The 72089-nt window shown below is 35.5% G+C and overlaps 4 protein-coding genes across 6 annotated transcripts; all 4 read left to right on the top strand.

The window, feature by feature from the left end:
• Positions 1-23201: 23201 nt before the first annotated feature.
• On the top strand, positions 23202-24147 carry LOC140889894 (uncharacterized). The gene is made up of 2 exons (XM_073297633.1): positions 23202-23340; positions 23576-24147. Exons 1-2 carry the CDS (start codon positions 23202-23204, stop codon positions 24145-24147), a joined length of 711 nt encoding a protein of 236 aa, XP_073153734.1.
• Positions 24148-46701: 22554 nt separating this feature from the next.
• Positions 46702-52765, top strand: LOC140887855 (uncharacterized). Of its 2 annotated transcripts, none has more exons than XM_073295391.1 (13): positions 46702-46854; positions 46923-47610; positions 47949-48033; positions 48191-48280; positions 48450-48523; positions 48917-49001; positions 49084-49173; positions 49402-49532; positions 50926-51007; positions 51083-51124; positions 51306-51378; positions 51478-51581; positions 52457-52765. In XM_073295391.1, exons 1-13 carry the CDS (start codon positions 46746-46748, stop codon positions 52565-52567), a joined length of 1764 nt encoding a protein of 587 aa, XP_073151492.1. In that variant the 5' UTR covers positions 46702-46745; the 3' UTR covers positions 52568-52765. The 2 variants fall into 2 exon arrangements, with proteins under 2 accessions (XP_073151492.1, XP_073151491.1); XM_073295390.1 differs by having other exon boundaries at positions 51077-51124.
• Positions 52766-55085: 2320 nt separating this feature from the next.
• Positions 55086-58097, top strand: LOC140886525 (RPM1-interacting protein 4-like). Its single transcript, XM_073293125.1, has 4 exons — positions 55086-55261; positions 56643-57191; positions 57510-57698; positions 57790-58097. Exons 1-4 carry the CDS (start codon positions 55256-55258, stop codon positions 57811-57813), a joined length of 768 nt encoding a protein of 255 aa, XP_073149226.1. The 5' UTR covers positions 55086-55255; the 3' UTR covers positions 57814-58097.
• Positions 58098-58244: 147 nt separating this feature from the next.
• LOC140886526 (uncharacterized) lies at positions 58245-63026 on the top strand. Of its 2 annotated transcripts, XM_073293126.1 has the most exons (5): positions 58245-58857; positions 60731-60993; positions 61086-61143; positions 61699-61799; positions 62575-63025. In XM_073293126.1, exons 2-5 carry the CDS (start codon positions 60760-60762, stop codon positions 62809-62811), a joined length of 630 nt encoding a protein of 209 aa, XP_073149227.1. In that variant the 5' UTR covers positions 58245-58857; positions 60731-60759; the 3' UTR covers positions 62812-63025. The 2 variants fall into 2 exon arrangements, with proteins under 2 accessions (XP_073149227.1, XP_073149228.1); XM_073293127.1 differs by having other exon boundaries at positions 58245-60993; positions 62575-63026.
• The last annotated feature ends 9063 nt before the right edge of the window (positions 63027-72089 follow it).

Below are 72089 nucleotides of genomic sequence, written 5' to 3'. Positions count from 1 at the left end.
TAACACGTAGAGCATCTTCTCCGAGGTCAAGACAATCTTCAACTTACGGAACCATTCCGTATAGTTTGCGCCAGTCAGTTTATTTTGTTCGAGGATAGAGAATAGTGGATTGCGCGAATTCATCTTAATGAAATACTGAAAAGATACAAACAATAATCACTGATTGTTTAATTAATTTACTAAGACATAAAATAGGCGAAATTTATTTTATGAATCTCACTCCCACTATTTTAACGATTTCACTACCCTCTAGTGAAAACGGGAAACTGTTTTCCTTAGTGGGAACATGGAGTCCAATTGACAAACTATGGTCCCGAATAATATCAGCCAACCATAATTTTCAAAAGGTAGAGCCCAATTGCTTCCAAAGCAACCTCCACGTTTTTACCTCATGTCCAATAAGGGCCCAATAATATGACGCCGTTTATTGTGACATGTCAAGATGACCCATCAATATTAAGTTGTAATGGACGGTCGCCATGTGGGTCCCCCAATAATATGAGCTGATCCCATGGGAGTTCCACCCAACTTACAACATGTATCCGCGGGTAGCATCTCATACATTGATCGTTGATGGAAGGTAGGAACATTTAAACAATTTTAAATTTCCTTTATTTATCTTGATATCAATTTTAAATCATATTTAAAATGAGGGATTTTAATTTTGAAAATTTGTCTCATCATTTAAAATTTGTATGCTTGCGGGATTCATACAATTTAGTCTAAAACATGCATACAACGATAATATCATATATTATATAAGATGATCGATTCCATTTCTAATCGACCCGTGGTTGCCAATCACGAGTCTAAGTCCAATCCTAAGTAATATGCAGGTATGCAATGCAATCCTATTACATTGAGCTTCCAATTTATATTTCTTCAGTCTTTATTGTCTGCTGGGCCCACCTCCGTCTTCAAATCTTCATCTTCCACTAAGTCTAATGTATTTACAATAAATAACCATGACAAGTAGGGGATACATTTTAAGGGTTGGGAACGGGCCATAAACCAGTCCCACTTTTATTACATATGACAATTCATATTGGGCCATAAACCAGGCCCATTAATAAATCCAACAACAATAAAAACAAATGTAAATTCCTAACATACACCTACAAAATTGGTCATGGCAATCGATCATCCTTATCCAATAATATTTAATTCAAAATTAATTTATTGGATAACATGCAATGGCAATTAAATTTAAAAGGATAAAATCATATTCCATATATAAAATCTTATTTTACATACAAAATCATATTTTATCTTTTTATCAAATAAAATCATATTTTACATATAAAATCCAATTTTATACATAAAATCATATTTTACTCAATATTTCCATAAGATCATATCTTATCATCAATTGTAACAAAAATAATTAATTTCATAAAATCTGATTTAACGGATAAAATCTATAAATTTTCCAAAAAATTCAAATTTATCCAAAAATCAATTTTAAAATTTTTGGACTCGAACAATTCGATCCGACGCCTCGTGGACCAATCAAAACAATTTTCGATCGGACCAGAAATAGAATTTTAACATATTAAAATTTTAATTTAAAATAAAAAAAATTAATTTTTCCCGGGCCGCCCAGGACGCTCCCGGGCTGCCCGCGCCCCAAAAGGGCTCGGGCCGGGCAGCCCGTCGCTGCCCCTATGGCGCTGCCCTGGGCAGCGACAATCGCTGCCCGTGTTTTGCCCGAAAAAAAAAAATTTATTTTGTTTCAAAAACCGAGGCTTAAAAAAATTTTGTACAATCGATTAATTTAATCGCCTGATCTGAGCAACCTGTCTCTGATACCACTGTTAGAGAACGGTGATCAGATCAATCAGAATTGATACCCGGTGCAGCGGAAGTTTAAAAATTTTATTTGGAACGATTCCATAATAGGTATCAAAACTTTACGATTAAATTGTGCGTGTAAAAATTAAATAACAATTAAATTTTTACCTCCAATCTCGAATCGAGATTATGGACACCAACAGATTACTCTGCTCTTGTTGTATATCCTAGGAACTGATGGACGAACAATTCTTCAATCAGGTCCACGAACAGAAATTTAATTTCTCTGATAGATTGTACTAGAAAATCTATCAGAAGTTTCTACGAAGAGAATTAACGAATTTGATCCGTTAAACCAGACTGCAAATTCAAAATTCACAGGCTGGATTTTCCCGAGCAGAGAGGGAGGGGGCGGCCACTTAGAGAAAACACAGCTAGGGTTTTCGAAAATATTTTGTGACCTCTGTTGTATAATTTCTGTACTGCAATAACTTATTTATAATATGGGCTGCTAACAGCTTAGGGCCCATTAGTCATAAGTTCAAGCCTGACAAGCAAAGTCCGCATGTTCAGAAATTAATATAAAATTCATCGTGACTCAGATTGATAAACCAATTTCACCAATGTTCACAGAAACCATTTTTGCATCTTTTAGAGTCAAGATAAATTTTCTGAATCCGAATTCAGTGGTTTCCAAAAATTCTCATCCCTATGTCATTTTAGGAAATCTTACTCCTTTACTCTTAAATAAGAAGTCCTACTTCTTTGTTCATTAAATTTAACTCTTTAAATTTAACTATCTCAACGGGAATTAAAAATCCATTACTTGTGTGACCCTCAATGGTTCAGGGATACAGCTAGCCGTGGGCTCACAACTCCTTGTGACTCGGAACAACAATTTCCGACTTGCCCATCGAATCATGGTAAGAGCGCCTAGCAACATCGCCCCATGATTTCCTAGGTATCACTGATAGTGCCTGCAAGAACCAACAGATTTTGGTTAGCGTACAGTACGGTCCCTTCATCCATATATCCCGATCGAATCAACAACCATTGGTAAATCGAGAGTCGTTCGAGATTCGATAACTATGCAATGCATCTTGAAGATCAAATAGTGATATCGCACGTGCTACTAAGAAACCATTTCTTAAAACACATCATGTACTCTGGCCAGAGATTCGTCACACTAATATCTCCTCGGTTTGCATAGGATATCCACACTAGCAAGTATGTGGTGAATCCTTGACAACAAAACATCGACTCCTATATGTGTCGTAACTATACCCAATCCCGACACCTGATGACCCTAATAGAGTCGGTAAACGAGTCAAAGTACAGTACTAGCATATAGAGTCTCAATGATGTTTCAAGTAGTAAGGACTAATGGTGTACAACCAAAACCACGGACTTTATCCACTTGATAAATGATAACCACTTGGAAAGTCCGGATAGGGTAGTTCGATCATTCATCGTATGAATATCCATTTGCATGCTTTGAACATCTCTATGTTCCATACCAATGAAACGTGGTACTCGGCATCGCAAATGCTAGTTTCAATCTCGAGCGATCCTTATCCTTATTAACGGACGGCTCAATCGACTAGGAACTGTTTAGAATATACAGTGACTATAAGATGTGTTTCTTGATAGCCATCCCCATGTGCTACCACATCTTACACACACTATAGTATATTCAAGGTCTTCATCTAAACATCTTATAGTATGTCACAACATAATAATATGATAAAAGATAAAGTAAATGCCATTATAAAAGTGTAAATTATATTAAACAAAAGATTGTTTATACAAAGAGTCATCAAAGCCCTTAGCCACAAGTTGGCTCACCGGGCACCCACTCTTTCATCAGGGACTAGAATGCAATTTTTAGAATTTTCAGGGACTAAAACGCAAATATGGGAATTGTTAGATATTTAAGAGGCTTTGACTCTTTCTTTTCACTCCATCATCATCATCCTCCTCGCCTCCCACCATGGAAATCGCCCCATTTCAATTCCAAGCTTTGGGATTTCCATTCTAGCTCAATACGCCCGATAGAATTGAATTCTGACTTGATATCTGTGATCACAGCATCGAGTGCTCCGTTTGGAAGTAAGTTTCTCTTATTTCTACGAGGTTTGAATTTTTGGATGTCTTTAGAATTGATTGATATTCGGAGAGGATGATTATGAGATAACTGTGATAGTATATCTAAGACAGTTCGAAGATCTAACGACGATCGGAATTGTTATGATTTTCTTAGTGATTTTTGAAATCTTTGAATTTGAGATGTGTTGGGATTGGATTGGAAATGATATGTATTGATTGAAATGAGTTTATTGGATTGTTGAATTACTGTCTGTATTTCCGGTTTGATCAGTTTATAGCCGTTATGCCGTCAGTTTGAGTTTTGGATATCGTTTTTATGTTTTGATCGTATCGAGTTTGAGTGAGCATTTGATGTCGATATTGATCCTTATGACTCCTTCTAATAGATTGAATTGAAGCCAGCAGAGTTGCGAGATAGCAGCATTGGACAGTTTGGAAGATTGAAGTCGGTACAGTATCGATTTTCTTATTTATTGATCGAAGAAGTTTGATTGAGTTTTGAATGAATTTGATTGGATATTGATTATTATCCTTATTATTGATTTTTCAGATTGAAGTACCTTCGAAGAGAATAAGGTAAAAGATGACTTAGACTTGAATGGAACGATTAACTCGAATCCGAATTTATTCGAGTGTTCCGAAGAAATTCAAATACTTGCATGATTGAATGCTTATTTGACATCATGATTGAATGCTTATTTGAAATCATGATTGAATGTTTACTTGAATTGATGATTGAAAATGTGATTGAATGCATGAGATGACATATGCATTCATTTTGAGCCGAATGATTATTCGTTTTGAATTAGACGATTTGGAGATTATAGTTGAGTGGCCTTGGTAGGCGAATTACTACAAGTCTCGATTAACTCTCTATAATGCTCTAGAGTCTAGAGAATTAAAATATATCTCGTCCACCTCGAAAGGGGAGTTCTGTGTGTTTGTTGGATATTTTAACCTCGGGATCCCAAACCGAAGAAAGAAATAAAGAAAGAAGAATTCCATTTGATTATCTGAGTCTGATAATCCAGAAGTTTTAAAGACATGTATATCATTTTAATTCAGTACTTGAATGGATTAATTGATTATATGAGGAATGAATTCATATCATGACTTGATATGTTTATTTGATTGCATGTCAGTCTCTTTTACTAGGAATATTATTCTCACCGGATTATCCGGCTATTGTCTTTGTTTGTATGTGTACTTGGCAACAGGTGGGCAGGATCGAGTCAGAGACTACAGGGATAGAACGAGAATGAAGAATAGAAGTGGGACTTCGAGTTAGAATTGGAAATGCATGTCAATCTAGTTTATGTTTTGAAAGCATGTTTAGAACTCGAGCGTTGTTGAATACTAGAATTGATTATGAATGATGAATATTGAAGTTTTAATGTTGATTACATGTTGTTGGATTCGGAATTGAGCATGTTAGATTGATATTAGATTGAGTTGAATTGTTGATTTGAGATTTGAAGCATGTTCAGTTTTCTGGAAAAATTCTGATCCCAGGGTGCGCTTGATCCTATGATTTTCTGAGATCGAGCGTGGCCCCTGTTTATTTTGAGGTAGTAACTTTGATCAGATGGTGCGCTCGATCCAGAAATTTTATAGGATCGAGCGCGGCACTTATTATTTTTCTCGGCAGAGAGTTCAGGAATATGGTGCGCTCGATCCTGGAATTTTCTAAGATCGAGCGCGGCACTATTCACTAGAAATAAATTTTTTTTTTATTTGGTGTCTTATCTCTTGGCCTTTGAATGATTATCGATAGGATTAACTCTTGATTAGATGATTAGAATCGGGGTCTCACATTAAGTGGTATCAGAGCAATAAGTTTCTGGATTTTATTTCTAGAAATGAGCGGGGTAGATCGAGTCCGCTTGAATTTAATTTCTCGCATGTGATTGATTAATTCTATGATTGAAGAATATGCGAGCATGCTTTATGATTGAGAATTATTTGAATTACTTGGATATGTGATTTAAATTTTAAAGCATGAATTAATTGAGATACGAACTGTTTCGGGTTACTGGTTACATTGGATACTCTTGAGATCGAATGAGTATGTCGAGCTGAGGTTGTTGGACACCGGATAGAGGTATTTGAGATGTTTTGTCCTAATCCTCTTGAATAATATTTTCTACTTGGCAAGTTTTTTAACAGGATTCAACTAGTAGCGAACCCGATTGTACAAAATTGTTCTGTGACTGAACTGATGGATGTCACTCCGAACTGATGGGAGCATTACTGATGAGATTTCAGTCTGTTAACCCTTCAACTCTGAGGAGTTCTGAGAATGAGTTTGGGTGTGAAAGTTGATTAGAAGAGATCGATCAGTTGTTTGATTCTTTAGACTACACCGACGAACAACGGATTCAGTTAGTTGGTTACCAACTGCAAGGTATTGCAAAAAGTTGGTGGATATCGAAGAAGAAAGCCTTAGAGAAACAAGGTTTGGTCGTTTCGTAGAGTTGTTTAAATCCGATTTTCTGCGATAGGCTTTAGTAATTGCTCTTATCGAGGATTCACAGACTCTAACTGCTCATGACAATGACGAAGCAGGGCAACCGAAGTTGATTTCAGATAGTTTCTAGATTCAGATCCGAGACGATAGACGAATGGATTTCCATCGGTAAGAATTCCTGAATTAAGAATTCCTTTCTTATTGTTTGTTGATTACCGTTTGTTACAGAAAGGTGCAAAGGAATGTTTGATGTATGCAGATGATGTCTTCAATCAGCCGTGTTGATTGATTCAATAGAGTTGTTGAGTTTGCTGATGTTGTTCTGAGATTCTAGATTTGCCTCCGAGAGAGAGGATGAGTTCAGTATTAATTTTAGATCAGACATCATCGACTGATAATCTGAAGGGAAGAGGTTTCAGAGATCGAATTCGGAATGAGGTACGACCGATTTGAATTTTTATCGTTCAGATTGAATTGGAATTGCATCTGCAATGTTTATGAGTCCTTTGAACCGAATCTTTCAGATATTTGTAGATGATTTCTTGAGTATTCTTATCGATGAATCTCTTATCCTTCAAAGAGACGTATTGATCTTTCAGATTCTTTAAGAATTGTTCGCAGATTTGCATGCTGATCAATTATGCTATTCTTCTGACGTCTGAATCTTGTTGAGACCGAGTTGTCTTTTCCTCGATCTTTTCTCTAAGAAGATGGAATTATATTGAACACCTCAAGACTGGAGCTGTTGTGAATTGATCTGGATTGACGTCCTTATCTGAAATTTGAAGATTCTTGGATTTAGCAAATTCTATCGCGAATCCTTTGAGAATTCTTATTGTTGGGAAGACGTTTACTCAACAGATTATGTTCTTCTATTTAGATTGTATCTTTGAGACCAGTTCTTATTGAATTGAAGGAGAGATTGATCAGTACCTCAATATTATTGATTCTTTGGTATTGATGACCTTTCGGTGCTTTGCACTCCTTCTTATTGAGAGTTGAGACTTATTCTTGTTCAGAAGAACTCCTTGTTATCTTGAGCATCGAAGAAGTTGAAGACGCTCGAGATGCAATGTTAGTTTCCATTTTGAGTCTCACAGAGATCTTATTTCTTGGAAGATCTAGCATCATTTTCTTTGCTTGGAAGATTTCAGTAATCTGTTCTGATCTTGGAAGATAGAAGTTTTGATTGTCGCAGTCCGAACTGATTATGAGTTGAAAGAGAGAGTTTTAGAGGACGAATTATTTGACTGTGAATTTCTATTGTTATCCAGAGAACTGATTGTAACAGCTAAGATTTTATGCTGAATGATCTGATCTTATTTTATCTACTTCAGTTGTCCTCTTTGACAGAAGATTGTTGCACTTCTGACAGAGTCTGGAACAGATGGAACGTTTGTCTTGACTCCTTCATTCGACTTCAAACCAGAGTTGATTGAGAAGATTGATAACGCTTTGTAATCTGATTCGACCTTTCAGAATCTGATGAAGATTGATCAGATCTGAGTATAATCTGAGTTTCAGGTTTATATTGATGCCTTATTAGCGAATAACTTTTGTTGTGCCAGATGTTTCGGTTTGAGACAGAGTATCAGGAGATTGACACTTTGAAGTTTATTCAGAGTTCTTCCAGATGATCGAAAGATATTTGATGAATTGAGGAATCAGATCGAATAGAGGATGAGGAAGCATGAAGTTCGAAGTATGGCTTCTTGTAGTGACCCTTACCCGGATCACCTACTAAACAGAACTTAGGCATGCAATTAAATTAATTAAACAGATATCAGAATACAACTGCGGAAACCATAAACGTTATATAATCCCAAGTAAAGGAATCTGTAATTTATCCAAATAATATACAACCAAATCGAATAGCTGTATAAACCCAAACAACAGTAATAAAACCTAGACGGAGCTCCAGCTGGCCAACCACTGACTAGCCCCTCCTGGATCCACCTTCCTCGTCCAATCGCAAACCTGCCCCATGGAATAGGGTGTCCAGAAACATAGAGTACGAGACGTGAGCATAAAATGCCCAGTACGAGAGTATGAGTATACATGCATGCAAAGTGAACTCCCTATAAACTCGAGGTCAAGGATCAGATAACAGAGACAGACCGGGCCCTGGTATGTAGCACGCTGTGCCATCGCTTCAGGAGGTGGCTCCCATACCGAGATAACCATGGATACACCGGACCCAAATCGATGGAAGTCCATCCACTAACAGGATAGGGTACAACCCTACTAACAGACATCTCGAAAGAGATACAGCAAGATGCAAATGAATGCAGCATAATATCATGGCATATAAATCATGCAGTCACATAATACATGCATACTCAATCAGGATATCTCAAATAGTACTTTCGTACCTCAAAACAGTGCAAGTTCGACCAACTCTGGGTCCACGCCTATAGTCTGCTCTACACTGCCAAATGATACTACTATCATTAAAGCGCTCTAAAGCCTTAACTAAGCTATTGCATACTCCTAAATATTTATAGGAAGCAAAAGCTATACCTTCATCCGTCGTTAGCCCTTTGATGTCGATGCCTCCAGAACTTGGGCACAACTCTGCTATGACTACCGAACGCCTCGTCGACCGCCGGGTCAAGCCTAAGAAGGCTAGAACAACTCGAATAGACTAGAAAGGAGAGGGAAATACTCAGAATTGGGAATTGGAAATGAAGCCTCGGCCCTCTATTTATAGACAACGATCGGAACTTCCGATCCTTGATCGGAATGTCCGAACCTCGATCGAAACGTCCGATCCTGCCATCGGAGCTTCCAAAGATCCTGATCTGCCACGTGTCAAAATATCACTTGTTGATTCCGGATAGGGGTGATCGGAGCTTCCGATCCTGATCGGAGCTTCCGATCCAACCACACGTCATGGATGACGTAATATCATCGGTGACTCCGATCACTGATCGGAGCTTCCGATCGTGCCTTCGGAGCTTCCGATCCATCCAATACCCAATTTATTTAATTAGCATTAATCCTTTAATTACTCAATTAGGGTACGGGCTACTACATTCTCCCCCACTTAAGATATTTCGTCCTCGAAATCAGATCTTAAGTACCGAATGCAATACAGAAATCAGAAACATTCTTTACTCAAATCAAACGTTTACAGAGTTTGCAACTGAATGCAACTTAAGAATGAAATCAAAACAACTCAGGATGGTCTTCACGCATCCTGTCCTCAAGCTCCCAAGTAGCTTCCTCAGTGCCTCGGCGCTGCCACTGAACTAAAACCAGAGGAATGACTTTGTTCCGTAAAACCTTATCCTTATAATCCAGGATACGAAGAGGTTTCTCAACATAAGTCAAATCCTTGTCTACCTGAACCTCAGACCATTGCAGAATATGAGATTCATCCGCCACATACCGTCGCAATAGAGATACGTGGAACACGTCATCTCGCCGACCGCCGGGTCAAGCCTAGGAAGGCTAGAACAACTCGAATAGACTAGAAAGGAGAGGGAAATACTCGGAATTGGCAATTGGAAATGAAGCATCGGCCCTCTATTTATAGACAACGATCGGAACTTCCGATCCTTGATCGGAACGTCCGAACCTCGATCGGAACGTCCGATCCTGCCATCGGAGCTTCTGAAGATCCTGATCTGCCACGTTTCAAAATATCACTTGTTGATTCCGGATAGGGGTGATTGGAGCTTCCGATCCTGATCGGAGCTTCCGATCCAACCACACGTCATGGATGACGTAATATCATCGGTGACTCCGATCGCTCATCGGAGCTTCCGATCCTGATCGGAGCTTCCGATCCTGATCGGAGCTTCCGATCATGCTTTTGGAGCTTCCGATCCGTCCGATACCCAATTTATTTAATTAGCATTAATCCTTTAATTACTCAATTAGGGTACGGGCTACTACACTTCTGATGTTTTGAACTGTCAGCAGTCAGAAAGAGAGCAATCCGAATTTCCGTTGTACAGTCTATTCTGATTCAGAAGGGAATTGGGATCACATTCTGATGATTTTCGTGGCAAGGCTACTTTGTGAGTCCGAGATGAGATGTCATTTGAGTATCGTTGAACGAGTGATGGAATCCCCCGTTAAGAATTCTCGATTCTAAGAATTCTTGATTTATTCTATTGAATGATTGTTGTTACAGAATAGTATGAATGAACTCTCGAAGCTTTACAGTTGATGTATTGGATTGTAACCTGAACTAGTTGATGTGCCATTGGTTATTGAACGACTGAAGTTGTTCGGAATGAACTTCTAGATTGGTCCCGATTGTCAGAACGAGTTCGACACTGAATGGGGATCCGAATTTTATCTACAGGAGGTTCGTAAAGAGAGAACTTTCTCAGAATCGTTTCCGGGTTTAAGTTTGGCCGTTTTGAACTTTGGACAGGCCGTTTGATTTGACGAATACTCCTGCATTGTTGAAGAATTTTCTGTTGACCGAATCTTTCTGAAGTATTAGTTGAAATTAGGAATTCTTATTGATGAATTTCTTGTTTTCTGGTTATGAGAATTGTACTGATCGTATAGATATTTCAAGAATCTTTTCAGAATTGTACGCCGAATAGCTGTATGTTAAACTCGATGTTTGAATTTCGGTTTGGACCTAATGAATTTCTTCGATCCTTATTATCTGATCATGGAATTTCTGATTATCCGCTTTCATGTATTCTGATTTTCAGTGCTGATGATCTTTCAGTGCTGGGATTTCTTCTTATTGAAATTTTGGAATTATTCTTATTTTATCTACTGTCTGTTTTTGATTATTTGATTGATGGAATCCGCTACAGTTTTCTATACAGAATGATTTTGATGAAGAACAGAGAATTGATATCTTGTCAGAGGTTGTCAGATGTCATGAATTGCCGAAGTCTGTCAGTCTAGACAGAGATCCTTGATGTTATTGTTCTTTCGGCATATACTTTGAAGAGAATTTTGTTGTTGATTTCAACTATTTTCGATTCGATACCCTCAGAACGACGTACAGCCAGATCAGATGAGTTGAACTTTAGAGGAATAGCCATGAGTTGTAGTGCTCTACTTAGCACTAGTTGGCAGAATTTTTGATTTTGTGGAGACTTTGTACAACGGCACCGATCAAATGATATATGGAAAACACCTCTCTAGAAGTTGTACGAGGAGAGATGAAGATCTCTTTCATTTTCGAGATGAACTTTCTATGTCACATGAGTTAGAACAGTAAATGATTCGAAATGTGACTGAATTGTAAGGATGTTTTGACGAGGATGAAACGACTTTTGATAGACGGACGGAATGTTGATGAATTAATCGACTAGAGTTTCTGACTTTCTCCTGTTGTTGAGATGTCGAACTGATTGAGACGAATGATTCAGAGTTAGATTGGAAGCATATTTTGGACTTAGTTCCGATATGTAAATTCTTATTGCAGTCCTGTGATTCTATCCTCGACCTTGTGTTAGAACTGTAATTGATTTCGAGGACGAAATCTTTTCTTAGAGGGGGGGAATTGTAACGCCCTGTTCTTATATTAATTAATGTTATTTGAGATAATCAGAGATTTAGGAAGTCGAGGGCCGATTCGATTTGGATCAGGGACTAGAATGCAATTTTCAAAATTTTCAAGGACTAAAATGCAAATACGAGAATTGTTAGATATTTAAGAGGCTTTGACTCTTCCTTTTCACTCCATCATCATCATCCTCCTTGCCTCCCACCATGGAAATCGCCCCATTTCAATTCCAAGCTTTGGGATTTCCATTCTAGCTCAATCCGTCCGATAGAATTGAATTCTGACTTGATATCTGCGATCATAGCGTCGAGTGCTCCATTTGAAAGTAAGTTTCTCTTATTTCTAAGAGGTTTGAATTTTCGGATGTCTTTAGAATTGATTGATATTCGGAGAGGATGATTATGAGATAGCTGTGATAGTATATCTAAGACGGTTCAAAGATCTAACAACGATCAGAATTGTTATGATTTTCTTAGTGATTTTCAAAATCTTTGAATTTGAGATGTGTTGGGATTGGATTGGAAATGATATGTATTGATTGAAATGAGTTTATTGGATTATTGAATTGTTGTCTGCGTTTCCGGTTTGATCAGTTTATAGCCGTTATGCCGTCAGTTTGAGTTTTGGATATCATTTTTATGTTTTGATCGTATCGAGTTTGAGTGAGCTTTTGATGTCGATATTGATCCTTATGACTCCTTCTAATAGATTGAATTGAAGTCAGCAGAGTTGCGAGATAGCAGCATTGGACAGTTTGGAAGATTGAAGTCGGTACAGTATCGATTTTCTTATTTATCGATCGAAGAAGTTTGATTGAGTTTTGAATGAATTTGATTGGATATTGATTATTATCCTTATTATTGATTTTTCAGATTGAAGTACCTTCGAAGTGAATAAGGTAAAAGATGACTTAGACTTGAATGGAACGATTAACTCGAATCCGAATTTATTCGAGTGTTCCGAAGAAATTCAGATACTTGCATGATTGAATGCTTATTTGACATCATGATTGAATGCTTATTTGAAATCATGATTGAATGTTTATTTGAATTGATGATTGAAAATGTGATTGAATGCATGAGATGACATATGCATTCATGTTGAGCCGAATGATTATTCATTTTGAATTAGACGATCTGGAGATTATAGTTGAGTGGCCTTGGTAGGCGAATTACTACAAGTGTCGATTAACTCTCTATAATGCTCTGGAGTCTAGAGTATTAAAATATACCTCGTCCACCTCAAAAAGAGAGTTTGGTGTGATTGTTGGATATTTTAACCTCGGGATCCCAAACCGAAGAAAGAAAGAAAGAAAGAAGAATTCCATTTGATTATCTGAGTCTGATAATCCAGAAGTTTTAAAGACATGCATATCATTTTAATTCAGTACTTAAATGGATTAATTGATTATATGAGGAATGAATTCATATCATGACTTGATATGTTTATTTGATTGCATGTCAGTCTCTTTTACTGGGAATATTATTCTCACCGGATTATCTAGCTGTTGTCTTTGTTTCTACGTGTACTTGGCAACAGGTGGGCAGGATCGAGTCAAAGACTACAGGGATAGAACGAGAATGAAGAATAGAAGTGGGACTTCGAGTTAGAATTGGAAATGCATGCCAATTTAGTTTATGTTTTGAAAGCATGTTTAGAACTCGAGCATTGTTGAATATTAGAATTGATTATGAATGATTAATATTGAAGTTTTTATGTTGATTACATGTTGTTGGATTCGGAATTGAGCATGTTAGATTGATATTAGATTGAGTTGAATTGTTGATTTGAGATTTGAAGCATGTTCAATTTTCTGGAAAAATCTGGATCCCAGGGTGCGCTCGATCCTACGATTTTCTGAGATCGAGCGCGGCCCCTGTTTATTTTGAGGCAATAACTTAGATCAGATGGTGCGCTCGATCCTGAAATTTTATAGGATCGAGCGCGACACTTATTATTTTTCTCGGCAAAGAGTTCAGGAATATGGTGCGCTCGATCCTGGAATTTTCTAGGATCGAGCACGGCACTATTCACTTGAAATAATTTTTTTTTATTTGGTGTCTTATCTCTTGGCCTTTGAATGATTATCGATAGGATTAACTCTTGATTAGATGATTAGAATCGGGGTCTCACAATAGTACAGCCCCTTTATCTCATATCCCGATCGAATCTTTAAGCATCGGTATATCGAAGGCTGATCGAGATTCGATAACCATGTGAAATATATCAAAAGATACATAGTGTGACGTCTTTCACGACGTCACCTTCTGACACGCTCATAAAAATGAGAAAAAATAAAATTTTGTAGAAAATACTTTTCATAAATTGGTAAAAAAATATGTGCTAACTTGCAAATCAAAAACATCGTGTGTTCCAAACTATCAAAGTGATAACTAAAAAAAACTTGCAATGTATAAAAATTGTTTCAAAACACTAATAATAAGAAAATTGTTTGGGAAACATAAATCTTTTCTTGACATGGTTCATAACATTCTTGGCATGCAACTCCTTGCTTCCTCAATCACTCCGCATCTTTTCCAACGTCATACTCATTAACTGTATTTTTCTCACCCACACCATTCAAGTATAGTAAATCTAAAGACTCAACAAGCATACATATGTAATAAAGTATACATAATCAAAATCTTAAACATGCATTGGACGTGTCTAACAACATAATCATGCATAGAAAATAAGGTCAACTACTTTATTTTGAGGTGATGAAATATGCGTAAACGTGGCAACCATTAGAGCTATTGGGTCTCATGATCACGGTCGTTGTACAACAATCATATAATTTGGTACAACACATACTATACTTATGCTACTATGTGTACCGCCACATACCCACCGTCACCGATAGCATAAACTTTCATTCTTTTGAAAAGGCCCTCCCCGAAGCTCATCCCGTGGCACCAATCCCGTACTGCCACCACAAGTATACACAAGACATCAAAATATTTTTTCACATCGTAAAAATCATCGTCATAACATCATCATCAACTTCTCATAAACTTCCTCATGCTTAATCATTTTCTTTCATAAACATCGGCATATCCCTATAAAACATAGCCTTTCAAGCTATTACATGCCATGGACTTAAAATCGTTCGTGTTTGAAATCATGCATGTTAATTAAATAAAATGAGCACATCATCTTTACATTCATAAAACTTCATCTTTTTTAATGAACATAATATTCGTGAAGAAAACTACATATAGATGCACTATATAGCTAAATCGATCCATATGAGTCGTTATTTCTGTTCTTGGTTTCAAAACTTGAAAATTTTCCATGAAAAATCTTAAAAGACCTTAAAATGAATTTAAAACTTCAAAACATCATTTAAAAGGGATTTCGGTTCTTGAAGCCAAGTTTTGGCAGTGAGTTGCTGGGCCGAAAACTGGCCCGTTGAATTAAAATTACTTTATTTTTAAATTTTTTTCCTCTAACTTTTAAAATAAAATGCTACACACAATTTGTGGGGACCTCAGGTTGCTAATCTAATCTTAGGATAATTAATGATTAATGAACAAGTAATCAAACATGAAAAGAATATTAAAACCAAGAGCTTAAAACAAATTTTTTTTAAAAAAAAAAAATCAAGAACCTCGCTCGATCGGATGAACTCGTCCGATCGAGCGAGCCCAATTCCTCAGCTCTCGGATTTCAGAATTTCCAGGCCGCACTCGATCCCATGTACTCACACGATCAAGAGAGCTCCAATTGCTCAATTCTCTGTTTTGAAATTTCACGGGTCGCGCTCGATCCTACGAGTTCACAGGATCGAGCGTGCACCTCTGCTTCAGAATTCTGCAGATTGCATTTTGCTGTCAAAGCTTGGTCTTCAATCCAAATCAGTCAAATACCAACTCAAATCCTGATTTATCAATTCTAAAACATGCATATATACATGTAAGAGGTTTCAAGCATCAAATCATGCGTTTATTACATCAAACGAATAGCATAAAAAACACAAAACTACAAGCTACACCAAGTCTCAAAAGTGAGCTTCTAAAACAAAGTTTCATGTCAAGTTCGATGCTGTCTAAATACCATTCTTCAGCTTAAACCCGAGTCCACACTTGCTAAGTCTCGCTCCCGAGCTGTCAATGTCCTATCAGACTAGCTCCTGCCCCATCTGTTGCAATGCACACATACAAAAAAAAGCAACAACCAGATAAACTTCGGTGAGAAATCATTCCCATTATAATCGACATATAAAGCGTTAATCATATCAAATGACTCTAAACATATCGACTCAATAATAGAGCACTCAACGCTTTGAATAAGAATTGATTCATATAACGTCGTTGCCATCAAGATCGTAAACGATCTTGACATGGATATCCATCTATCGTAGCCATTCGTGACTCAAAAATAAGGTCGCCTCAGACCTTGGCGATAGAATCAATTCCATACATATCATATCAACAACATATCGAATTGAAAGATCCACTACCTGAGATGGATCGAAAACATCAAATAAAATCAAAGCAATAAACAATTATGTGATTTTGGCGGGACAACTCAAGAATCTTCATTCTCGAGTTTCAAATCCCTGACTTGCGATGTCGTCTTATACCTTCGAATTTTCTAGGTTTTGAACACTTCAAATCTGAAACATAACATAAAAACATTCATATCAAACTTTGTTCAAGCCTATCATTTCAAAATCGATTCAAAATCATCATTCATCTTCAACCAAATTCACTTCAAACCTCAACTTCTTCTTCTTCGGTTCGAATTCAAAGTTCTTTATTTGTTAGCCTCCAAAACTAATCTGACATGGAAGAATAAAATTTTTACAACATCAATAACATCTCAAATAACGTCTTAGCTCAATCATCGGCTATCAAAACAATCTCAAAACATTAATCGACGGTGTAGAGATTTAAAATCGGTAACCGACGAAATATCGAAATCATTTTCAAATTCAATACAATTCATACGTATATCCAAATCAGTAAGACATCATCCTAATCCTCATAACAACAGCTATAATCATCGAATATCAACTGGAATTCATATAAAACTCATATGTTGTTCATTTCTCGGTTCGGTTTCGGTACGATCCACATATCATTTCAAAAACATGCGCATAACAACAATTTCTGATCTCGGTCATATTTCAATCTTCAAAACACGCCGAAGTAAATAAATACTTACATCAAATTGAAGTCCTCTCCGCAAGGATTCCAGAACTATTTTTGGAATCGGAATCGAAATCGGGGGATCGGATCAAAAGTTAACGGGGTTTTGAAAATCGGAAATCAAATAAAATAAGAAGGGTTCGGCTTCCTCTGCTCAATATTCTGAATAAAATCTCAATTACACACGTTGAAGCTGACTAAGCCATTTAAAAATCGGATATGTATTGCATAAATTGCAATTTAGTCCCTGAAACTTCGCAAATTACAATTCAGTCCTCAGCCCTCTTTTTAATTCAATTTCAATCATAAATAATTTAAGAATATTAGACTTTAAATCAAAACTCTAAATATTCCCAAATTATATATTCTCGGATTAAAATTAAATGATTTCGGACATTTTTGCAGTTTAGTCCTTGAACTTCTCTATATTTGCAAATTAATCCCTGCTTGGATTTCACCGTCGAATTAAATCTTCTTTCATTCTCGAAACTCGGAAATTAATTCTTAAAGCCCATAAATATTCAAATCGAATATTTAATCTTTTAGTTTAAGAATTCCCGGAATTTAAATCTCAAAATCCGTAAATTCTCAAATTAAATATTTTCGGCTCGGAAATTAAATCTATAATTTCCATAAATTCTCAAATCCATAAATTACAGAATTTAAATCTCAAATTCTATAATTAATAACTTAATATTTTCTGAGCCTTACACAATTTTTAACATAAAATCTGTACAATCAACACATTTCAACTTAAAATTACTTAAACCTAGTTCGTAGGCTAGTCTCGACTGCCTTGGTCACCGGAATTAACTCATATTTGAAAACATTAAAACTAACTTTTAGCATAAGATTTCATATTCTAACATTTAAACACAAAATTCTCAATACTATTTAAATAAATTATCGTTAGTAAGTTTTTGGATTTTTTGGACCTTACACACAGTGACATCGCATGTTAATTAGAGAAACTCATTTCCTTAAAGCACATATCTTGCTCCGACCAGAGACTCCATGCATTATTATCTCTTCAGATCACATAGGATATCCACACCCGTAGACGAGCGATGAATCCCCGACTGTAATGAACTGGCTCCTACACGTGTCGTAACTACACTAAATCTCACCACCTGATGACTCTCACAGATTCGATAAACAAGTCAAAGTGCAGCCCTAGCGTATAGAGCCTCAGTGTTGTCCTAGGTCATAAGGGCTAATGATGTACTACCATAATCATGGACTTATCTACTCGATGAATAATAACCACTTGGAAAGTCCTAGGGAGGGTTGATCAGTGAACTCATCAAATGAGCACCTATCTTGTATGTTTGAACATCTCTATGTCCTTTCCAGTTAAACGTGGCACACAACATCATGGATGCTAGTCTCAAGCTCAAATGACCTTTATCTTTCTTTAGGCGGCTTAATCGACTAAGAACTTGTTTAGAATACATTAACTCAAATATGTGTTTTATGATTGTCATCAGATGTACAACCTCATATTTATAATACTATAATATATTCAATGTCTTTATCTATGCAACTGGCATGGGTATACAGATAAAGAAATGTCATAATAAATATAAAATGTAAATTATATTAAAAATAAAGATTTTTATTTAAACACAGGTCAATAAAATCTCTAGCCAACAAGGACATCTACTACAACAATATACATGTTTGGCCCAGACATATCTTACTCCAATCTTTAGAAAGCCATGTCTTTCTCGACGAACCAAAACGAGCACGATGACTGCTTCGGTTGGCTATACTCTCAACCTTTAATTTAATTGTTATATGTACTTTGGGAAGATTTATTTCTATTCGCACAGAAGTGGTGTTAAGTTCTTGTGGGTGGCTCGTGGCGAATCCGAGAGGCTAAAGGAAAATGTGGCCATTTAGGGAGAGTAGTGCCTTTGTGTGAACAGATGAAGGTTTTATGTCACCCTTCCGTTGGGGGATTCTGGACGAATTGTGGTTGGAATTCTAGTATGGAGTGTATTTTTGTTGGTGTTCCAATCATTGATTTTCCGATAATAATGGATCAGACCACGATCCATAAGCACATAGTTGAAGATTGAAAGATCGGTTTGGATTCCAAGAGAGGTGTGATCTTGAGATCTACTGTAAGCAGAGAAATATTACTAGGCTCGTAAAGAGTTTCATGGATTTGGAAAGTGCTGAGAGGAAGAAGATGGCAAGAAGGGCAAGAACTCGGTCAAGAACGCCTCGACAAACAACACTTGTGGCGACTTCGGTTGGAGGGACATCTAAAACTAATCTCGATTAGTTTCTCAATTATTTTGTATCGTTCAAGTAAAGATCAGTGTGGATGCTTATCCACGATGTATTATTTCTTCATAATGAATTGTTGTGTGATTTATTTGTCATAAATAATAACATTGATCATGCAAGAACACATATCATAATGCTAACTTCCACTTCAACTATGATGTAACGCCTAGAAATTTGTTTACGTAAAATCGTATGCATAATTAGGGAATTAGTTATTTTAAAAATAAATTAAAGGGGTTAAATGATATTTTTTATGTGAATTATTTGGCATGTTTATGTGTTTTAAATTTAATAATGACATTTAACCAATTATTTTGAGAGTTATGAATTTTTAAGAAAAAAATCGAATTACGATAGCGTAGACGGGACCGTGGACGAACGAGGTAAAAGTTTTTATCAAAATTTATGTCTAAGGTTTTCTAGAGTCCAAAATAACTATTTTGAGACTTAATTTATTGGAGAGTTTGGATATATATATATATATAATTAAAAGCCCATTTTCACCTTACTAGGCCATTTTAAGAGCTTTTAGGGTACTTTTAAAAATAGGCCTCTATTTATTACAAAAATTGGGGAGAATTTAATGTCAAAATTTAGTGTTGTATTGGGCTAGTGATTTTAAGCCTTATTAACTAATTTATTTGGAAGCCCAACCCATTAGTTACACAAACAAATACCTAGACCTAATTTCATTTCCTCCATCACCCTCATTTTCGAAAACTTGGAACTCAAGCTAAAGGGGGTGGCAACAGTCCCACACACAAGACACACCACACAAATTTTTTTTTGGAGAAAATTCAAGAGTTTGGGCATTCCGTTCATCCCACTCCGCGAGCTATGCACCCATATTAGATTTTCTTGAAGCTAAGGCATGTTTTATTCATCTTTTATCACCAATTTAAATCATATATACTCTGTTTTAGTATGATAAAATATGTTGTTGCATTTCAATGTGGATTAGAAATTAAGATTTTATGGTTCATGCATCATTGTTCATGTTTTGCACATGGTGGCTCAATTTTGTCCATTTTATGTTTATGGTTGGTTCGAGGGGGCTGCCTAATGGCTCGGTGGTCAAGTGAGGTCCCTTAGGGTCGGGTTTCTTGAGGGGTCCAACCCTGGTGTGGTTGGGCAAGGGTTGTGCGCAGGTCTTGGAAAACTGCCCATGGCCGAGAAATGTACTGCATGGTTCGAGCCAGGGCTAGTCTGGGAAGTTCCGACAGGACCTTGGAGTGGTCCAGCCGGCAGGGCTCCGGCCAGTGGTGGCCGGAGCAGGGTGGCCGAAGGGCTGGAAGTATGGGTTGCGCGGGTTTGTAAGGTAATGGGTTAGGGTTTAGATGGTTCGAGCAGCACAGGCAGGGCTCGGGCAGGGGCGTCCGGGTCGGGTCAGATTTTTAATTGGGTCATGTCATATGGGTATGGGTCTTGGTTATTTTATTTCGGGCCCGGGTAATTTAATTAGAAGCTCAAGTGTTTGAATTATAATGTTAATGGTCTTGACTGATTAAATTGTTTTGTTAGGCTTAAGTTAGTAATTTTAGTGAGCCCATTTGCTTGTCATGGGACTTAAAAACCATGAGAGCTATCGGGCCTATTTTTATGTTGGGTTAAGTGGTTAAATGGGTCAGTCTAGTTTAATGAGCTTAAGTTGGGGAGGGGGGCAGCTACTCAAACGAGTCCGTGAAAAGTAAAATATTTCGTAAATATATATTTAATATATATATATATGTATGTGTATTTATATATAAGTATAATTCTTATGAAAAATAAGTTAAATATATATTTACGGGCAAATTTTAAGAAAAATGATATTTTAAGCTCACGATTCATGCATTTATTTTATGAAAGATTAAGGTCATATAAAAAATTATTTTTGGGAAGTTGATGTGATTGTGGCAACTCACGAGTTTTGAAGTCGGGATACCAGGTCCGATGACCTCGCCACTTATGTTTATGAGCTTACGGATCCATGTTTTAAGGTTTGGTGAAGTGGTAGGATAGAGGCGTAGGGGATCCACGTTTTAAGTTTTGGTGAACCTTGCCGCTGCGTACGTTGGTTTTATAGATTGATCAATTGCTTATGTTAATGGTCACACATCACTGATATGACTCGCACTGATGATTTTACGATTATGACATATCGTATTTATGTTAAGTATTAAGATTAGATTATGATTATGATAATGTTTATGTTCACGACTCAGCATTATGCAAATGTTTTTACGAGCATGCATGCATAAGATGCCACATGATATTTTTAAATGATATGTGCTTGCATGCGATTTTATTATATGGTATTTGTTATTTCTAGGTAGAGCATGCTGAGCCTCTAGGCTCATTAGATTTAAATGGTGTGCAGGTAAGTTTGATGCTATTTTTGAGGATGTGGTCCCTACTGGCGGTGAGGAAGTCTGAGCATCCGTGGCAGCTAGCACCCGTGACCATTTCCAGTTTATGATGGTATTTTATTATGGGATTTTTATGCATTATTTATTTTCTCACATGATTAATACTTTTCACTGTTTTGCATGGTTATGCGATTTTAGACGTTTGCATGGATTTTTCGTTGGACTATGATTTATGTTTTGGAACCCTTATGCATGATATTTTTAGTTATGTTTGAGTATTTTAATTAATTACATGCAAACGACTATATATTGTATAATAGTTTATGAAAAACTATTTTAAGTATAGATACATATATGTATGGGCGTATATGTAGTATCAATATTTCAAAGTAAAATATAAAAAAAATTCTTTGCAAGTAAGGGTCGTCTCAGTTGGTATCAGAGTATGTTCCTTGGAGGGTTACCTAGCCTGCTACATAGAGTTTAGAAGTCGCACTGTCAGTCTGTGAGTTTAAAATGATTTTTAATTATATGTTTTACGTATGGGACACATGAATTATGTTTCACTGATTTATGTTATAAGGACTTTAAATTAAAATACTTAGTTATGCATAGCGGTTACGTGAGGGATAAATGGAAATTGCAGTATGCCTCCGAGACATGATGTTCGCGATGGAGATAATCGGGATCCACCTCCACCTCCAGCCCTACCACTCACAGCATTTGAGAGAGACAACGTGGACATGTTAGATGGTTTTACTAGGATACTCGAGCATCAAGCTAGGCAGAAGTAAGTCTCAAGAAGAGGACATTGCTGAGAGGTTCAGCAAGCATGGACCAAAGGAGTTTGGGGGAACCACTGATCCACTCGTTTATGAGGATTTGAAAGTTCGTTAGATACTATATTTGCGTACATGGGGATTCAGGATGCCAATCAGGTTAGATGTGTCATCTTCATGCTAAAGGATGATGCAGCTCTTTGGGGATAGGGTGCAGTGATTGGTCTAAATCTGGCTACGATGTCATGGAAAGATTTCTAGACGGCTTTCTTTGAGAATTACTTCACAGATGATGTACGTGGCCAGTTGATTCCTGACTTCATGAGTCTCTGACAGGGAGACAGGACTGTGGCAGAGTATGTGAGAGAGTTCGAGCGTGGGTGTCACTTTGTGCCCATGATTGCTTCAGATGAGAAAGAGAGGCCGTGGCATTTTACTAATGGCTTGAGTTCTGACATCAAGCATGATATGTACATGGCATACGTGATTACTTATAAGGCAGCAGTGAACCGAGCTTGTCGGTCTGAGAAGGGGAGAAAGGAGATGCAGGCTGACTACGAGAAGAAGAGGCAGTTTCAGCAGCAATCTAGAGGACAGTCTTCGCAGCATCCAACAAAGAAGTCTTTTGTTGGGCCTTCTAAGGGCCCAATTCCTCCGAGACAGCAGTAGAGGCCACAGGGCCAGCCGAGACAGCAGCAGCAGGGGGCAGTCGCCCCTAACACTCGAGGGGTACCTTTCTGCAGGGAGTGTTAGAGACCTCATTCTGAACAGTGTATGGATGGTTTGGACAAGTATTATCATTGCAAGGAGCCGGGCCATATTTCAAGGAACTATCCCAGGAAGAAGAAGACCATGGGGCGTTTATTTGTGATGCAGGCAGAGGAGGCAGGCCCTGATACTTCTCTCATCACGGGTAATCTTAATTTACGTTCTTAAATTTTAGTTAATGGAATGGTTATTTAAGATCTGCATGAGTAATTACTTGATTACTTTTACTTGTTGTTTTCGAAATGCATGAGTAGGACTAGGTAGAATTTTTTTAATTTGTGAATTTAGCATGCTTAGGTTCGGACATTAGATGCTAATTGGTTCGAATTGGTTTCTCTAGAAGTATGGTCTATATATGTTGGAAAATCTTCTGCGTGCAGGAAAAATTAGCATTAGAGATATTTCTACGTTTGCGTTGCTAGATTCTAGAGCTACGCATTATTTTATCTCTCAGTCGTTTATTGAGCGGGTAGGCATTATACCCAAGGTATCTAGTTCGGTTTATGATATTACCGTACCATCTGGTGAGGTTCTATTCACCACTTGCGTGCTCAGTGGGTTAGAGTTGGAGCTACAGGGGAATGCAGTTAGGGATGATCTAGTTGTATTGCCAATGTCAGGATTTGATCTTATTCTTGGTATGTACTGGTTGACAGTCAATGGAGCTTTGATTGACTTTTGGAATACGACGGTAGCATTGAACCCTACGAGTGGAGATCCAATTATCTTCTTTACAGCCCAAAGCAACAGTGTTCCGCACGTCACCTCTTGTGTACGTGCGAGTAAGTTATTACGTAGGGGTTGCCAGGGGTTTCTTGCTAGTGTGGTTGTAGTGGCAGATCCGTCTACTAGTTCTGTTGAGGATGTAGACGTTGTACGCTACTTTTCAGATATCTTCCCGGAGGATGTAGCTGGAACTCCACTAGTTCGAGAGGTTGAGTTCAGCATTTAGTTACTGCCTGGTACTGTGCCTATCTCTAAGGCACCGTGTCATCTTGATCCTACCGAGATGAAAGAGCTGAAGGAGCAAATTCAGGAGTTGCTAGTGAAGGGATTTATTTTCCCTAGTTTCTCACCTTGGGGTGCAGCAGTTTTATTCGTGAAGAAGAAGGATGGCAATATGAGACTATGCATTGATTACCGAGAGCTTAACCGTGTTACAGTGAAAAATAAGTATCCACTGCCAAGGATAGAGGATTTATCTGATCAATTGCATAGAGCTTCGGTATTTTCCAAGATCGATATGCGATCTGGATACCATTAGTTGCGGGTCAGATAGGAGGACGTACCCAAGACTGCATTTCGGACACGTTATGGCCACTATGAGTTTATGATGATGTCGTTTGGATTGATAAACGCACCAGCAGTTTTCATGGATCTCATGAACTGTGTATTTTAGTCGTATCTTGATCAGTTTATTATTATCTTTATTGACGACAATTTGATCTACTCGAGGAGCGTAGAGGAGCATAGACAGCACTTGTAGACTGCTTCGCAGATTCTGAGAGAACAACAGTTGTATACCAAGTTCAGAAAGTGTCAGTTTTGGCTTGATCACGTGGCATTTCTAGGCCATATCATTTCTAGATATGGGATAGCAGTTGATCTGTCTAAGGTTAAGGTCGTACAGATGTTGCAAAAATTACGCTCGCAAGCACACGATTGTCAAGTTTTAATAAAGTGATGAATCGAGTGTCGATCCCACGAGGAGTAATGTGAAAATTATTCAGTGCTTGTAATTAAAATAGTCTAAAATTTATCTAGAAAATTAAATAAATATTTTTGGTTTTCAACATAAATAAATTCAGAAAATTTTAGCAAAACGCGCACACAATTTCAGAAATATCAATGAGAGAAAATGGTCTAGAGGTTTTTATTTCACATGGTTTCAACAACAACTACTCCTAATTAAATTATTTTCATCAATTACATTCAATTAATAGCCAAGAATACTTAAGTTTATTATTTCCCTCTTCCGAGTGCCAAATAATATGTATCAACTACGTTTCAATTCCATTATCCCTATTAAGAATCTAATTGCAGTGATATGTGTAAAAAAATGTTCTTCTTAAGGCTCCATTAACGTTATATAGTCTCCCGAGCTATATAAACAATTAACAGTGTAATTTCTTTTGATCCTATTCAAAATCCCCTCTCCCAAGAAATGATTTCGAATAAATTTAACTAATCAATTAGTGATCAAGTAATTGAAACGACAATCAATACTAGAAAAAAAATTAATCTAGGAGAATTCAATCCAATAAAAATAAAAGTTGTAAAAGTCGTCTACACCAGGTTCCATCGTCCCTCTAGACTAATAAAATTTAGTTCATAATCAAAATATTGTTAAAAAAAAAATCATGTTTATGAAACTAAACATTAAATCAAAAAATAATAAATATAAAAGAGATAAAACAAAGCCGAATATTTGATGTCGTGTCCAGAATCTCGATCTTCGTCTTTGTCGTTTGATGCTCTTCACGTTTTTTTCCAGATTTCCTCCCTCAATCTCACGATTGTGCTCTGAAATTTATCCAGTGTGTTTTTGCGGCTGCTCCCCCATTTTGTTCTTCTAAAAATTCCCTTTTATATGTGTATATGAAAACCCAAGATCATGCCCAAAGAACACGTCTCCAAAATTTGCTAAGCTCTGCTGTTTTTTCCTAATTATGCGTTAGCGCAGACTTTCTTTGATCATGGCGCAACTGCTCTTCAATGATTCTCCACAAGCGCAGCTGCTCATGTTCTTAAGCGCAGGTGCACGCAGACATTATTCTCATTAACGCATACTTTCTTCAATTAGCACAGCTGCTCTTAATTCTTGCGCAGAGGCGCTTCAATTCTCATCCAAAAACTGACTTTAAGCGCAGATGCGATTCATTCTTGAGCAGCCACGCTACTGCATTTTTCCATCTGAGTGACAATTTTAAAAAATTAATATTTATAATATAACCGTCGGATCGAGCTGAAATTTTTACATTTGCTTCAAAACATCACAATCTTCGTTATGAACAGTGGAGATTGGATTTGGTTGTTTCAAACATTCCCATTAATTTTTTGAAGTTTGATGTCCCGTATTCAGCTTTCCGTTTCTTCTCGGTACTTTAACTCCAATCCTTGCATCTCATAAAAACAACAACAAATACACATAATATCCACTCGATACATCACAAAATCCAAGTCAAATCATATATAAATTAAGTGCATAAATTGCACATATCAAATCCCCCCAAACTTAGACTTTTGCTAGTCCCGAGCAAAACAATAATATGTAATATAGTTAGCCTCCGAATTTTATATTTCAAGATTCAATACACATGTCCGCTAATTTTCTTAAGAGTTCTTGTGTGTTTGTGATTTGCCAATATTGTCTATCCTCCTCGCTTTTGATACACTAATGCAACAAGTTTGTTTCATAGATTCATTAATTCCGCTCTCTAGTTTCAAAACACTCTCCATCAAGTTCAACTTCTACTCACTAAGATCAAAAGTACTTTCATGTTCATCACAGTTTTCATAAAATCACCGGATTTTGCACCCGTTTTTATTTTATTTAGCCCCAATAATTACCCGCAGACTTAGCTACAACTAAAGATAGGATTCGGATTTCAATCTCCTCGTCTATAGCCCAGATGGAGCATCAACCCCATTTTTTCCAAAAACTTAGCCATGGATTGGTGATTAGGATTCCAATCTCTTTTCAGGCCCGGATGGAGTTGTATAATTTTTTCAAAAATTTAATATTTTTACTTTTCATAAATTTGCAACCCCATTTTTTTCCGCATACTTAGTCAAATACAAGGGAATTAGGATTTCAATTCCTCGTCAATAACCCGGATGAAGTTGTTATTAATTTTTAATATTTTAATGACTAAATCATTTCCAAGCTCGTAGAAGTCTACCTCGGTTTCAAGTATAAATCACCAAAGTTAAGAATCAAATCATCCAATTCACTCACAAAGTCACAAAGTTTCTCTAATCACAAGAGTCTAGACAATCAAGGCATTCGTGCATATGAGTGAGAACTCAAGATTAAATATAGCTAACATTGATCTTTTAGCACAAAAAAATATTTTCATCATAAGTCAACACAATTACACATCATGCATTTTAACTCAAACTAACTCATGAAAATGTTTCAAATTTTTCAAAATTTTTAAACACCCCCCAAACTTAAAATGTGCATTGTCCTCAATGTACAAAATTAAAATAAAATCAAGGACACATACCTTAGGTGCCGAGCTTCAGTACTTGGCACCATCTTAATCACTCAAATCTCTTCTTCAGGGGTATCTCTTAAAATCTTGCAGCTCCACAATTTTTCACCTACACAACTCAAAATTATTATTGATGTCTAGTCTCAACATGCACAAAAAATAATAAAACAAAAACAACTAAAGCAAAAAAATAACATGGGTTGCCTCCCAAGAAGCGCTTAATTTATAGTCCATAGCCCGACTGTCACAGGTTCTAGCCCGGTTCCGCTTTTTTGAAGGATTTCCCCTTCTCTTTTACTCTTCAAACATACTGAACAATCTTCTTAAATTTTTCTTTCTTTTTCTTCTTTTTCTTTGGCACTGGCGGATCATTCTCCCTTCGTACTTCTACATTACTCTCAACTTGCGATAGCTTTCCATTCTTTTTTCTTGCTCAATCATACACACCCTCTCCATGGATGGATTTCTCGCGTCCTTAAATACATTAAAAATTACCTTCTCACATTCAACTCCCATAGAAAGCTCTCCTTTCTTGACGTCTATCTTGGCTTCAGCAGTAGCCAATAATGGTCTCCCCAAAATCAACGGCATATTTGCGTCCTCCTCCATGTCCAACACCACAAAATCCGCAGGAAAAATAAATTTATCTATTTTTACCATAACATCTTCAATGATTCCACGCGAATATTTGATAGATCTATTAGCTAGCTGCAATGCGATTGTCGTGGGCTTCACCTCTCCAAGTCCTAAAATCCTGAAAACAGACAAAGGCATTAAGTTAATGCTAGATCCTAAATCACAAATTGCATCATTGAAATTAGAAGAACTAATAGTTCAAGGAATCGTAAAACTCCCTGGATCTTTTAATTTTTGTGGTAGCTTATTTTGCAATATCGCACTGCACTCCTCAGTCAAATTCACCATCTCAAACTCTTCTAGCTTCCGCTTTTTTGACATCACTTCCTTCAAGAATTTAGCATAATTTGGCATTTGCAGCAAAGCATCGGCAAACGGAATATTGATGTGAAGTTTCTTGAAGATCTCAAGAAATTTTGCAAATTGTTCATCCAACACTTTCTTCTTGAATCTCTGCGGGTACGGGAGTTTTGGCTTAAACATGGGTTTCTATTCAGATTCATCCTTCAACTCAACAATGTTCTCATCAACCACCTTCTCCTTCTCTACTTCAGCTGCAAGTTCTTGAAATCCTACTTCTTGAACTAACCTTTGTTTTGATCTTTCACTGCATTCGCCAGCTGCACAATATTATTCACCATAGATTTTAGCACAGTGCCCAAATTGACCACATGTGTCTCCAAGCTATCAAGGAGAGACTCAGCCCTCGCCATATTATTAGGGACAGGGTTACCTCGATAGCCTCCATAACCTCTTTGATTGATGTACTGAGCTTGTTTAGGAGGATGAGATTCCTTGATGGCAACCTGCACACCTGCTAGATCTACGACACTCACTGATAGTCGTGTTTGTGTTGCATATTTTAATATCATTATGTTGTTTTTTTGCATGCATTTGTGTGTTTTAATTAAGAATTTTGTTCATATTTTATATATCGTGTCTACATTACATGATCTCGGGTTTATTGTGTAGGACATAGCATTTTGGTTGGAAAATGGATTCAGAGTTTTGGCCGCTCGATCTGCATACTTTAACCGATCGAGCGGGCACCATAAAGAAGAAAAGATTTCGAGGCAGAGATTTTTCCGCTCGATCTGCCATACTCAACCGATCGAGCGGATGAAGAATTGAAATAACAGAAAAGGGTCAGAGTTTTCCGCGCTTGATCTGCTAAACTCAACCGATAGAGCGAGCTGCGCAGTTCGGGAAAATATTTTAAATTAGGAAACTTGTCTTTTGAGTACTCTAGGCTATATTTAATACGTTTTATTCTTATTTTAAGGGATTATCATCAGATTTGGAGGCTAAGAACGTGGAGAACATCTTTGACAGCTAGGTTTTTCTCAGTTTTCTTAATTTTTCTTAGACTTACTTTTTCTTTCATGAAATCTTCTAGAGAATTCATGAATCGTTGTGGCTAGGCTTTAGAGCTTGGTTGAGGAAGACAAGCCCTTGAGTTTATTTGTTTGTGAGATTCAAATTTTCAGTGTTTGATTATTCTTGAGCATCAAAAGTTGTTTTGGATTATTTCATGCTTGTATGTGAGATTTTCGGATTGATCACCCTAAGGTTTCGCTTTACAATCTACTGCTAAATTAGAATTTAAATCCGTAATTGTTTGAATCATATAATTTGTGAAGCAACTGCAATTAATAATCGTATGCTTGTGAGTTTATTAAATTTTAGGAACAATGATTGACTAGATTAAATACATCCGCTTGTGTATGTATTGTCTAGATTTATCAATTTCACTAGTTTGCATGCTATCTTGGATTTAAATCTAATCGCTTGTATTGTGTTTATTCATTGGTAAGGGTTAATTTAGAACGCTTGTGTCTAGTTAACTAAGATTAAGGTGAAATATGAATTAAGTTTTCAATGATCTTGGAATCATGTTTTCTCTCGGTAGGTTGATGACCCAACTTGTGTTTTTTCAAAATTTCATCCTATTAAAGATTTTTTATTTCTGATTCGAGACTTCAACCTTTTATTCAGTTGATGGGATTTTCTTCTGGACCTCCTTCAAAAGAAGTTTCTTCTTCTTTTGGTGCACCTAATATTGGTGATCTTCCTTTTCTTTCTCCTGAGGTTCCCCCAACTCCTCTAAATAAATTTTCTTCTGATCATCTTTTTGAGACTCTACATCGTCTAGAGACGAATGTTAGTCGCATTGAGGGTAGCTTGACCAGTCACTATGCAACTTCTACATCTTCTATCGATGCTCTGACTACTCGAGTTGCTATGTTGGAGTCACAATTTGACCACTTCATGGCTCATCCTCCGCCGCGGAATGAAGACGACACTTAGATTTTATTTTTGCATTTAAGTTGTATTTTTTTTAAAATTTTAAATGTAATTTATAAGTTGTATAATGAAATTATTTTATGTTTTATTTATCTCTGTTAAATTACTAGTCTTTTTTATTATCGCAGAAAATGGGGAGAATAAAATTGGTTAAATAATAATAAAAATTAATTAAAATATGTTGCTTATTTGAGGGGGAGTTATCTAAATATTTATTTAAGTGTTATTTATATATTTAGGAGTTATTTAAATATTTAGGAGTTACTTAAATGATTAATTGTTTAAGTGTTATTTAATTGTTTATAAGTTATTCAAATGTTTATTCTATTTATTTTAATTCATATTTTATTTTTTCTATTTAACCAAGTTTTGTGATCATCAAAAAGGGGAAGATTGTTACGCCTTAAACGCATACAAATCTCGTGTTGTGATATTAATGTTTTTAATGCATTAAAAAGTCTCAAATATTATGTTTTGATGATTAAAAACTAGGTTAATTTTTACTAATATTTTAATGTGAGAAATTTGCAGATATTAAAAATTCTTGTCAAAGAAAAATATTGAAAGCAAGTACCGATAGCCTAAAATTGAAGAAAAATTTTAAGTGTTCGGAATTGCAGACTTTGGAGGGTCCGAAGAAGGTTTGGACCATTCGATGATTTTTCGGGAATTAAATAAAAGTTCGAATGCTAGTTCGAATGCTGCGAAGACCAGAGTTCAGACGATCCGATAGAGGATCGGACGGTCCGAAGTATTTCCCAGATTTTTTATTCTTCGAAGGATGGTTCAGAAGCTGCGAAGTCAAGGAGTTCGGATGGTCCGAAGTATTTCCAGCATTTTTATATTCTTCAGAGTGAAGATCGGAGACCACGAAGTACCTGTTCGGAGGATCCTTGGAGCCCTCAAGGCCAAAAAACGCAGTGATCATGTTATTGTTGTATCGGATTACTTGTAGAAATCAAGGACAAGACGAAGTGCTAGTGATACCTTGGTTAATCGACCTGAACCAAGAAGAGGAGACGTAGACGATTTATCGTCGAACTTCCATAAACATATCCTCTCTTATTTACTGCTTTATTTACTTTTCATCATTTACTTATTGCATTTATTTTTGACTGCCCTAAGTCTTCTGCTTGCGTTTTGCAAAATCATTTTAAATTTCTAAAGTTGCAAATAGAACCTAATCGCCCCCCTCCGCTCCCCCCCCCCCCCCAAATTAGGTTCTAACAACTATCATCCCCATTCTCTCCAATTTTTGTTTTTCATCTTGGGAGAAAAGACAAATAAATTTTTCAATGAAAAATGCTCTAAATATTCTAGAGCATATTTAGGGTGGATCTAGTTTGACTAGCCGTGGACCTAATTTGAAGGAGTCCATTTTCAAGCAAGTTGTGCTCTTAGAAGCTTGTTCCATATTTGAGCAATGTGTGCTCTTAGAAGCTTGTAGAAACTGTCTACCTTTTTAAGAGCTAAGTTGTTCACAATTTGGTTGGAGCCATAATCAATCTTTTAAAGATTGATAGGTAAAAATTTCTTAAACACCCTATGGATGTTTAATGTTTTTGAATGCTACACAAGTGCTCAGTTTTAACATAAAATTTTAAACTTCTGTTGCGTTTCCGGACACGAGGGAATCGATCCCCTACAGAGGATGTACCAGAGATTCCAGAAACTGATGATTTGAGAAGTAAGGACAAGACGACTGATGAGGAGAAAGTAGGCGATGACAAAACTGAAGAGCCAGTGCATGAACAGACTTTTGAGCCTGAAACTGAGGACATATCAGTTGAGAAGTTCCCAGTTGAGATTGAAATGGAAGAGGATATTCTAAAAAAAAAAAGAAAATCAATTGAGCATAGTAGCCATGATGAACAAGCAGTCAAGATCCCAGAGAATGAGATTCACAAGACTGATCCTGACAAAGCTGGTCCAAGTAGAAACTTACTTACTTCATCTAATGCTGAGGATCATCATGGTTCCCCTACACCTTCCGAGATAGAGGATCATCTTATTGAGCATATTGATATTGTTTTTTTGGCTATCTCCATAGGTTCATGCAATTGAAGATTGTCCATTCACTTAATGAAGAAAATTTCAACAATTTGAGAGACAAACTGATCAGTGACATCTCAAGCTTACCTAAGGACGTTCACTTATTGTTTCTCTCTGGAAACCTTGATAAAATCTCAACCTCCCAAGTGTCAACCGACCACAAAACTTTTGCTAAAATGATCGAAACATTCGAGGACAAAGTTGATAGAGTTCAAACCAGCCTTTCTTCTAAGATGGACTCTCTTTCTGAGCAGATGAAATCTCTTGAAAATTCTCTTGAAATTCAGTCAGTAGTCCCGATTGGTATTGCCAAAAAAGGGGAAGAGAGCTCAAGAACTTGTCAGAGCCAAATTCAGTCTGAGAGAAGAGGTACAAGTAAGTCAAAAAGAAGACATCAGGGCTATCAGTGTCATGGCAGGAGTCAGAGAAGATAAAAGATCTTCAGAGTTTATTTTTTATCTACAATATGTCTTATCTACTCTCTATATCAGTTGTTTAAGATATTAACAGTTGTTTCAATATTTTCTATTATATCAGAATTTTCAGTTATCATTATTAAAGATCAAATTCTTCATTCAAATCTTGTTAAGTTTTTTTATCAAAGAAAAATGAATGCTTAATTTTGTTGACACCAAAAAGGGAAATTTTTTTTTTGAGAAATTAAGTTTTGATGTTAACTGATTTAAAGGCAAAACTAGACTAAGGTTAATTGATATAAACCGAACTAGTCTATAATATCAACTGATATTTCTAAACTGGACTAAAAATTTGAAATGAACTCAGACCCGTAACTGAAAGCAATTGAGTAAATGGTATTTAAAAATCAGATTGAACTCAAAACTTTGGTTGAACCGTAACTAGATGGACACCTCAACTAGTCAAGGACACTCAACTTACCAGAGTTTAACTAAAAAGGACTCAACTATTGAACCCAGAGAATATTCAAATTTACCCGTCATATTTTAAAAGAACGATCAGTTGTTCCTAGCCAAATTTGGATGAAGTTTTTCGTACAAATCCAATGGATTTATTGAAGGGATGCAGGCGCACTACCAGGTGCTGTAAACAGTAATGCTGACGTGGACAAAAGTACAAAGGAACAACTATTATTTTTGGAAGCAAATCTTTTTTGAAAAATGTGACCATTGCAAATATCCTTATCTTTTACTATTTATTAATCCTAAGCACCTCATAGAAACTGATGGTGTCTTGGTCTGGTTTTATATTCCAAAAATGCCCCTCCACTAACCACGTTCTTATTTTCGTTTCAATTCACGCTGATTTTTTCCCATTTCTCAATTCTCAATTCACTCATTTCCTTTCCAATCACTAATTGTGTGTGTAAAATGCAGATCTCCGTTTATAAACCAAAAAAATCCAAACATGAGATTCTCTCCAACTGAACAATCACAAATCAAGCATGGTGGTGGTTGTTTCTTCTTCCGTTTCCAAAATTTATCAACCCCTCTGCCTCTTTATGTTTCTTCAGCTGAAAATACCAAAGGCATCCCCACATGATGCAGTGCGCTTCCGTAAAAAAATCAACTCCAACCGATCGTCGTGTAAGAACATTTTTAGCAAATCCACGTTTTCTTATTAATTTTCTTCTGTTGCTTATATGTTTGAATCAATTGTTTCATTGACGGTTTTGAAATCCACCATCTGTTTATTTTTCATGATTTACCGACAAACTTACTCGATTTAGTGTGAAGTTTTACTTTTTAATTTATTTTATTTTATTCTACAGTATCAAATCATCCATTCGATTTTCAATTCAAATTTCCTATTTATCCATTTGAATATATGCGTTAGTATTTGTTTACTGTTCAGTTTCAGGATCTCTGTTTTGCTGATTAATTTCATTATCTTACTATCCCACTTCGCCGTTGGATTGTTCTTTTCCTGGGATAATCAGCTGTAGAGGTAATCTTTTATTGTCAACTTTTAGTTTTTCATAATTTTTATATTTAATTTTAGTTGTTGTCGTTTCTTATTTTTATATTTTATTCATGCATTTGTAATCGATCTATTAGTATTGGATGTTTAATTGATTTTCATAATGTTTCCAAGTATGAGTTGCATCAACATTTTTCGCGACTAACTTTGAATTCCAGATTATAAGTATAATATTCTGTCATTTCAAAATTTGTGATATTATTATTTTGTTAATTGGGGTTACAGGATGTTTAATTGTTTTTTTGTGTTATCTTTTTAAAATTGTGTCTCGGTTTTAGTGGTTGTAATAGTTTCTCAAATATTAATTAAATAGATTGTTTAAGGGAAATGTCAGTTTGCTTTACATTTTTTTGGCCTACTTTCAAGGCGAGCTTGCTGTTTGAACTTCTAAAATGGTGAATGGTAGTAAAAAATTTGCACTAAAATATTGATATTTTATTTCTCTAATTTAAACCATATTCAAAGGATAGAGGACATGCTAGCGCTAAGCCCTTAGAATTGCCCTCTACCATTGTTTCTCAGTTCAACCCACGTTTTTTTCCCCTCTCTCTCAATTCCAAAGCATCATTTTGTCTTACATAATGCTCGAAAAAAACAGGTTCTGTTTATAACCCAAAAAAACAACCGTTGTATCCTGGCCTACAGGGACAAAACGGATCTATTTGAATATAATTCACGAAAAAGACAGATTCTCTGAAACAGAACACACCTAAATCAAGCATGGATGTGGTTTTTGATATTTTTCTGTCTTAATTTGCTTCGGTTGTTGTGGAAAACTTGATTGCACTTTTTTCTCCCTTCGGCAAATATTTACATTATGCAATCCCACTCTTCTTATGATTTCACTTGCTACCTTAATCAGTTGTATGTGATACTAAATACTTCTTTTAGTGTATGCAGGGTTGAGATACTAAATAGACCTTCTGTTCTATTGACCTCCAAAATCGTTGACAATAGGTTTCTCCATTTACTCAATAAATAATCCAACTATTGGAGGTATTAGTTTGTAATCAAACTGTTGTAAATCAAACTATTGGAGGATTGTAGGTATCTCCATACAAGAAAGTTGGAGGCTTCATTTATATTTTAATTCTCATGCAGTCAAACTGTTGGAGGTAATAGTTTGTTATCATGATACGTAATCAAACTATTGGAGGCTTGGAGATATCCCCGAACAGGTAAGTTGGAGGCTTTATTTCCAATTTTATTCTCATGTAATAAAACTTTTTGGTGGTACTAGTTTGTTATCTCTGATTTAAGCACAAACCATTTTATTCAAATATCACAAATTTATTTTGCTTTGCGGCTGTTTTTTTTTTACTTCAACTATATGTTTACAATGTAAACTCTCATGTAGTAGCAATAGAAAAAAAGTGTACTAAACTTATATATCATGTTCAAATCTCATGCAAGTTCATGAAGTTATTGGGCAATCCAATTTGATTTTTCGTGTTTGTGGTCTACTTAAAAGTTCATGGAAAGACCCGGTAGGAACATCACATTTTTCCTTCCCATGTTTTAAGTCTCTTTAGATGGTTTAGTGAATATATTAGATTATAAATTTCTCAATGTCTGATTATGTTCGAGTGTCATATTATGTTGGATTACATGCAAATAAATAATATATATTGCATCGATTTGATGAAAAAAGAATTACCTTTTCTTTTAACTAATTCTTCTCGCATTTTGGAAATAGAATTCGACAAACCAGATACAGCTTCAGATTATTTCAGTTTGTGTGACTTGGCAATGGGAATGAAAATTGAAGTCTTGATACATGATGTGTTTATTGACATGGTTTCGGATCACGTGTTTTTTTAAAACCATGAAAGATTATTTATAAGCGCTCTTTGTGTTCGATATCGGGATGCAGATGCATTTATTTATTTTCACATGTTTTCCACCTGTGCATGAAAATACGAGGCTAAAATGATTAGCCTCATTATATTGTTAATTGAATAATTTTCTCTTATTTGAAAGGCTATATAACTTTCTATAAACAGCTGATTTTTACATTTTTATTTTTCTCCGCGCATCTCATTTGTTATGTGACTAGATGTATTATTTCTGCATTTGTAATCGTTCGGGTGGTTTTGGTTGATCGATTTGCATATAATTTCAAGAATGGGTTGCATAACCAAATTTTGCAACGAACATTGAATTCAAAAATGATAAAGTGAGCCTAATAATATGACATTTCAAAATGTTTTTTATTATTATTTTGTTAATTTGGGGTACTGAATTCATTAATTGATTTCTGTGATTATCTTTTTACAGTTTTAATGGCATATAGATGTTATGATTGGTTGTAAAAGTACTAATTACATAGATTGTTTGATAAGAAGATAATTGATAACGTGGCAAATCACCAGTGTAATTGGATGAATAGTATTTTCTTGACCTAAGAGCAGGTGTCCAGTAAGAAGTAATGTGCTCATCTTGGATTGGCATATTATTCGCAGGATGAGAAAGAGAGACATTTTCAAAAGCTCAAGCCCTTGCATTATGCATGTAAGGTTGCAAATTAAGTGTGATTCTACCCGATATTGTTATCAGTCTCAAAATTTTGAGATGTGTTGAACATGTGCCTATGCTCCGTAGCTTAATTGATTGCGCAAAATCTGTCTCGACTTATTAACCCTTCATTAATCGACTCAATCTGTGATCGGAGAATTCAGATAAACAAACAAATACGGCCGAATAGTGATGGAAAGATCAGCAAAAATGATTTTGTATCATGTTTGATATGAATCTGGATGTGTAAGATTAGCAAACACGATTACAATTTGAATCGCACCCTCTAATCAATAAACAAAAGATCCAAAGTTTTGCCCAATCTTTGAAACAAGTAAAATTGATAGGGTTTTGGATTTCCACCTTTAATCGACTGTACGATTAACAACAGAAACGACAACAATTGAAACCAAAGAAAACCTTCAGATAAACTTGTATCTGACAATCTTCAGTGAGAAACAACCGACAAACGTTTTCCAAGTAATTAACTGATAAAGTTTGATTTGAAGAACAAAGCAAAGCTTTGAATAAAATTCTTGAGAGAATTTCAATAATTTATGTATAAACTGAGTCTGAATTCTTATTAATGAAATAAACAAAATTATTTATAGTTTACAATCAAAAATAAAAGATAACGCAAAAAAATAGCCTAAAGATATCAAAAATATCATCTAGAAAGTTTCCTAGTATAATTAAAAGACTCAAAATATATAAAATAATGCTAAAACATCAAAAAGTCTCGCACACACACAAACATGCCGAACTGTGCGTAAAAATCCAAGGCGCGAGCGCACGTCGATTTGCGCGGGCGCACATGGCTCTCTGGACCTACGCGCGGGCGCGCATAGAGGTCTGTCCAGAACTCTTGAAATCACTCGACTGAGGCGCGGGCGCGCATGCATCTCTGTTGCATATTTTTGAATTCTCTTCGACATTTTCTCCGCTCTCTTGACTTCTTTGAACTTCAATAACATTGTAACATCCTTCAAAATAATCTTCAAGCATTCCAATGCTTCCTTGACATTCCACCATCAAAGATTGAAGCGCATCTTTGAATCTCTTAGCTCGACCTCTCGTAATTGGTCCTCTAGGCAACTCCAACGGATCCTTAACCACTTGATCAACATGCGAGCTATCCATGATCGCATCATCCTCCCCTTCTTGAAAAGGATTTGTTCTCAAATCTCGATCATCACCTACATCAAACAATGACAAATCAGAAACATTAAAAGTAGTACTCATGTTGTACTCACCTGGCAAATCCAATTTGTAGGCGTTGTCATTGATCCGCTCCAAAACTTGGAAAGGTCCATCACCCCTAGGTAGAAGCTTTGAACGTCTTTTTTCCGGAAAACGCTCTTTTCTCAGATGCAACCACACCCAATCACCGGGTTCAAAAACAACTTTCTTCCTTCCCTTATTCGCTTGTTTAGTATACTGCAAATTCTTTTTCTCTATATTTGCACGTACTTTCTCATGAAAAATCTTCACAAACTCAGCCTTCTTCTTGTCATCCATATTAACCCTTTCACTCATAGGTAACGACATCAAATCCAACGGAGTCAATGGGTTAAATCCATAAATAATTTCAAAAGGTGAGTAATTCGTAGTAGAATGTACACTACGATTATATGCAAATTCAATAAATGGCAAACAATCCTCCCAATGTTTCAAGTTCTTTTTAAGGATAGAGCGCAACAATGTCCCTAAAGTTCTATTAACTACCTCAGTATGTCCATCAGTTTGTGGATGACAACTGGTAGAAAACAACAACTTAGTTCCAAGTTTACACTACAATGTTTTCCAAAAGTAACTCAAAAATCGAGTGTCCCGATCAGAAACAATACTTCTAGGCATGCCATGTAATTTCACAATCTCATTAAAGAACAAATCTGCAACATGCGAAGCATCATCTGATTTATGACATGCAATAAAATGTGCCATTTTTGAAAACCTATCAACCACAACATAAATAGAATCCCTACCCTTCTTAGACCTAGGTAATCCAAGAACAAAATCCATGGAAATATCCACCCAAGGTTCATTTGGTACTGGAAGTGGAGTATATAACCCATGTGGTTGTGATCTAGACTTTGCTCTCTTACAAGTCACACACCGCTCACACATTTTCTCAACATCATGCTTTATATGCGACCAATAAAAATGCTCATGCAAAATTTGATATGTCTTGGCCACACCAAAATGCCCCATTAAACCACCACTATGTGATTCTCTAACAAGTAACTCCCTGATTGAAGACTTAGGGATGCACAATTTATCCTCTTTAAATAAATAACCATCATGCAAATAGAATTGATCCTTTGGACCACGCATACATGACTCATAAATCTTACTAAAATCAACATCACTCACATACAACTCTTTCACATGCTCAAACCCCAAAAATTTAGAATCTAAAGTAGTCAAGAGCACATACCTTCGCGACAATGCATCCGCCACTACATTCTCCTTACCTTGCTTGTACTTAATTACATAGGGAAAAGTTTTTACGAACGCCACCCATTTGGCATGTCTTTTATTCAACTTTTGCTGTCCCTTGAGATGCTTCAAGGACTCATGATCCGTATGAATCACGAACTCTTTTGGCCTCAAGTAATGTTGCCATGTCTCGAGTACCCTTATCAACGCATAAAACTCCTTATCGTAGGTAGGATAATTCAAAAACGATCCACTTAACTTCTCGCTGAAATACGCCGCTGGCTTTCCCCCTTGCATCAAAATGCCTCCAATCCCTACACCTGATGCATCACATTCAATTTCAAACATATTAGTAAAATCAGGTAAAACAAGTAAAGGAGCATTAATTAGCTTTTGCTTAATAATATTGAAAGACTTCTCTTGCTCCTCGCCCCAATGGAATGGAATGTTTTTCTTGATGACAGCAGTCATAGGCGCCGCCAATGTGCTAAAATCCTTCATGAACCTCCTGTAAAAACTCGCAAGGCCATGGAAACTTCGAACTTGACCAACAGAAGTGGGTGTTGGCCAATCTCAAATAGCACTTACCTTTTCTTCATCAACTGTCACACCTTGTGAACTCACAACAAACCCAAGAAACACGAGTTCTTTTGTACAAAACACACATTTCTTAAGGTTAGCATATAAATGTTCAGCACGCAATGTGATTAAAACAACTCTCAAATGTTCCGCATGATCATCTAAGTTTTTGCTATATATCAATATATCATCAAAATAGACAACCACAAACTTCCCAAGATATGCACGCAAAACATGATTCATTAAACGCATGAAAGTACTAGGTGCATTAGTCAAACCAAAAGGCATAACCATCCATTCATACAACCCATACTTTGTTTTGAATGCAGTTTTCCATTCATCTCCCTCTCTCATCCTAATTTGATGATAGCCACTTTTAAGATCAATCTTGCTAAACACACAAGCACCATGCAATTCATCTAACATATCATCAAGCCTAGGAATAGGATGCCTATACTTAATGGTAATGTTATTTATAGCTCTACAATCAACACACATGCGCCAAGATCTATCTTTTTTAGGTACTAACAATACAGGCACAGCACACGGTGACATCGACTCACGTACAAAACCTTTGTCTAAAAGCTCACTTACCTGTCGTTGCAACTCCTTAGTTTCCTCAGGATTGCTCCTATAAGCTGGACGATTCGGCAATGCACTCCCGGGTACCAAATCAATTTGGTGCTCAATTCCTCTCAAAGGTGGTAATCCTTGAGGTAGCTCCTCCGAAAATAAATCATCGAATTCCTGCAATAGAGAAACAACAACGCTCGGAAGATCTCCGGCTATATCACTTGTGTTAAGGAGTACCTCCTTATAAATCATCATCACAAGTGAAATTTGAGAATTCATAACATCTCTCAACTCACTCTTTTGGGCTATATATATATTTTTTTTCAGCCTTTTTTCGCTCAATTTTTTTTCCATCTTTTTTTGAATCATTCTTTTTTTTTTCTAAGGCCACCTCACTTTTTTGATCACTCTCTCTTTCGGCCTCATCTCTCTTTTTCTTTTTCATTTGGTCCTCCAACACTTGCTTTGGAGTCATAGGCAACAATACAATGGACTTTTTTTTCATTACAAACGAATATTTATTTTTAAATCCATCATGAACCACTCTCCTATCAAACTGTCATAGTCTACCCAATAAAATATGGCACGCTTGCATAGGGACCACATCACACAAGACCTCATCAACATATTTGCCAATAGAAAATGGCACTACAACTCGCCTATTAACTCTCACTTCCGCACAGTCATTGAACCATTGCAACCTATATGGTTGAGGATGCTTCAAAAGAGACAACCCCAATTTTTCCACAAGTTCGCAACTCGCTACATTGGTGCAACTACCCTCATCAATGATAAGACTGCATACCTTTCCCTTTACAAAACAACGAGTATGGAAAAGATTTTCCCTCTGACTCTCTTCCTCTCCTCTAGGTTGTGCATGTAACGCCCTCCTACTCACCAACAACTCACTAACAACAGCCCCAAACCCATCCTCATCATCTGGATCTACCAACGCAGGCATTTTATAATAACTTTCCTCCTCACTCTCCGACTCCACATCACCACAAGCATTAATAATCATCAATTTCTTATTTGGGCATTGGCTAGAGATATGGCCAATAACTTGACACCAAAAACATTTAATATCTCTAGATCGAGTATTAGAAGTTTCAGATGTACATTTAACCACTTGCTTTGTTGTCTCCGATCTGGTGTCGAGTTTTGGTTTAAACCCCTGCTTGTTGTCCCCCCGTTTTGCAACGCTTGGACGCCAAGAAGTCGACGATCCTCCACCTGAAGGAAATCGACCAGCTCCTCTTCTCTTGAGCTGTTGTTCCACCTTCATGGTCGTCTGCACCATCTCATCCAAATATAAACAATGGCGAAGCTCCACTTGGTCTTGGATTTCTCTATTCAAATCGCACAAAAATCGGGCCATTGTAGCTTCGGTATCCTCCTCAATGTTGGTCCGAATCATCGTGGTCTCCAACTCCTTGTAATAATCCTCCACGCTCCTTGGACCCTGCTTCAAAGTTTGTAAACGCCTGTACATATCACGATAATAATGGTTAGGAACAAACCGCTTCTTCATGACACGTTTCATCTCTTCCCATGTCTCAATAGGCGGCTCTCCACATCTCCTTCTAGTGGTCACTAATTGATCCCACCAGATTAAGACATAATCTACAAACTCAACCACTGCCAACCTCACTTTCTTAAGATCAGAATAGTGATGGCAATCAAATACAAACTCTACATGCTTTTCCCATTCCAGATACGCCTCGGGATCAGATTTTTCCTGAAACGCTGGAATTTTCATCTTAATACTACTGATATTCCCATCCTCCTTACTACCCTCCGTATATTTTCCTCTCACCGCTTCTCGCCTATGTCTACCCCTATATACTCTTCTCTCCTCCTCCCAATTCTCATCAAAACTTTCCTCATCGTCTTCAAAATCATTCCCCTTCCTATTTTTATTTTTCTTTCCACTACCACTACTCTCCTCCAACTTACTCATCCTCTCATGAAGAGGTTCTAACTCCGATCTCATCGCCCTAGTCAACTGCCCCATCAACTCATCCATTTGAACCTTGGAAATTTCTTGGTTCACACTCTCACTAACATCCTTTTTGGGGTTCATGGTACCTGCAAGAAAATCGTTAGTAATAAACTTCCTCACACAAATTCTCACAGCTCACTCCAAACAAATCACTCAAGCACTCTTATTTTTTTTGATTTATTTTTTTTTTCACTCAAATTTATGGAGAGACTTTGCTTTGTAGAATAAGATTCAAACCTTCATGTTTAAAACTTTTAGACGCTTGAAAATTGACCCACAAAGATTGCACAAACACAAGTAGGAAATTTTATGGATAACTTGACTCTGATTCGCTTCAAGGATGAATAAAGACAAAGAAATTGGCCACAAGTTACTTTTCTTCACTTTTTTTTTAATTTATAACTTGTAGCACAAGACACGAGACTTGGATAACAAGTTTGAAAGAAACGACACAAAAATTTGATAAAGAATAGACTTAGATGAAGAACGAAGAACACGAAAAACAGAGATAGATGAAGATAGGTACTTACTTGATTCAATACCTAAGCTTTGATACCAAATGATATGAATCTGGATGTTTAAGATTAGCAAGCACGATTACAATTTGAATCGCACCCTCTAACCAATAAACAAAAGATCCAAAGTTTTGCCCAATCTTTGAAACAATTAAAATTGATAGGGTTTTGGATTTTCACCTTTAATCGACGGTACGATTAACAACAAAAACCACAAAAATTGAAACCAAAGAAAACCTTTAGATAAACTTGTATCTGACAATCTTCAGTGAGAAACAATCGACAAACGTTTTCCAAGTAATTACCTGAGAAAGTTTAATTTGAAGAACAAAGCAAAGCTTTGAATAAAATTCTTGAGAGAATTTCAATAATTTTCGTATAAACTGAGTCTGAATTCTTATTAATGAAATAAACAAAAGTATTTATAGTTTACAATCAAAAATAAAAGATAACGCAAAAAAATAGCCTAAAGATATCAAAGATATCATCTAGAAAATTTTCTAGTATAATTAAAAGACTCAAAATATATAAAATAATGCTAAAACATCAAAAAGTCTCGCACACACACAAACACGCCGAACTGTGTGTAAAACTCCGAGGCGCGGGCGCACGTCGATTCGCGCGGGCGCGCATGGCTCTCTGGACCTACGCATGGGCGCGCATGAAGTTGGCGCGGGCGCGCATAGAGGTCTGTCCAGAACTCTTGAAATCACTCGACTGAGGCGCGGGCGCACATGCGTCTCTGTTGCATATTTTTGAATTCTCTTCGACATTTTCTCCGCTCTCTTGACTTCTTTGAACTTCAATAACATTGTAACATCCTTCAAAATAATCTTCAAGCATTCCAATGCTTCCTTGACATTCCACCATCAAAGATTGAACCGCATCTTTGAACCTCTTAGCTCGACCTCTCGTAATTGGTCCTCTAGGAAACTCCAACGGATCCTTAACCACTTGATCAACATGCGAGCTATCCATGATCGCATCAATGTTTGAGGAGACATCCATTGTTGACAATCCTTTTCACACCTCTGTTGCTGCATATATGTTCATCTATAATGGATGCTACTTTAATAGAGGTGGTGTACTGATACCGATTTTTTTTTGTTCATTTGTGCTAGATTAAGAGTCTAAGCAAATTTTTGTGTTGGTTTGTGTTGTAGGAACTTAAGTCATGAGTGTGGTTCCTCATGGTTTTTTTAATAGATTTTTGGAAATATCATTATTTATGAAAAATAAATTGTCTTTATTTTAGAAATGTGTTTTTTTATCAATTCCAATTTTGCGGGAGAATTGTGTCAATTTTCTATAAACTTTCATGTTGTCAATGGTAAAGTCCTTTTTTTTTCCTTTTTTTTTTTCCTCTTTTTTAGACACACTAAGTTTTTTAAACTTTCTTCCATCTCAACACAATTTAAGTTCGCAGAACACTTAGTATTACATATTCTATGCTCAATATTATTCATGTACAACGTAGCACACACATCACAATTGAATCAAAAATCTAATCACAATTTTAGTTCATTTCAATGTCACACTCGCTCTTGAAAATCCAGTATATAATTGTAAAAGCAACGTCGCACACGCATCGCGTGTGCCTCGATCGCTAGTATAAATAGAGGTTCGGAGAGGCTCTCTCTATGATTTTCTAAGAATTATCAAGCAATCACAAGTTTTCAAGTGGACTGAATTCTCAAACACTCAAGATCAAAGATCTCAACCACACACTTCAAGTCTACATCCGATCAAGTTTCAAGGATCATACTGTGCAAAGTTTTGAGTCGTAATTTCTTTGTAAATTTTACACCATTTGTGTACTATAATAGACAGTCGTTGTTAGGAGTTTCAGTTAAGGCATTGTAATAAGTCCTAAACTAAATCGGGGTCTTACAAGTAGTTGTAACTCTCAAAGTCTTCTATTGTAAACCTTTCTGTAAGTGGAAGAAGGGGTGACATAGAAATATTTAAGTTTTTGAATATCCATAAACACGTCTTGTTCATTTACTTTCAATCGACCTAATTCCGCACAACTTTTTGTTGGTCATCTGACATCGACAGTCAAGAAAGAATAGTGGTTCAATTGACTCCTCAACTAAACTAAATTTTGAAGAAGAAAAATCCACAAGTGTGTATTCAACCTCCCTCTACACACGTTCTCGAACCTAACACAATTTTTTATTAGGGAAGGCAACGGGGTGGGTTTGGGGCGGGTTTGGCTAAACCTGGGACCCGGGTCGCTTCTCTTTAGACCCGCTCCGTTCTGCGAACCCGACGGGTCCAATCCGGATTAGACCCGTTGGACCCGCCAAAAATTAAATAATTTTAATTTTATTAAATTAAAAAATTAAAAATTAACAAAAATCAGTAGATTTAATTTCAAATATATATTGATAATATTTAAGACAAAAAATATATTCTCACAATTAAAAATTTTTCAACTTGTAATTAATTAATAATTATTAACCAAGAAACATTATAATGATACATTTTTATACTAAACATATCATAATAAAATAAATTTATTTCAATAAAATAATATTATACACTCAAATTATGGACAAAATATTAATTATTTAGTATAAAAATATAATTACATATTATTAATATTACATATATATTTTATATTTATATATATACATGTTTATTTTAAATTTTATATATATATATATATATATATACACTTTGGCAGGACGGGTTTGGTCAAACTCAGGACCCCGTCCCGTCCCGCCCCGCTTGTGGACCCACTTAGTCGGGTCTAAACCCGTCCCGCCGAGGCGGGTTTAATGTGGGGTCGAGTTTAGACCCGACCCGTTATCATCCCTAATTTTCATACAATTACAATTACTAACATATTAGAAATTTTCAGCTGCCCAACAAATGATACTCACTTCGTGCTCGACCACTAAAACTCAGTGCCGTGTTTTAGTGGTGCGAAAAATAAAAAACAAAAACAACTAAAACCCGACATCGAATTTTAGTGGTTGAAGACGAAGTGAACAAAAATTTGTTGGACAGCTTAAAACTTCTCACTAACATATATAACTAGCATTAGAACTACATCAATATATGTACAATACCAAAAATATCTTTAGACTCTAAATAAATATTTAGACGCCACACATGTATTAACAGTGACAATATAATGTTAAAAAAATAAAAAAAAATTCTTGGACAATCAATTTTGTGACAGTGTTTGTTGGCTAGCTCTCTCTGTTTTTATTTCCTTTTCTTTTTTTTTTGTAATTCATAATATTTCGCGTTTATATATATTCTAAAATTTTTTAATAGTAATAGGCGTAAAAAATATATAGGTTTAAAAAATTTTTACGCCTATTACTATTAAAAAAATTTAGAATATATATAAACACGAAATATTATGAATTAAAAAAAAAAAGAAATAAAAACAGAGAGAGCTAGCCAAGAAACAGTGTCACAAAATTGATTGTCCAAGAATATATATAATTATTAAATGCATCAATATTTATGATGAGATGATTTTAAATAATTTATATATTACTTTTAAAGTTTAATATATTTAATTTAGTAGTAGAAATGAGCAAATTATATATTCTCTTTGAGTTACCTAATTTCTAAAGTCTAATAATATATTCAATCAATTTATAATGTGTGTGTTTCGTTTTAAAAATGACCTTTTAAGTAATATCTCTTAACTTGTAATAAAATATAATGAGTATATTTGTGCAACACAAAATCTGAATTCTGTGCTTCATTCATTCAAACCTTTGTAGGTAGGTCTGTGGCAATGGAGGAAATCTCCGAAGCTAGTCCCGACCCGGAAACCATGCGACAAACCAGACCTGGACTCAAACGCTTCACTCTCACTCTCACGGTTCTTTTCTCTTTCATATCAGGTAATATTGAAGCTCACATTTTTCTCTGTATTTTCAGATTTTTAATGCTCTTCTTTTTCCAAGTGCAGGTCTCCCTTTTTTGCTCAAGTCCATTGAAATATATAGGTCGCCGCTGCCGTTCCGTGAAATCGATGATCTGTCTGCCGCGATCGACTCCAATCCCCTGCGGTTCCCTTGCCAATTTGAAGCTGTTTTTGTCGGTTTCGGACGTGGGTCATTGACAGCTAACGAATTATCGCTTTCAATTCAGTCTCACGTGCGTAAACTTAGTGGCAGCAATGCTTTCGTATCCTGCGGTGCTTGTGAGCTGAATTCCTCTATTCTTGTAACCCTAGACTACGGTTCTGTGTGTGATCACTCCAGCAGCAATGTGCATTGGAAGTGTGGGTCGCTTAATGAGCATTCGGGGAAATACGATGAACTGTTGTTGGATGAGGATTTGCAGGTGCTGATGGGTGATAGTGGTGGGAGTAATAATGCTACTGGAAAAGTTTACACCGTTGTTGTTGTCAGGATGGAGGAAAGTTCGGAGGCCAGGATGGCAGTTGGGAAGTACAGGCATGCTTGGATTGCAGGGAGTATTTTGGAGGAGGAAGCTGTGAAGAAGGTAGCCGAGATCTTTCTGAAAGTATTTGCAAATGGTGGAAAAGAGGAAGGGTCGATTAGCGGGGAGTTTATGCCCGTCGGGGCAGATGGGAGGACTGTGCTTTCTTTCAATTTGCTGAACGCTGATCCAAGCAGTTGGATTTATGACTGGTAAAAGAGTCTTCTTAGTGTCATCTTTCCTAATTATCTTTCAGATGCTGGTAAAAATTTTCAATTGTCTTACTACGGTTTCTCCCTTTTTATGATCAACCAATTCATGGATATTGTTAATGAAAATCATGTTTTCGCGCTACTCCGATAATGTGTCCAATTGATTTTATAAATTCATCCCTCTGCTATATATACAACCTTTCTTCCCAAAGACATTTGCTATGTGATGATGACTTATTTGAGGGGAACTTAACAAACAGATCTGCGATGGTGTCATGGGAACGGTCTATTAGTCTAGTTTTAGTTGCATTCTTCTTTAAATTTATCTTGTTTAATAGGGATTTCCAAGATGCTGACGTGAATCTCTTGTCTCCTATAATTGAGGCTTTGAAGCCTCTGGCAGATGTTAAAGTGGAAAGTCAGGTCGTACTCATGTTTTTTTTCTTTTTCTTTCGACATTGCGTCATTTCAATAATCTTTCAAATGAAGCTAATGGAATCTGTATAGCTTACATTTGTTTCTATTGATATTGTTGAACACAACTCTTTCTCTCAATCTGCCATTCTTGTCAATCATGCAGGTCTTATACCACACTCCGAAGTCTTCCTTTTCGTATTGGGATGAACAGTTGGGCAGCTATATTTTCAGTGCGAAAGATCTTCCGTTCTTTGTATGTTCACTCAAAACTTTCTTATGTGAAAAGCTTCCTGTGAATAAACATCGTAAATGATTAATAAATGAACTTTAACTAGTAGGTAAATTGGATTTGCTTCAAGTCTGTTGGTTTCTGTGCCGTCATTTCTGTGTTGTGAGTCATTCTTGATAGTGTCGATATGTAGGTAAACTCAAACGAGTGGCATTTGGATACATCAGTTGCAGCTGGCGGGCGTTCAAAAATCTTGCAGTTTGTGGTGTATAATCTTTACTCATTATCTTTCCTGATATCTTGTGTTCTGTTTTCTGTAGAAACTGTTCTCCTGTCTTTTATTATACTCTGCATTTCAATGTTGAAGTAACTCAAATGTTCAATCCCCTAGTTATTTTGTAAAAAAATTAAGAAAAAAATCAGCAGCAAGAAAATGTGCCTTTTAGAACTTCAGATTATTCTCGTTAAGAAATAAAACAATTTTCAATGTCGTGCGCAAACACTAAACTGATTCTAAGATAAGTACATAAAAAAGCCCCTGCTTGACGTTTATTCTTGTATCCTAACTCAATCTGGTGGGTTTACATTGTGAATTATTATTGTGTGATCTTCTTTAGAGTCTATTGAATAATTGCTATTTGCTTTTGGTTCTTACACTAGATATGTACCATCTGCATCAGAGTGTCCACTTCTGTTGCAGCTACCAAATGGAGAAATTTCCATGACAAATGGCTTTATATCTCCAGTGAGTTGCACTTTTACTTCACTGTTTATCTTTTATGTTTTGTCTATCGCAGAATCTCAGCTCTTAAAATGTCAACTTGTAGATGTGGGGAAGTGTTTTAGTTTGGAACCCTCCAGGTTGTTTGAATGATACAAATATAGCACCACACGGCAGATATAAAATATCACCTGAGGTCAGTAGCCTTTATTTGTGAGGACTCATGAATTAAATGGAGTTGTTTATCATTGTTTGATTTTCCTCTTCATGTTATTGAACAATAAATAACTATGGATAAGCTAATCCTTGTAATGCATGCTGACTAGATAGCTGTGTTTTCATATCATAGTTACTTCAATTTTTGATTCAAATGCCTAGATCAAGTACAAGGTCTGAAATATAACTTGTGTATGTTCGGAAGCAGGATTTGAAGAAAATTTTTGAAGTGTTAATTGGGCAGTTGCGGCAACTCTTTGGTTTAAAATCCAATGGTTTCTTTGGTGATACATCAGGGGCGTTACAAATTTTGGCCAGTGAAAGGGGTTTTACGGAATGGTGAGAAAACAAGTCTGTTGATGGATAAATGGCAGTAGAAGTTGTTTGATTTTATGCTTGATATGCTTTCTTTGTCTCTTGGTGCTTAAATCACACATAAGAAATGAAGAATCAATATTCTTTATTCAGATACCAGGGAGGCATTTTCTTCAGCTTTATGGTGTCAGTCAAAAAACAGCCAATGAAAAATGGATTGTTTTTTTGCGAATTGCGATTGAGATGCCTTATCGTAAATTAAAGTTATACTTGACACAATAAAAATTTACACTTGGAATTTTTTTTCATTGTTTTGTTTAATGGGTAACCAAATTCCAATTTTTAATAAAAAAATTTTGACTTTCATGTATAGCTCTTAAATTGTTAATTAATTTGGATTTATTTGTCTATCTAGAGGTGAAACTTAAAACTTTTTCAATTAAGCTTATGAAAAGAACTTGTGTGCTCAAAGATAGAATCGAATACTTGTATGATCTGTACGCTGTTAGAAGGTATTGGGAAAAAATTAAAGCTTAATCAAGTTATCTGGAGGCAGTGAACAAAATTAACTTAGAGCTTCTTCAATTAAGCTTATAAACCAGAACTTGTGTGCTCAAAGGTTTTATCAAATACTTATTAGAACTCATAGACTGCTGGAACATATTAGAAAATATTAAAATCACATCAAGCGTGCGTTAGCAAAAACATGCTGTTCAAATTATTGTAATTTTGAACAACAGCTATTGCAATTTTTTTACTCGAAAAAGAATTTTAGGATTGCAGTTACTCCTGAAGGAGCTTCTGATACACACTCACATGTACGTTCTAATGTTCGCGTTTCTTCATTTTAGAATATCACCTCAATCTCTTTTTTGTTTTCCTTATGCTGATCTCTTAAGATAATTTCGCTTGTGTGTGTGTGTGTGTGTATGTTTTTTTTTTTAAAATTTTCTTCTCTACCAAAGCAACATTGCATTTCTTCTTATTTCCTTTCACTATCCCTTGTCTTTCATTCATCTCTACTCTCTAGCCAGCTTGCCAACTTACACTGATTCGCTGGTGGAACAAAAACAGGGGGTACTGGGGATAGGAAGGACCGGTGAAATTTCATTATCATGGCATAGGTGCCACAATAATTTTGTTGGTCAAACTATTCAATGATTTTAACTGTAGCTTTCAACCATCGGAGAGACATGATTTGTTGATTTTCATGTTTTGTATTAGAAGGTCTTTGCTAAACCAAGGGATTCTACATTTAAGTTCCTTTGTGGCATGAATGAGCTCGACCAAATGCCTAACAGGCATTTAACTATATATCCTTTTTGTTGCAGATGTTTTTTACATCAATGTCTGTTGGATGCTTGATTGTTATCGTGCCTGTTTGGACACTGATGGCTTGTGTATGTTTGTGATTCAGGGAATTGGATGTGCTGTCTCGGCAACACACTTGTTTTAATCTTCTTCAATGCGGCACAACTCTTGGCTCACTTTCTCGATTGGTGTGTCATCTGCTTTTAACTATCAAATTTTAATTTAAGCATTATGATATAACCAGGTTAAATGTGCAGGTACAGTCACTCCCGAGAATGATCATTAAGGATGAAATAGGAAAACAGGTGAATGTACCTTAGCATGTTTCCGAGAATAGGGCTCATATTAATTCATCTCAAGATTCATTAGTTAAAAAACTGATTTTTGGTTCCCTTCTGAGGCTGGTTGAGTAATCTAGTACTATTCCAGTTTATATTCGAGTTGTGGTTGTATAATCATTGGAGTTCATTCATTTTACATGAGCAGGTGAAGTTTTCTCTTGAAACTGCAAAGTTGACCTTAAGCAATGTGTCCCGTGGAGCTTATGATGCTTCAGCTGGTATGAATTTATAGTCGGTGATGTAATGAAGAAACATCTTTTTCCGTTTTGTTACATTTCAAATATACTATTATGTACATCCTTTCTTTTGTCTGTCAGTATCCTCGAGAGAAGCAAAATCTTTTGCAGAAGATGCATTCTATCACCCGTCTATGATGTCTGTGAGCTACTATTCATTTGAGCACTGCTTTGCTGTCTATTCGGTTCGTTCCGTGACACTAACTGATTTTTTAAATTCTCTAGTGTTCATATCTTGTTTGATGATAATGCATGCTTTATTTAAGCATTTGAGATTTACCATAGCAAAACTTTAAAATTGAGAAAATAAGTGTTACCGAGTGATATATAAAAATGCGTCTTTTGCTTTTAGAGCACTCTTAATGCTTGAAAATTGGAGGCATTGCTTTGAGAAATAACCCTGTACAAGAATTTGTAAATGAAGAAGCAAAACAGTGAAAATAGTAGCAACCACAAACAACATTGACATGTGTGATTATATTTGCAAAGATTCCGTTAGACTGCTTCTTGTCATTTATACCAAACTATCATTCTCCCAGTGTGGTCCTCTATCTGGTATCAAGTTAGGGAGCATTAGAAATAGAAGCCTCGTGTGAAAATACTTTGTTGTCATTTATATCTGTATGTGTTTAAAGTTGAAAATAAATCTATCTTGAACTTTAAAATAGTGTTTTGTTTTGTAAAACAATATAATAATATATTATATTTGGGGAGTGACGAATGGTTCAATGGATGGTAAATGTTAACAATCAAATTGGAAGATTTGAAAACAAGGATAACTGTTTTTTAGGGGAAATGGAAGGAAAATGAGTGAATAATTTTGATTTTATTTTCGCCTTCCGGAGATGGCAAAGGGATGCGAAACTTAATCCGCTCCGGAACACCAAGCATATTTGCTCTCTTGTTTAAACTTTTACTGTTTTGGGTTATAACATATAAAGGCACCAAAAACAAAAACATGTTCATTATGATTTTGTTTTTATGGATATGCACTGTAGAAGATGATCTCAAAAGTGAAAACCTGGCGTCTAATAATTAACCTGTTCCTCTTTTTTGGCAGCCCTTCTTCTTACCAGTTTCACTGCATGTGATTCTTGCGGTCCTCAGAGAATGGAAAAGATACAAACAAGAAAGCAATAGATATAAAGCATGGAAATCCAAATTAAATTAGTTTCTTATTGAACAAAAATGATATTCATACAGAGGTTTGAAGGATGTAAGCTCCTGGATGCTGTGAGTTCAGGTTCCTTTTACATTTTCATCAGTCATCATGAAGAAGTTCAGTGTACGTCGTCGGACAGCTAATTGTTGATGTAAGTTCTAAATATGTTGGCTCTTTCTTTGTATGAAAATTTTGATCGCATGAAAACTATCTATGAATCATGTCTGAAGCTGTGAAATATGCGAAGGTTTAAGGATGGTGGATGAAAGAAAGATTTCAAAAATTCTCTAGTTTACCTCATGCTAAGTAACCTCTAAAAGGTGAACAAAAAATTTCAGGTTAGCTGGGAAAATTTGGATTTCGTTTGGACACGTACTTTAAAAACATTTTTAGTGTTTTATAAGTAAAAAAATTTAAAGTATGTGTTTGAATAAATTTTTTGTAAAATTTTTTTGAAAAATATTTTCTAAAAAGTGTTTTCGGAGTATAGTTTTTTAAAAAATATTTGAGAAATGTTTTTAGATATTTTTAGAATGGAACTATGGAAGTCAAAGATGAACAATATTATTTTTGTGATGTTAAAATGTTTTTATGGAATAGTTATTCAAACACATATTTATTCTTAAAATAATTTATAGAATATTTTATAAAAAGTTTAAAAAAATATTTTTATAAAAATGTTTTATAAGTACATATCGAAACGGAAGTAGAACCATGATAAAGCTGATTTAATTTTGTTCGGAAATTTGTTTCTTTGTAATGAATGGTTTCGGTTTGCTCGGGAACACTTGATTAGGAAAACAAATAAAAAATAAAATAATAATTGATCGAACTGATTGATATGCGTACAAAGTTAAAAAAAAAAGGGTTGATCCGAAGGGAATCTTATCCCACATGAGTCAGAGATTTATTGGTTCATGCGGGGGTTAAATTGAGGGATGTGCACGAGTAGGCAGGGATCTGAGGGAAGGAACAACATGGTCCAATCCCCGCATATCCCCAAATATTTCAATGAGGAATATGCTCCACACGAGGATCGAACCTGCAACGCTGGAGAATTTCTTCTCACGTCACCTCAGGCCTTACCAAATCGTCTATGCCCCTGTGGGCGTACAAAGTCTTTGTTAGTTGTTACATGGTGTGGGTCATGATGTGTAGCATAATGTGATGCATAGAGTGTACTCAAATTGGATCAGTGATCGATTTCAGCATAATGTGATATTAGAGGATCTGGAGCCCTGCTAGTCTCATGTCGGAAGAAAGCTAAGAGATTATTTTTTCATGTCGGAAGAAAGCTAAGAGATTATTTTTTCGTGAGTTTTACGAGCCCACTCGATAAATATTTGATTCGTATTTGAGCTTATCGAACTCGTGCCAAATTCGAACATGTTCGAACTTTTTTTCGAGTCGAGCTCGAGTCAAAATTATTATGTTCGATAGTTCACGAATAGTTCACGACCCTTAATATTTAATTAATATAATATAATTATATAATAAATATATATACATTTTCAACCTTTTCGAACATTTCGAGTTTTTCGAACCATAATTTTCGAGCAATAGTTCACGAATAGGTTCGAATGTTTCGAGCCGAACTCGAACTTCATTTCGAGCCGAGCTCGAGCCAAAATATTTGAAATTATCGAATTTCGAATCGAGCTCGAACTCGAATATACTCTTATCGAGCCGAATTCAAACCTTAAAATTTTATCATTATTCGGCTCAATTCGGTTCATTTGCACCCCTACGCATATATAAACAAAATAAATACATTTATATAGTAAATACCGGATAATTTATTGTATTTATCTTTGTCATTATATGTTTTGTTCTTGATATTTTCTAAACCTTTTTTGTCCTTAAACATTTGTAAGTATCACAAAAATTGTTCTTACCGTTAAATTTAAAATTAACTGCTATGACCAATTATCCAAATTTTTTAAAAAAGTTTTAAGGACCAAAAACATTAGATCGAAATGTTCAGAAACAAAAAAAAAAAAATTTAGTTGTAGGTTATGATGATTAAAAGTGTGTATCCCTTAAAATAAAATATAACATGACAACTCATAATTATATAGAAAGAAAAATTTGCATATGCCAAATTTCAATAGCTACAAGTTGCAAGATTATAAGATGTTCAGGGGAAAAAAAAATTAGTTGTAGGCTATGATGATTAAAAGTGTTTATCTCTTAAAATAATATTTTTCTATTTTAGAAAAAGTAAAGAAATAATTGTCAATAACATGACAACTCATAATATAAAAAGAAAAATTTGAATATTTCAAACTTCAATAGCTACAAGTTGCAAAATGTACAAATCCTTTTGAACTTGGGGGGGCTTGTGGGCAAGTTGCCTGGAATCTTTAAAATCGTATAATCTTCCCAGTAAAATACTTTTATTTTATAGTGAAAAAATACGGAAATAATTTTTAGGTAGAAAATTTGAAAAATGATAAAATAAAATAAAATCAAAATATTATATTTAATTGGTATCATTACCTGCAAGAACAATTCAAAGCAGAAGGCGAGTGAAGACTGGTATGCGGTCAATGCATCGTAAACTCGTTCCTATATTAATCCTCTCACGTCATTAGTTTCTGCAAACTTTTTGTTTCTTTCTTGGGCTGTTTCCAATATCTATCTGATCCCTATTGGGTAACGGTGTTTGCTTCAATTCTGCTCAAGAAATATATACATATGGCTGTAAGTTTACAATTAATTTTAATTTGTTCTGTTTAACAATTGCTGATTTCTAGTTTATTTTTGGAATTCTTGGTTTTCCATCCGTAGTTATCATGGGTCATGGGCGCTGTTAGTTCCATTGACATTATAGCACATCCGTTTTAACCTGAAACTTTGTCGTGGTAGCACCGCGAACCATCAATCTGTTATTTTAAAAAATTAAGTCAAGAGTTTAGAATTGACGAACAGAAAACAAATATTGTTCATGTTATATTTATGTTATTCCTCTGTTTTTTCTTTGGACGTATAAACTTTGTGTGCACGAAGACTATAACTAGGATCATCTGTTTGGATACATGTTAACTTGTAATTTGCTTTGGTTGAGAAAAAATGACCATCTACAAATTGAAGAAGTTTTTTTCTCTTCTCTTCTCTTCTCTTTTCTTTTCTTTCCTTTTTTTCTTTTTCTTTTTTCTTTTATTAGTTTCTTGATTCTTTGGACTTGAGAGGTTCCACTTGACAGCTTGCTTTTTCATTGACTTTTTTGGGTAGGCAATAAATTAATAGCATAGTTTTTCCGTTTTCTTTCGTTAAGAGATGGTGTGACAAAATTATACATCAATTTTTTTTTAAAGGAATTATACATCGATTTAAAATCTTACGTTCGTATGAGGTTTCCTTCCAATCCATATTTTTTTGAGTGGTTGCGACATATTTCAAATTCAGCCCAATTAAAATAATTTCAAATCATTCATTCAAATACCAATCAAAACCAAATTCTCCACTCCAAATGCAACATAATGTTGCATTTGAATTGATGGATTCAAATGTATTTTGTTGTTTATAGAATAAATACTATGAACTTCAAATTCATATCTTACATGTTTATATAATATTTCATGTTAATTAGGATGAATTTCAAGTTTTATCTTTGTAATCAATTTTACATTGTATTACTAATGCATAAATAAGTATGACGTAGATTTAATCTTTCATTGTAAATAATTGAAACATAATCGAAATCCCTGATTTCAAAATCTATCAATCCAAACATAACCTAACTGTATTTGTTCATATAGTTCCACAAAAGTGTTGATACAAACAATGGGAGGTAGAGAACCAATTGTAGTTTATTGGTTCCAACCTTAACACCACCTTGTGATGCTAATTGACATACTACTTACAGGGTATCACAAACTTGATCTTGAATATTTTCTGTTTAAGTCTTCAACTCGGTAACATTTAAGTGCCACTGAACCATTTGATTTTTCCATTTTAGAGCTACGTAAAATTTGAAAGATATGAAGACGTACTATTCTTCTCATATATGAACGAGTTATCTGTATTTAAAATTGACAAGGATGGCGAATTTTTTTTTTTTTTTTGCCTTTTTGCGAAGCAGCGTTCGAATGTACCAAAGTTTGGTAACTGGGAAAGTGAAGACAGTGTTCCTTACACGGTTTACTTTGACAAGGCAAGAAAAACTAGAGGTGAGAAAATAATAAATCCTAATGATCCCCTAGAGAATCCAGACATGTTCCGTAAAATCGAGCCTTCGCCTCTCGCTCCTGCTGCCCCTGCCCCACTAAAAACTAGGACCAAACCAGAGGAACCTATTGTAAGGGGATCAGTCAAGCAAATTCATGATCATAGAGTAAGCAGGGATGATGCTGACTTTAGGCAGTTGAGTAATTCTACAGTTCGAAACGAAAATGTGAGGCAAAGGCCTCCTAGTGAGTCGAGTTATGGTGGTCGTGTGAACAGAGCAAATCAATCTACAAGGTCTAGTGCAGGATCTGAGTATAGCATTGAGAGTTCACCTCATCATCCACAGGCAAGAAACGCCGGGAGAGGCGTTGGTTCTGCGCCATGGGAAGGAACAAACTATGAGAATAATCATGGTATCCGCGCAAGATCCCGGCTAGGGCCGATTGCTCAAGAGGACAATAGTGTAAGTCATGTTTCATAGATTTCAATAATAATTCAGAATCATTAATCTTCATAACATGTTATAGTTTTGATTTCACATCGCTCTATAAGAAAACGTAGAATGACTTGTAAATTGAAGAAATATATATCCATCCCACCAAAAAAGCCTAGCCTAGCCAGTTGCTACAAATAAAAGATACAATATATTTTCTTTCTTGCATCATACTTCCACTCCATGTTAAAAAAAAAAAAAAAAAAAAAAAAGCTGTGGTTTTGTTTGTATAGCCTACGCGGAATGGACCGTTGTTGTTGTTGTTATTGATTGTATTTCGAATGACAGCCAGAAAAAGGTGCAGCTGTTCCAAGATTTGGTGATTGGAACGAACATGATCCTCGTTCGGCCGAAAATCTGACCCTTGTATTCGATAAAGTACGCCAGGAAAGGAATCCTACACCTGGTCATGTGTCAAATGCACCAAAACGGCCGTCTTACAGCCCGCAGATTCAACGTCCATCCAACGAACCAAAGGTGTTAATCATTCATGAATTATTACAACACTATATCCTGTCTGATCTTGATTCATCTTCTTTCTTCTTATTCGGCTTTGTTTTCGACGCAGAAATGCTGCTTTCCTTGGTGGTAATTAAGACAACTCATGATGAACTTGTTGATGCATGGATGCAAAAACTTCTTTCGAAAGCTGTTTTGAATTGATACATACATACTTAATTAATTCATATGGTGCATTTTGGCAGTGCATGATCACTGTGTTTTGATATATTCTATTTTTCGCTTTTTTTAATTGCTTGCTGTGAAACACATAAGCATTGTTTAGTTGCTCTTGTACTGATTTGATTTGGTTAAAAGGTCAACAACTATGTATCATATGTTTATTAGATCTGAGATCATTTAAGTGTTATTGTTCCATATCGAATTTATCTTGATTTGATTTAACAATTATTATTAAAAAAATTGTATTATCTTAAAATTTTATTTGTTGTTATAAATTCTATATAATTTTTTATATTAACTAATTTTAAATTTTTTTTTTTACAATGCTCTTGCTCGACAACATTCGTCAACTCATGTATACAATGAAACAATAATATTTTTCACATAAAACTTAAATTTTTTTTTATGAGATGGGTGGAATATCACAAATTGATTGGTAGATAGTTTGAAAAATGATCTAGATCAAATAAATTTTTTTATTTATAATCTTTCTTGAAATTTTTTTTGCAAAATGACATTCAATTACAAAAGAAACATAAAGTCTAAACAAAAAAAAAATTTGAGAAGGTTATATTTCAAAATGATGGTTGGTTATTTAGTTAAATAATTTCGACAATCGATAAAAGTTTTTGTGAAAAATAAAATTTAGAGTTTTATATATATATATATATATATATATATATATACTTGAAAATAAATTAAGAATTTATATATATATATATATATATATATATATATACTTGAAAATAAATTAAGAATTTTTTTTTAAAAAAAACATTCCTTTGCTATTGCAGCAATAAGTCTTTTGGTTTACCGCCTGTTGTCTTTCCTTGTTTCTTTATTTCTTTCCCAATGAACGCACACGCGAATTGTTCAACCTTCCTTCGCATCGCAGTGATGATGGATTACTAATATATAAATGCTGTCCTTTCACTTCTTTCTTGGAGCAAACCGGGTTAGTTTCTTCTTTTCCATGAATAATTCTTGTTTTGTTATTGTTTATTTGTTGCGGGTTTCGATTATCGTTAATTTCTCTGGTTCGGGCTTTACTCTTTTGTTTCAGAACCGATTCTTGTTGATCGTCTGCAATGTGTATTTCAATAGAATTGAGGTCTATCAAGTAATTATTTATTTATTTTTAATTTTTCCCATCTGATGTTAGGGGTACTAAATCGGGGTTTTAAAGTTTCATCTTCTTTCTTTTGATATTTTATGTTAGGAGAGTTAATTAATACTCTGGTGGCTTTTCGTTGTAATTTTACATTTTAAAGATTTAAAGAAATTCGAAGTTGTGATTCCTGTTCATTCTCTCAGGTAATACATTACGAGTTATGGTTGTTTTCTTTGAGAGATGATCTTTTTTAAAATAAAATGGACAATTAAGAACAGTAGGAAAGACAAAATGTGTGTGTGTGTGTGTGTTAAGTCTTGATTTTTAGGCCTCTACTTCTGATGAAGTGATGGGAATATCAGAGGGGACATGTTTAAATTGCTTTGGAATCTTTCAAAATCAGATAATATTCACGGTTTTATATAAGTTATGAATCGGATACGCGCATTAGACATGAAGGAGTATCTTGACAGTTGACTTAGTGACACATGAATGAGAGTGTCTGTGGTTTAAGCTGGAGATGGTCACTACAGAAATGAGGGGAGCCATGTTAGTGAACATAGACTTTTCGCCGGTTTGTCAGTCGTGAGTTTGGAAGTTTAGAGGTCCTGTTTCTCTTTTCATAGTCTTAGTGCAGGGTCTACGATTTGATTCATAAAGAGATGTTTCAGTAAGGAACGTGTGCCATGATTGTACAATGCAAATTTGCAAAGATTCTATTGGACAACTAAAATATGATAACCAAAACTCAACATTCATGGTCGTATGGACTCTGACAACACACATACCTTTACATTAAGGACACATTTATACAGGACTTTGATGAAAATGAAAATGAAAGTGCTAGGGCTGTCTGAGGGTTGAGAAACATAATTTAATCAGCCCTTGTCTTGGAAGCATGCAGCTTTGATAAATTGTTGAGATTCTCTGTCTGGGTTTAGCAATATTAATAGAAGGAAGAAGAGAACCAAGGAAGTTCCTATACCTGGGATCCAAGTGGCTAAATAAGAAGGAACACTGCCTCTATCAGACAATGGTTATCTGAAGGAATGGCTGCCCTGAAGGCGAATGCTGATGAAAGATGGGACTTTGTGGATTCTGGAAACTTTGAACAAATTAGGTAATGTCTAAAACACTAAAGGACGGGCATCAGTGTGCCCCAACTGGCAGATCTTAGATAAAGGTCAGATGCAAGGGTCTTAGAGTTTACTCTAGAAATAGCAGAGAGCTCCAATGGCTGAATTATAGGTATAAATTTCAGCGATACTTAACAAGGTGATTGTGCGAAAGCAGGAAAGCCCATCTTTTGTTCAAAGGTTTTAACCTTTGCTTAGTTTCAAGGAAGAAACTTCATTGAACGGTGGAGGATGTAAATTTCTTGTTTATTAATGAGTAATATCTGGCTGTCTTTTTTTTTTTCCCGGCTTTATTTACCAAAAGAAATTTTCTATAATTTGTCAAAATCCATGATAGACTTTTAGATAAAACTCTTGGCACGAAAGATCGAGTTTCTTTATGCCCTAAATACCTTTAGATTTGTGTTTCAAATTGTAGGGACTTCTAATAAAAGATTTATTCATCATAATAAATGATTTCATGGCATCTTTTTGTTTACTGATTTTTTTAACTATTGAATTATATCTTTTTAAGATTTGAGTCCTCTTACGAATATGACATCAATTTGCCTAATTTTTGGTGTGGCGCTGATGATTTTCAGGGGATTCAAGCACTCGCAAAACCTTTAAAATGAGCAGTGATGGGGATTTGAGGCACACAGAGAGTCGATTGAGGATGCCAGGGTTAGATGTTGATCTTAATGTGGTGCCTCCATCTGAAAACCAGGGTTGGGAAGGGACTTCAACTCACACTACGTCACAGGACAGGCAAGAAGCAACAATTATGCTGGATGCACCAATTGATCTTGAAGCATATGATGATGATGATGATGTCATTATATCTTCCCCAAGAACATTTGCTGAAGTACAAGAACTCTTATTCTGACTCTACTTCTGCTCTTTAATTGTTGTGAACTCCATCAGTATAACAACATTCATCTCTAAATTGTTTCTCAGGCAAAAATTAATTCTAGAAAGAATCGTGGGCTTCCTGTTGTTGTCGATGTTGAAGCTGGTAATGCACGTGTATTCTGTAAACTTTGCTTTCAGCTGTGGCGTGGTGCTTATTTTACTGATGAGAGTGTGCTATGAGGAGAAGTTAGAGATTTGACTTTAAAATCATAATCATATCATAATACTATAAATACATGACATTATTCAAGAAAAAATATATGTGCAGAATGACGGATATCTTAAAAAAAAATTTACTTGGTTTTCTCTGTGCTTTGTAGAATTTTAAATTTTCTTGGAAAGTTACTGTGGAATAACATTTACTTCAGGTATTCATTATAGCTACTTGATGATCCAAATAACTCCTATCCAGGGGTCAGATAGAAACTATTTATGTTATTTCGCCGAATATTTCAATTCAAACATCGTATTGTCCACTAGCTTCTAGGAAGTCCCTGGCTATTGTGCTGAATCTGTAAATTTGATTGAGCTTATTTATTACATTTTTTTAATTTATCAATGCTAGTTGAAGTGAATTGTTTAGTTTTTTTTTTTTGCTTTTTTTGTTTCCCTACCAGTTTTACTTTCTATGAAATTGTTTATGATATAACTTTTACAGAAGAAAGGTCACCTCAAAGCAACCAGACAAGTTGCCTTTCAAACCAAACAAACGCAAATTCCGGCAATTACGTAAATCTGGAAGACAGTAGCAATTTCATGGTAACAAATTGTCTCTGCTGAATGCTGGTCACGTGCAATCTTTGTATAATTCTAGTGAAAACTAGAATATGCTTTGCTCTTGTATTTCTGGTGAATACATGCGCATATATGTTCCAATTTACTTTGGTTGTGATTGATATCTTCAGTTTTTTTTTCTTTTTTTTTTGGCACACATATCAAAATTGCATGGTTTGATCTAGGGTGCATAAAAGTTGAGCCGAGCCGAGTCGAGTACCGTGCAATTTGAGCTCGATTAATTAATCCGCTCGGGCTCGAACTCGAACTCGAACTCGAACTTGACCGAGTAATCAATTTTAAGCTCAAGCTCGACTTATTTTAAACTTATTTTTGGAATGAACTGAAATAAATAGCGACACAACGCACTGCGTGATTTTGGGATGTACTTGTTTTAAAAGTTTCGAGTGTACCTGTTTTTTCCATCTAAAATCTTGATCGAGGACTGAATATTATTTGTATTTGTAGTTTTTTTTTTTGGGTCTTCGTAGCTTTGTATTGTTCAGCAACTTCCTACTTGGGTCCTTTCGTTTCTGCATCATTTACCATAATAGGTTTTGCTTTATAGATCTTATCTTTTTGACTTGCTCTTTTTTTGATATATTGAACATACTGTTTGGCTTTTTACTTGTTTTCTGAGCTGGTCTCTTTTGGGTTTATCAACATGCATGTGTTGTTCTATGTCTATATCCCCACGTCAGGCTGTTTTGTTGTTGAAGTCAGTATCAGATTGACTAGTTACATTGTTTACAACTTTCAGCCAAAACAAGGATGGAGTAGGACATTGCCTCCGCCACCACCAAAGGAACCTACATTCAACTGCCCAATTTGCATGGGCCCGTTGGTGGAGGAGATGTCGACAAAGTGTGGTCACATTTTCTGCAAGGTGTGCATCAGAAACGCCATAGCTGCTCAGAACAAATGCCCGACGTGTAGGGGGAAAATCACTTTGAAAAACATATTTAGGGTTTATCTTCCTTCCACAAACAGTTCTTGAATTCTCTTTAAATTCAAAAATCTTCAGATCACGTTGAAGTGGCAAAACACTGATTTTGGGAAGGTTCTAATTTTTTTTGTAGTGTAAGGTGATTTTGGAAAAGTACAAACGTTCATTTGCCTTGCATGTTGTATTGAATTATCTGTAGGTATCATCATCCAAGAATGAATGTTTTAAGTCGAGAATCCTTAACCTTCGTTAAATTTACAATGAGGTTGGATTGTTGTACTGTTTCTTTTCTTCATGCAGCAGTTGAACGAAATAATTTCAACTGAGTATCTGCAACCTTTCTTTAAATTCATTTTTTCAACCTTTCTTTAAATTCATTTTTTTACTTAAAAAAACAAGTTTTATGTGTTTTTATGTGTTTCTTAATCTCAAAATTTTCTTTTCCTTCTTTAAAATTTAATTCAAATCAAGAAGTTGATCACATGTTGATTTTGATTCTTGGCATTTTCCTTTAATATTTTTGCCTGATCCAAACAAACAATAGACCGTTACATTCTATCAGATTCTATATTTTGCGAACTTTCTCATAAGGGTATTTTAGTTTTATTAATTAATTATTTTAAAAATAGTATTGAAATGACTTATATACCAAACTCTCTAGCTTAATTTTTTTTTTTTCAAATTTTCCCTTCCATTGTTCAAGTACCGCGCTTATGATTTATCTTTTCCTCACTTGTTTGTCTATATCTATAAATTAAAGGTTGATATCATCTATTTCTTTTTTTAAAAAAATAAAATCCAAGCACATTTAACTCATTTATTTATTAAAAAAAAAAAGACCAAACTATCTCATTTATAACCGGTTTTGTGCTCGATATCTAAAATTACAAGACCTAAAAAACAATTAGTATACACAGTGGGTTTTTCACTTTTCTGAATTTTTATAGTGGTGCCGATTTATTTTTTAGAATGAAACATAAAACTATATCCATACTTCTATACTATATAATAATGCATGAACTCCTTAAAATAAAACTTTGATCAAATTAATGGATGGACAAAAATATGTCTTACTAATTATAATTGCCATCTTTCAACTTTATTTTGCCAGTTTAAAAATATAAAAAAATGTTTATTAGTTTTAGATATAACTTAAATTATACATGCACACGAATTTTCGCATGCGCAAATTACTAGTTCAAACTAAGTTGGATACAATTACAATAGAAAAATAGAGAAGGCGATGGGAAGACTCATCATTCAAGACCAGATAATGTAACGTCCCAAAACTCAAGGACCTACTAAACATACATTCTTTTAAAAAAAATTGGGAAAATTTGCGGAAATAAAAAGGTTTAATTAAAAGAGGTATATGTGCACCAACAATCTGAATGAAATAATCCTCACATCGTTTGCCAGCCTAAACCAACAGTAAAAGAAACAAAAATTGTTTTCCTTCCGAATAAATGATAAGTTCATTTTGTGTGCATTATTTTATGTAATTTTTATGTCTATTTTGCATGCATTTGTATTGTCTCATTGTGTTTTTATGTGTTTTTATTGTGATTTATTTCATGTTTGTGTATTTCACTCTCCGGGTCGGTTTTTGTAGGAATTTGTGAAGAAATCAAGAATTTGGAACAAGAGTAGAGCCACAAGAATGAATTACGGAGCAGCAATTGTCAAAAATTAATTTTTAATGATTAAGGATCCAAATCCAATCTCCACCTTCCAGATTGTAGATCACGATGTTTTAAAGCTTCTCTCAAAATTTCAGCTTGATCTGACGGTTAGATTGTGAGATATGATTTTTTGAAAATTGTTGCGCGCTATAGAAGAGCATATGCGAGAAACAAATTTTTGGGACAGAACATTGGGAGCCTAGGCGGGATTTTTTTACCGCCTAGGCGCGACGCGGATTGGAAAAATCTTAATTTTCGAAAATTAAAAGTTGCGATTTTTTTTGGGGCTTTATTTGATGGGCTTTCTACCACATATAAAAGAGACATATCAGACGCGAGAAAGGGGCATCAGATTGAGAAGGAGAGAAGCCGCTATCAAGCCAAGAAATGAAGGGCGTGAGCGAGAGAGAAGACAAGAAGAACTCAAGAACCGCAACTACTAGTTTTCTCTTTTCTCTTTTTTTTTTTTTTTTTGGGATTTAGGGGATCCTACTCCAAAAACTTTATTTTGATTTTTTTTTTGAAGATTGAATTTGATTTTTAAGCGTTCTTGATTATATTATTGTGTTTATTGTTTATTTGGAGATTGATCAACTTCAAATTGATTTTATGTGTTATAACTGATACTGAAAGAAGATTTTATAACATGATAGTGTAATATAATCCATGGATCTAAAACTTGCATAGACATATGAGGTTGGATACATGTTGATAGTTATAGTCCAATAGATCGAAAGCTATTGGATTTCACCATTCATTAATGCAATTGCAATTGCTAAATAACGCAAGGACACCTGGTTATTGCATTTTGTTAGTTAGATTAATATAGCTCGACATAGTATATTGATAGATTAGGGAATTCCGTCAGAAGCATGACTTGAGAATTGAAATTTAATCATTAGAGAAGAAAAAGGGTTGGTGAACCGAGATCCTAACAATTGTTTATTTATTTTTTGAATATAATTTATTTTTGTTTCATTCTTTTATGTTAGTTTATTAATTTATTCTCATGTCATCTTAATTAGCTAAAGAATAATACTTGAGTAATTTTTTCACAAATCAATCTCCGTGGGACGATACTCGTACTCTGTACACTATACTATAACTTGACTCGTGCACTTGCGATTTATTCGAGCTTAATTGATAGATTTATTTGAGTTCATTTTCAGTGGTAGTATTTTCTCGATCAATAAACTAAAGTGTGCACGACATAAAATTCTTCTGACAACACACTCATGCATATCCTGCCCACCCGATCGTTTGCTCCGCTTCAGGTCCAATTCCACAATCGTCAATAAAATCATCTAAAACATCATTACCTGCATCATTCAAGTATATTGAGTCTAAAGACTCAACAAAAAAATGCACACATATATATCGTGTATGAAATATAGGACATAATGCAAAGACATAACATAAACTTATCGTAAAACTTGTCATTTGGGTGATGAGATATATGCAATTGTGGCAACATCATAATTACGAGAACATAATTTGTTTCCCGGGATCAGGAGTTCGTTGTACAACAAGCATATGACCTTGGTCATTTTAACTTTAATTTTTTGGAAAGGTCCTTCCCGGAGCTCATCTTTAGTAGCCCGGTTCTATTTTAAAAGATTAAGTGATTTTAAACATGTTAGCAAAAGACATAAAATTTTAAAAGTGTCAAAACATGTTTAAAGAGCCATTATTTGGTGAAAATAAGTGGAAAATAAGATCCGAAACGTCCGAAAATGTTAGGGAGGGTCTCGGGGGTCCCAAACCAGTTTGGAAACACCCAAAAACAGTTCGGAAGGAGTGATTAGATCGGAGCTTCCGAACCAGTTCGGAGCTTCCAAACTCGAATAGAACCAAGTGTCTTTGTGGGTTGAACACGTAGCTGCATGCATAGATATCGGAGCTTCCGAAGTGCAGATCAGAGCTTCCAAAGTGCAGATCGGAGCTTCCGATCGTAGCCGTCCAAAACGTGGCATGCATGCGCAGATAGAAGCTTCCGATCTGGCGTTCGGAGCTTCCGATCGTGTTCTATAAATATAGGGTCCGAGATCACAATTTCTTGCTCATTTCCAACCTTCCAATCTCGTCTCTTGAGTAGTTTATGGGCTTTATAGCCATAGTAGTCGAGGGGCAAGTCTTGGCGACGCGTTCAGAAGTCGTAGCGGTGTTGTGCCCAAGTTCTGGGACATTCGAAAACAAAGGGCTAACGACGGACGGAGGTATACTCAAGATCCTATAAATAGTTTGGGAGTATCTATTAGCTAAATTAAGGTTTTTAGATATTGTTTAGTGATATAGTGATCTTGTAAATATAGTCTTGGACATAGAGTTGATGTAGCTTGCCTAGTTTTTAATGTACGAAAGTACTATTCGAGATACCCTGATTGAGTATGCATGTATTATGTGTTGCATTGTTATATGGAATGATTTTATCTGCATATATTATGACATGTTATTATGCTTCATGCATAATCATCTTGAGCTTGTACCCTTGTGATATCCTGTAGTAGGGTGTTTACCCTATCTTGTCAGTGGATGGTTGGACACATGGCTCATGTCAGGTCACCAATATTGGTTGGACACGTAGACTTGTGTCAGGTCACCATCAGTTGGGTATGTAGGTCACCTCCTGAAGAGACGGCACACCGTGCTATATACCCAGGGCCCTAGTCTGTTCTTGACCAGATAATCTTGACCTTGAGTCATGGTATCCGTACACTTGCATACATGCAGATATAATAATGTATACTCATACTCTCGTACTGAGCGTTTTATGATCACGTCCAGTTATTTTCTGTTGTTTGGACACCCCATTCGATGGGGAAGTTGAAGGTAGTACTTCTGATGATTTGGAGATTAGGTGGTGACCAAGACAAGATTGCAGGGTTAGCCACTAGGTTTTACCTTTCTGATATTAAGTTATTTAAGTTTCTGCATTTACTCTGATTATGATTACTTATTATTTAATTGCATGCCTAAGTTTTTGATTAGTAGGTGATCACAGTGCGGGTCACTACATTTATGGTATCATAGCATGCAATAGGATTCTGTGGGACATAGTATCAGTTTTGGGATTTAGAATTGTGTTTTGATTCCAGATGGCAGGCAATAATCGTGGTATCTAGAGTAGACATGATGATGATGGTTGTGTCCGACAAGATAAAAAGCATGATTCTAATTCCGAATAAGGACAACAGAATCAAGTAAGAGTCAATATTCTTGAATATGTCAAGATAGGTCCTCAGCCCCTCAAAGGAGGAGAAACTGCTGATCAAGTTATGCTTTGGGTGGATCAGATGAAACAGTGCTTTGCCACACTTAGTTTTGGGCATAAGAGAAAATTTTAATAGTTGACCTAAATTTACAGGAAAGAACTCGAGAATTGTGGCAATCCACTTATGTGGTTTTGCAACAACATTTTGGTCAGCTTAGATGAGAACATTTTAGAGAGGCTCTCTTAAATTTATACGGTCCATCAAGTAGGAAGCAAAGAGAGTTAATCAAGTGTATTAAAGACTCTAGTTCATTGGGACCGAAGGGTCAATCATTTAAAAGATCAACTACGATGTCTTCCTCTAACGGGTCAGGAGAATTTCCTCATAGTGATAAGGAGTTTCGATGTGGACATTGCAACAAAATGTTGGGATACCAGATCTCTCGTACCCAAGACGCAGCGGAAGTTTAAAATTTTATTTTGACGTTCAAAATAAGTTTGGACACTCGTATGGTTTAAATAATCATTAGTAGGGAGTTTATGAAGTTATACCTTCGGTGAACAAATTCACTGGACTCCAACTATTTCGAAAAATCGAAAATAGCTCTTGTTGTATATCCCTACGAACAATCAACTGGATTTTTCCTTCTTTCTTCAAATCAGGTCCACGACCAGATTTCCTGTTCCTATTCTAAAACGCACTTAAGAAATAGAAGAAATTTTTGTTAAGATTGAATGAAGAAATTGATCCTATCAATTCTTCTTAATGACCGAATTGGCTTTGAGAGCAGGACGAAAGAAAGCTACGAAGAGTAGGAATAATTTTGAGCAAGCCTCTGAACAATTCTAATGCATATATATATATATATATATATATATATATATATATATATATATATATATTATTGGTCCTTTAAATCTAAGTCCAACTTGGAAAAAATTAATTAAACACTTTTAATTAATTTTGCTCTCAAAATTCCTATAAGCTCTTATAAACCATTTATAAGCTTATTAATCGATCCAGTCAAATCTGTTTATCATAAATTCAACTATTTGAATTTATTATCCCAACGGGAACAAGAATACCAGTACTTGTGTAACCCTCAATGATTCAGGGATACAGCTAGTTGTGGGTTCACAACTCTTTGTGATTCAGGAAATATTCCTTTATATGGGCTTACCCTTGTAGCCCCATTTTATGTATCAACCCCTTGATCATAAAATGTCAGAACTCATTTCTGATTTAACCCATCGAATCATGGTAAGAGCGTTAAGTAGCACCGCCCCATGATTCCCTAGGTATCACTGATAGTTCCTGCAAGAACTAGTCGATTATGGTGAACGTACAGTACAGTCCCTTTGGTAGCGCTTATCGTATACGCCCAAATTACCCGACTCACTCAGGTAAATAAAAACATGCAGTAGTGTGAGTAGGGATCGTTCCCACGAGGAAAGATAAAATTCCGTGTTCTTTAAAAATACGAAAATAGTAAAAAGGGGGTTTTTGGTTTGAAATTTATCCACTAAAATTTAAAAACAATTATGAATGCAATTCTATCAATTACCAAACACAATTAAATCACAACGGAAAATTCAATAAGAGACAAGCCTTGGTTTTGGTCAACTACACCCTTGATATCATTCGTTCGATCATCGATTATCTAAAAATATTTAATCCTGTTGAATATTCATCATTGGAAATTAAATTCCTGTTTCACCTTAATTATAGTTAACTAGACACAACTGTTCTAAGATAATCCTTACCAATGAATTAACCTAATACAAGCGATTAGATTTAAACCTACGATAGCATGCAAACTAGTGAAACTGATAAATCTAGACAACCCATACACAAGCAGATGAATTTAGCCTAGTCAATTATTATCCCTATAATTCCTAATCTCACAAGCAGACGATTATTAATTGCAGTTGCTTCGCAAATCAGATAATTGAAACAATTATGGATTCAAACTCCAATTTAGCAATATATTTTATATAAGAATTATCAGGTGATCAAGCTAATAATCAAATATACAATCATGAAATAAATCAGAATAATTATTGACACTCAACAATAATCAAGCTCTGTAAAACATAAATCTCACGAATAAATTAATCAAGGGCTTCGTCTTCCTTAACCAAGTATTAAGAACTAGCCAACACAATTCATGAAGAACAAAATAAAAATAATAATAAAAAGCGGAATTCTAGAATTCTCAGAAAAAACCTAGTCTTTGCAAGAGATAAATCTTCAACTCCAACTCCAAGTCTGCATTTTTTTTTCTTAAAACTTAATAAAAGACTTATATCTTGGCAACAAATCGTCCAAAGATAGGCCTCGAAATTAAAACAAGAGTTTTCAAAACATAAAACTCTTCCAAAAATAAGTCTGCGCACGACGACGCGGACGCTCAATGGACTGGCGTGCGTGCGCAGCTTCTTCGCATCTTGCATTCTCCAGAGTGGCGCGGGCGCACCAAATTCCTGCGCGGGTGCTCCACTCCCACGCATAAATTCCTTGTTTGCTACAGACCATCGCGCGGAAGCTCAGTATTATGGCGCGGGCGCACCTGATGTACGCTTCTCACAATATTCAGAGCGGCGCGGGCGCGCGATATTGTTGCGCGGGCGCGCCTTCGCTTCGTATTTTCTTCTTATCTTCATCTTTCAAGTCTTGATCTTTGATTTTTCTTCCATTCTTTCTAGCTTAAATCCATCAAATCAAATCCAAGGCTCGTCTTGCCTTTATCCAACAAAAACAACATAACATCACATAATACCTACCAATCAAACACAAGATTCAAGCTAAATACTAAGCAATATAAGCGCATAAAATGCACTTATCAAATTCTCCCAAACTTGAACTCTTGTTCGTCCCGAACAAAAAAAAACACCTAATAAAAATAAGTATACACAATATTAGAGAATCATCAATAATTATCGTGTATCAATAGCCTCAGCAATGAAATCACAATTTTTCAAATCCAATCACATCACATCCTCCTAACATTGGAAAATTGTTTAAGCAAGAAACATAGCTCAACCTCATACACTTTTAGACTCCGCAACTCACGTTCACAACATTCTCCCCCAAACTCAATTCAAACATCTATAGATCATGAGGACTTTCAAGGTAACTCGGGATCAACATGAAGGATATTCAATAAAAAACGCTCACAATGAAATTAGCTCAAGAAAGAATATAGTGTTTGCGTGTTTTGATCAAAATTCATATTCATCAAAAATGTCAATCGACAATCCATAAGCTAAACTCTCACAACCCCTCTCCACTAGTATATTAGGCAACTGTGACTCGGTCCATAGGTCTTATTCGGCTTATAATGTAAGGCTGGCCTTATGGCTACAAACGAAGGAAAGAATTCAAAGAGGGAGTAAAATATGATATTATTCCTTAAATCCACTCCTTTTCATTCACATGGCAAAATTTTTTTCATTCTTTCAACTCCATTTTTTTCTTTTTTTCATTTTCAACTCGCCTTTTATTCACAGTTTTCTCTTTTTTTTTTTTTTTTTTTTTCAGATTTCTTCCTTCTACCCAATCTATTTCTTTTTTTTAATTCTCATCCCCTCCACTACTACACTTCTTTCGATTTTTTCGTTGCACTTCTCAACACACTATCCATTTATTAGCATTCAAATCAAGAGTATAAAAATCAAACATGCAATTACTCCTTAAAGATAGGAAATAGTGTTTAAGCTGCAGGTAGTAGTTGTAGGACCTTGAAATAATGTCGAATGGGGGTTTATCACACGTTTTCACGCTTGCCATTTGTTTTCAATTAGGTTCAAAAGAGATACTAGGGACACAATGTATTAAGGGTGGCTTGAAAGGCTCAATCTAATTCAGAAAAATTGTCTATCTCATTCCTAAGTCACAGTATACCCGTATTGCACCTCAAGGGATGTTCAAGCTAGTTCTAGATTAATCTCTCTCCACAATTAACTCACATGAATTCAACCAGTGCAGAAAAAGAAGAATCACCAACAGTAAACGGTGATTTTGCACAACAAATACTCAGCAAATGCACCTCATGTGCTCATGTATATGTAAAAGCTCAAAGGGCAACTAAGGATATTGCATGAATTGATCAGTAAAGGCCCAAATGATCCAAACAACGCCTTAATCCTATCTATATCTGTCTGTTTCAAACTCATGATCAAACAAAATTCACAGAGTATATAGGAGTTTGAAGTCCACTTGGTCAAACTTTCAAAAACATTTCGTAGGGAGGCAGATATTCAAGGAGTCAAATTTTTTTTTTCAATTAACACAACTAAAAATCATCATCGGCTATATTTCCACTTCTTAATTTTTTTCTCAAAAGTTATGCAACTCTTACAACTCAAGCAAACAAACAAACAAACTAACTCGACACATAAAAACAACCACACTGACACTCAAATAAACAAGACAA

The sequence above is a fragment of the Henckelia pumila genome, chromosome 3 (assembly GCF_033568475.1).
Source record: "Henckelia pumila isolate YLH828 chromosome 3, ASM3356847v2, whole genome shotgun sequence".
In the NCBI taxonomy this organism is placed as follows: Eukaryota; Viridiplantae; Streptophyta; class Magnoliopsida; order Lamiales; family Gesneriaceae; genus Henckelia; species Henckelia pumila.
This window is presented reverse-complemented; position numbering and strand designations above follow the sequence as displayed.

What these genes read in the sequence shown, in the direction of transcription:
- LOC140889894 (XM_073297633.1), top strand. Translation starts at nt 23,202, where the DNA reads ATGGATGGTTTGGACAAGTATTATCATTGCAAGGAGCCGGGCCATATT. An exon ending in TGATACTTCTCTCATCACGG is followed by an intron (nt 23,341 to 23,575) that starts GTAATCTTAATT and finishes TTCTGCGTGCAG; the next exon opens with GAAAAATTAGCATTAGAGAT.
- LOC140887855 (XM_073295390.1), top strand. Translation starts at nt 46,746, where the DNA reads ATGGAGGAAATCTCCGAAGCTAGTCCCGACCCGGAAACCATGCGACAA. An exon ending in AAAATCTTGCAGTTTGTGGT is followed by an intron (nt 48,524 to 48,916) that starts GTATAATCTTTA and finishes TTCTTACACTAG; the next exon opens with ATATGTACCATCTGCATCAG. An exon ending in GAAAGGGGTTTTACGGAATG is followed by an intron (nt 49,533 to 50,925) that starts GTGAGAAAACAA and finishes TTTGTGATTCAG; the next exon opens with GGAATTGGATGTGCTGTCTC.
- LOC140886525 (XM_073293125.1), top strand. An exon ending in TTGCTCAAGAGGACAATAGT is followed by an intron (nt 57,192 to 57,509) that starts GTAAGTCATGTT and finishes TTCGAATGACAG; the next exon opens with CCAGAAAAAGGTGCAGCTGT. An exon ending in GTCCATCCAACGAACCAAAG is followed by an intron (nt 57,699 to 57,789) that starts GTGTTAATCATT and finishes TTTTCGACGCAG; the next exon opens with AAATGCTGCTTTCCTTGGTG.
- LOC140886526 (XM_073293127.1), top strand. Translation starts at nt 60,760, where the DNA reads ATGAGCAGTGATGGGGATTTGAGGCACACAGAGAGTCGATTGAGGATG. An exon ending in TGTTGTCGATGTTGAAGCTG is followed by an intron (nt 61,144 to 61,698) that starts GTAATGCACGTG and finishes TAACTTTTACAG; the next exon opens with AAGAAAGGTCACCTCAAAGC. An exon ending in AAGACAGTAGCAATTTCATG is followed by an intron (nt 61,800 to 62,574) that starts GTAACAAATTGT and finishes TACAACTTTCAG; the next exon opens with CCAAAACAAGGATGGAGTAG.